Below are 72,089 nucleotides of genomic sequence, written 5' to 3'. Positions count from 1 at the left end.
CAGGGGTTATTGCGGCATGTATTGCCACAATTTGCTGCTTTTTGGCAGCCTGTTGCTTTTTCTTTTCATCCCAGAATTTCTGCTTAGTATCAGCGGGTTTGGAGGGTTCCGGGATGGCTAGGGTGGTTGTGATTGCAGGGGTTTTGATTCCATGGTCAATGAGTCGTTGTGCCAATCGTTTGGAACTGTCGAAGGTGGCGGGGTTTGATGCTAGAACATTCCCCTGATACGGAGGCACTAGCCCCCATATGTACCTCTCGATCTTCTTCCCCTCGGTGGGAACCATATTGGGGCAGAGGGCCACCAGCTCGCTGAATCGGGCAGTATAAGCGACCACGTTGGTGCCCTTCATCGTCAGGTTCCAAAGTTCCTGCTCCAGTTTCTGGATTTCGCCCCTCGGGCAGTATTCCTCAGACATGAGGTCTTTCATTGTTTCCCAGCCTATGTCGTTGGCTACGACGAGAGTTAGTGCCTTGACATGGCCGTTCCACCATGTCAGGGCCTTTCCTTCAAAGGTGCATGCGGCGTACTTGACTTTACTCGCCGCAGGGCATGAACATATTTCGAAGACTGATTCAGTCTTCTCGAGCCATTGCGAGAGGGCAATGACTCCGCCGGTGCCGTAAAAAGGCTTCGGTTTGCAATTTGTGAAATCCTTGTATGAGCACTCTCTCGAGCGCACAGGGGTTTCAACCGGGTTGATTCCTAAGGGGTTCCACCTCTGCTGGCATCAGAAGAGTGATACTGAGCCATGGCAGTTGCCACTGCCGCAGCTACGGCAACATTCAGGGCTACAGTATCGATGACCGGAGGCGGAGGAGGTGGTGGTGCAGGATTATTCCTGGGAGATTTGCGAGGAGGCATCTTTCAGCTATAAGTTTATAAAGATAAGAAAAACGGTAAGAATCAATTTGTAAGCAACGTGAGAGTGACACATGGACTAACTAACCATAGTCCAACAGTTGAAAGAGTGTTTGAAACCACAATAAGAAATATTAGTAGGAAAGCACAAGTGTATAGATTTTTCCCACAGATAGATAGATCTCAAAAATACTGGTATTACTGATGTAATAAGTTCAAGGAAAATCGACCTAACAGTAGGTCTTACATCATACCATATAGAAAAGTTTAACAGTTCTTAGATTTCAAATTTGAGTACGGAAAGTTAGAAATATTTTACAGACAAGTGCTACTTAGAGCACAGATGTTAAAGGTTATTCTTTAATCAAAAGACAGAGATGTACTAGACATCAACCAACGGCGATGGGAAAATCTCGGGTGAGTACTGCGGTCGGACACTTGACGAAACACCTCTTGAAGGTGTCGATCCTGAGTCCTCTGACGAGCTCGAAGTTCCAAGATTTCAGCTCGTGAGGCAGCCAACTGCTACTGCAGGGTTTTATTTGTTCCCCGGATCTGTTCAATGTCTTCTTCAAGACGGCGGATGCGGACTGTGTTGACACCTGGGTTGGCATCAATCTCTATGACCCGGTCGATGGCTTCTCGACCTTGCTCGACTTTACGAGCTATTATGTGGATAATGACAGGCAGAGCTCGGTCAGCAGAGCCCCCATCGCTGACATTGCAAAAGCTTCGGTCCCCAAAGTATGGTAAGGGTTGACCCTGTCCATCACTCTAGTGATTCAAGTTGTTTGCCCACAAGGGAGTAGGACCTGGAAACGCTGGTCGAGGGTTGTTGTTTGGGGCTTGACCTACGAGTGGTAGGTTGTTGACTTCCGGCTCGGAGTCGGATCCATCAGAAAAGCCTTCTGCGAGGTGATCATCCAAAGGGATTGGATGCTCAACTTCAGGCTCTTCATCGATCCACCCGGCATTGCCTTCATTTGGAAAGTACGGGTTGCCATGATGGAATCTTACCATTAGATCTACGCGAGAAGAGAGGTATAAGAATGTAGTATACGTGTAACTAGTAGTACAAAATACACCTATAGTATTTTAAGTTTAAGTTCTACTGATCTTCTCGTGGTATTGTTGGTAAGTGTTTAGACTTGTTAACCTATCACAACCATTCTAGGGCATGTGCTAATCACTCCTAGGACCAGCATAGTTGATCAGGCTATGCCATTCCCAGGACTGACCATACATCCCCGAGCTTACTTGTGATATTTAACAATCGAAATACTTTTGTTCTTGTCATTGTGACACTGATTTTAGTATGAATGCAGACTAGTATACTTAATTAAATATTTTAATATTTAAAGTATAGACTCTTGGTCAGAGTATAATCCCTAATGGGTTTATAGTTTAGTATATCTTTTATGGGTTGATACACTCGATTCAATATAAACAATGCTATGATACCAATCTGTCACACCCCAAAACAAAGAACGGCGAAAACGTTCTGGGGCGGAGGACGTCATGTAAAGTAATCACAACACAGTAAATGTAAATAATCAAAACAACATCATCCATTGCATTAAATATATAATTTTAATACAAGTGTGTTCTGTGCAGTTTTAGACACCAAAAATATAACGTAAATCAAAATAATAATATGATGAGTCTTGAGTGCGCTCCATCATCTCAAAAGCTGGCATCGGTACCTGTCTACTGATAACCTGAGAATACAAGTTATTTTGAAAGAGTTTATCAGCATTAAGCTGGTGAGTTCATAAGTATTTTAATGTCGGTGTCTGTTATCAAAAACATTTGAACATGTCTCAAGTCTAAGTTCATGTATGTAAGTGTTTGTAAAAGTTTGAATCTCTCAGAAAAACCTATATTTTCTAATATAGTAGCCTTCTACCAAGGCTTTAACTGTTTTGTATGTTCGCTTGTTGTAAAAGTGTGTAATTTCCCAAGTGCAACTATCTTTTAACAAAATATAGTTTGTACATTAAAGTTCAAGTGAGGTTATCACTAAAAATATGTAATGGGTAAATCATTGTAGTACTGTAGCTTAGTTTTATAGTGACTACTGCTGTACTAATTACCTTAAACTGGATTTATATTAAGGTATAATGTGATAATTGCACCATACTATCGACTGATAACAACGACAATAAGAACGGTCGTAATAACGGAATGACGTTTGGCACCCGCAGACCTACAGGTCCGGCTGTAGCTAGCAGCAAGGTGTAGGATAGTCAATCCAGTATAGATCTATACGCAAACTCAACGCTCTCTCTCCAAGAGAATTCTAGCTACAACTCGGGCCATGACATTTAAGGCATGCTCCGATACAGTGGATCACAATTGTTAACGTATTAATGTGAGGGTAATGTTCCTCGTTCTCGTATAGTTGTATATGTTCTCATAGTAATGTAATGTATAGACTCATGAATGAACTGACTCATTGATCTAACAGATGTAATAGTATGATCCTGTGTTACCCCGATGGTAACTCACTAATGATGTGGCTAGTACGTATGAATATGGAAGTACTTTTATGTCTATATATGTATATTGGATATATAATTAATATTGAAACGACCTTCGGATGGTCACCCGAAATCCCACCAGACCACATCCAAATCGAGAAAAAGGAAATAGGGTGGATGGCCTTCCTAAGCCCTTTAAACATTATTTATACATCTATACATATATGGGCATGCAATTTATAATATAAAAGCATAAATAAGTTTTTATAAGACATTTGAAACATAAGTATTATTTTTAAAGAAAGATCGACTTGATGTCAATCTATAAAACAATTTGAAGGCATAGGTTTGGTTAAAACAGTTTAAGTATGAGAAACATTTGTTTAAATCACAGTTGTAATATAAATTTGGAAAGTAAATGGGTTTGTAATACATTTTGAAGTAAAAGAGTTTGATAGACAGTTTGAACAGTGATAAAATCACCGGTTTCCCTAGTTATTAATCACATGTGATTAATGCAATCACATGTGATTGAAGCAATAACTATAAGTATTTAACTTGTGTCCCCCCTTGAAAGCATATAAAAGAATTTATAGAACATTTAAAAGGTAAATTAAGGGGTATGAACTCACTTGATTGATTGAAGAAAGCGAGATGGAAAACCGGGCAGAGTTTCGTCTTGGAAAACGGATTTTTCTCGGGATTCTCGGGATTCTCGGGAGTAAAATCGACCCTCGGGACTTGATCAAAAAGACCAGAGCTTCGGGTTTGAATGGGCACGGAAATCGAGGCAAGATCGTGAGAGAAAAGAGAGAAGTGAGCAAAATTTTCGGAAAGCCTCGCATCCCTTTTATAGGGGTGCTGAACCGCCTCGGTATGCTAGGCGTACGAGGGTACGCAGCGCGTACGAGACGTCATCGCTTACGCACTTCGGATGGGATGGCGGGTCGGACGGGTGGCGGGTCGGACGGGCAGGTTGGAAGCGTCGCATAGGCGACGTGGACGATCCGAGGCCATTGATCTGAGTACGCGGGGCGTACGAAGGTACGCAGGGCGTACTTCGGTCCTATCCGATGACTCCCCTTCGGATAATACCGGGAGTTTATAATTAAATTTATATTTATTTTAAATAAACTTCTAAAATTCATATCTCCTTCATACGAACTCCGTTTTTGACGTTCTTTATATCCATGAGAAGGTGAGACCAAGATCTACAACTTTCGTTTAGACTCCGTTGGCAAATTCCGAAATTATTTTTATTATTTATTTATTAAAATGACGTGATTAAGGAATTTCTTCAAAAATTCATAACTTCCTCATCCGAAGTCAGATTTGGACGTTCTTTTTATGTACGAAAACCTTGATATGATTCCTACTACTTTATTTAACCCAAATAAGATTTTAGGAAGGTTATATTTTGACCTAGATTTGATTGGTTTTACATTACATTGTCTCGAAATATCAGGTTGTCACACTTCAGAACATTCCAACGCCTGAAGAACGTTGTGTATAGGCATTTCTAGTCAATAGCATGGTTTTAAAACTCACATGGAGTATTAAAAACACATTGATTTACGGGGTTTTTTCAGATGTCTTGGCAATTTTATACGTACATAAATTAACTACTTTAGGCATGAAAAACATTATTGTGTTACAGTTTTGAATCTTCTAAACTTCCACCCACATACGGAAAAACATCAATTTTCTAGAAACAAACATTGGTCTTGATAGAAGGCTACATTTATACCAGTAGAAAATATGGGATTTTCTAGGAACAAACAAACAAAAACAAACCATTTCATCTAATTCTTACAAATATTATCATTAAATACTTATGAAACTCACCAGCTTAAATGATGATCTACTCTTTCAAAACTACTTGTATGTCCCAGGGATTCAGTAATTACAGGTAACAAACAACTTTTGAAGAAGGGACGATGCGGCGCCAGTTTAAATTCATATTTTGGCATCATATTGTAATTGGTTTTTGAACATGTACCTTTTAATAATGTAAACTTTCAATTATATATATGATGGTTATATTGCTTTCTTTACTATGTATTCAATTGTTATAGTACTAAATGAAGTCATCCGCCCCCGAACGTTTCCGCCGTTCCGGTTTGGGGGTGTGACAGATTGGTAACACAGCAATGTTTATAGTGAACTAAGTATATCGAACCACATAAGATATACAAACTATAAATGCTTAAGGGACTAATACTCTCTGACAAAACATTTTTTTTGTTTTACGCCTAAGCCGCGTTTCGTTTAACTTAAATTGTTAGTTCATTTAAGTACAAATACATGCATACAACAACTTATTTTCATGATTATAACTATACAAGAAGTATTTAGACAAGTTGGACACTACGATTAAGACTCGATATATGTAATTAGATTTGGGCCAAATATAGCATGATCAACTATATTTATCCGAGATCGGACTAATGTATATCGAGGAATGCTCGTAGTGAGCAACAAGTCGTGACTTACCAAAACATCACAAGGATCAAATACACGAATTTAAATACTATAGGAGTATTTGGTACATAAAATAGTTTAACCTACATGTTTAGTCTTGCATGTTCCAAATTTTGTTCAATTCTTATAACCCTATTCTCGTACTGTCAAATGGCTGGATTTCATCACCTCGACGACCCCTACTATCCCAACCAAGGCAATGGGGGATGGATCGAAGAGGATCCCGAGGAGGACGAAGAACCCATAGAATTGGATAAAGGGGAGGACTCCGATACCGACTCAGAGCCGGAAATAATCAACCCACCACCCGCACAACCTCCCGCCTTCGTGAGGAACTTTCAAGGACCGACTCCCATTTGGGGAAGTCACCTCCACCATTGGAGCCAACAACAAAGTCTACGCCCTCCCTACGGCATGTGTCGAGATTTCTACGATGTCCGCGACGGAGGTTCAGCCGATCGAGCACGCCCAGTCGTGGTGGGCAAGCTAGCCATCTAGTCCTATCAATCCGGAGTTCAAGCTAGCCGGATTCGTGAAGTCAACGTGGAAGTATAGGTTCACACTTCCGACATCCGTAGGCTGGACAGAGCTCAGGACAATGCCCAACTCCAAACCGAAGCATTCCAAGCACAAATGATTGCAGCCCTCTCCGAGATGAGGGAACAACAAGCCGCCATCGATAGGCATCTTATGGAATCAAAGCAATCGGATGCGGAGTCAAGTTCCAAGCGCAACCTACGTCGCAAGTAGTGCTTGCCAAATACCAAATTTTGTTATAAGTTAGGACCTCGGCTAAAAGTTTTATTTTTCTTAAACTTTGTAACCGGAGACCCTTAGAGGGGTCAAATTTTCGTGATCGTTGTATCAACTATTATATTAATATAATTGGCACGCTATTATTACTACATTGAGGATTTCGTTCAATCCTTAAAATATTATAAAGAAACCATACGCTTCTTTCATACATTCGGATTTTCGAATAACTTCCATTCTTCTATCTTTGAGACTCATACTATCATCTGTTGTTGAACTATAACGATTTAGTTCATGAGACACATTCATTTTCTATGCTAGGGAATTCTTATCTTTATCTTCTCAACCTAGAATTGAAGGATGCCTTCGCGTAGAAACCCGAGACGAAACAACGGTGGGGAAGCACCGATACCACCACTGCCTCCACCTCCTCAATTTGATGTTGTTATGTTCCAAGCAGCAGTCACAGCAGCTGTGGCGGCTACCATGTTACATATCAATACCCCTGTTACTACTGGTTCGGGAATTGGCACACTTCCTTCCAACCATGGCGGGAGTCATGGGCAACCCTGAGAGTGCACCTATAAAGACTTTACAAATGCCAAACCCCGGATGTTTAATGGAACTGGTGGTGTGATGATTTTGAGGCAGTGGATCGAAAGGACAGAATCAGTCTTTGAAATCTGCTCCTGTCCCAAGCACAACAAAGTCAACTTTTCCACTTACACACTTACTGATAGAGCTTTAACTTGGTGGAATGGCCATGTTAAGGCACTTACTCTAATAGTGGCGAATTCAATAAGCTGGGAGAGCTTAAAAATCATGCTGATGAGAGAGTACGTCCACGAGGAGAGATTCAAAAACTCGAGCACGAACTCTGGACTCTTGGAATGATTGGTACCGACATATCAACTTATACCAACAGATTCTGCGATCTGGCAATCCTTTGCCCATATATGATTGCTCCTGAGAGCAAGAAAATAAAGAGATACATTTGGGGACGGTCGCCCCAAATTCAGTCAAGCGTGTTAGCTTCTAAACCTGACACTTTTGAAAGTGCCAAGGAGCTGGCACAATCTCTTATTGATCATGGAAGTCATCAGAACTCAACAATTTCTACACTAGAACCACAAAAGGGAAACAACAACAACAATAACAGGAAGAGAGGATGGAATAAGGGGAAGGGTGGGTCTTCCCAAGAATCCTCGAAGAAACAACAACTAGTTACAGTGAATGCTGCTACTGTACCTACTACCGTTCCTACAAATCTCTACCCAACAAAGCCTTATGTGGGTAACCTTCCAAAATGCACCAAATGCACTTACCACCATAATGGACCTTGTCGGGAAATGCAGTGCTCCAACTGCAACAGAAAGGGACACACTATCCGTTTCTGCAAAGCCCCCGTAAAGCCGATCACTCAAGTCCCCAATGCGGGTGTAGGCCAAGCTTGCTACGGTTGTGGCGAGGTGGGCCACTACAAAAGGAACTGCCCGAAGGCAGAGAATACCGGCAGAGTGGGACGAGTTTTGGCTATAGGCCATGAAGAAGCCGTAGCTGATCCTACAATAGTTGCTGGTACGTTTCTTCTCAATAATTTATATGCATGCATCCTATTCGATAGTGGAGGAGAGAGAAGCTTCATGAACCAAAATTTTATTCACTTACTTAAACATAAACCTAGCATGTTAGAAAAATCATTCACTGTAGAAATGGCAAACGGAAAAACGGAAAACATTAATTGCATATACATGAGTTGTACATTAACTTTAGATGGTCATTCTTTCCCAATCAACCTCATGCCGGTCCAAATTAAAAGTTTCGACATCATAGTCGGCATGGATTGGTTAAGTCTTCTTCGTGCCGACATCATGTGTTTTAAGAAAGCAGTTCGTCTTAATCTCCCTAACGATGAAACATTAGTGATTTACGGCGAAAAATCAAGTACAAACCTTCGCATCATTTCGTGCATCCAAGCTCGAAAGTGTTTGCGGAAGGATTATCATGAATTTCTTGCACACATCGTCGATACAAGTCAGGAAGTGAAGGACATTAAGAGCATTCCAGAAGTACGTGACTTTCCCGATATCTTTCTAGAAGAACTACCGGGATTACCACCACAACGTCAAGTTGAGTTTAGGATCGACTTAGTTCCAGGGGTTACCCCAGTAGCCAAATCGCCTTATCGTCTGGCACCAGCAGAGATGCAAGAACTTTCCAGTCAGCTTAACGAACTCCACCAAAAAAGGATTCATTAGACCAAGCTTCTCACCTTGGGGAGCACCGGTGTTGTTTGTAAAGAAGAAAGACGGATCGTTCCGTATGTGCATTGACTACAGAAAACTGAAGAAACTTATTGTCAAAAATCATTACCATCTACCCCACATTGACGACCTATTTGATCAGCTTCATGGAGCAAACTACTTCTCGAAGATAGATCTATGATCCGGATATCACCAATTACGAGTATTAGAGGAGGATATTCCCAAGACAACCTTCCTAACTCGTTATGGGCACTACGAACTTGTAGTGATGTCGTTCGGATTAACCAACGCACCAGCGGTATTCATGAACCTAATGAATAGGGTGTGCCATCCTTACTTGGATCAGTTCGTCATCGTCTTCATCGATGATATACTTATCTACTCCCGAAGTAAGGAAGAGCATAGTCAGCACCAACGACGAGTCTTAGAAACACTACGATCGGAGAAGCTCTATGCAAAGTTCTCTAAATGCAAATTTTAGATTCGAAGAGTCAAATGTTTGGGCCACGTTGTTAGCGAAAAGGGGATACACGTGGACCCCTCCAAAATTAAGGCCATTGAGAATTGGTCGACACCGAAGACACCTACAGAGATTCGTCAATTTCTAGGTCTCACTGGCTACTATCGCAGATTCATAAAGAACTTCTCTAGCGTTGCGAAACCTCTTACTACATTAACCCAGAAAAGGCGTGGCCTTTGACTGGGAAGCAAAACATGAGAAGGCGTTCCAAACACTGAAACAGGCCTTGTGCACCGCACCGATACTATCCCTCCCTGAAGGGATAGAAGATTTCATAGTGTATTGCGATGCATCAAATCAAGGACTTGGTTGTGTTCTTATGCAAAGAGGGAAGGTTATTTCCTATGCCTCCCATCAGCTTAAGATACACGAAGTAAACTATACAACACACGATCTTGAGTTAGGAGCAGTGGTATTTGCTTTGAAGATCTGGAGACACTACCTGTACGGAACAAAGAGTACTATTTTCACCGACCACAAGAGCCTTCAACACATTTTCGATAAAAAGGAGCTCAACATGCGACAACGACGATGGGTCAAGCTACTCAATAACTACGAATGTGAAATTCGTTATCATCCTGTCAAGGCCAATGTAGTAGCTGACGCCCTCAGTCAAAAAGAATACACTGGTCAGAGAGTCAAATCTCTGACTATGACTATCCATTCCCACTTATCCACACAAATTAAGGAGGCTCAACTGGAAGCTTTGCAACCTGAAAATGTGACGGGTGAATCCCTGAGAGGAATGGAAAAGAATCTAGAAATCAAGGGTGGTGGAGCATATTATCTCATGGACCGTATCTGGACATTGAGACATGGTGGCTTCAAAGACGTGGTCATGACCGAAGCACACAACACGAGATATTCCGTTCACCCAGGTTCAGATAAAATGTATATGGATCTTAAGAAACTGTACTGGTGGCCTAACATGAAACCAGAAATTGCTACCTTTGTAAGTAAATGTCCTACTTGTGCTAAGGTTAAGGTCGAGTATCAGAAACCTTCAGGATTACTACAACAACCGGAGATACCGGAATGGAAATGGGAACGGATTACTATGGACTTCATAATCAAGTTGCCCAAGACAACGGGTGGACATGATACCATATGGGTCATCGTCGACAGATTGACCAAATCCGCGCATTTTCTACCAATCAAGGAGACTAACAAGATGGAAAGACTTACAAGAACTTACATAAGGGAAATAGTACGACTACATGGTGTTCCAATATCCATTATCTCCGATAGAGATAGTAGATTCACTTCAAGGTTCTGGCAGTCACTACAAAGTTCCCTGGGGACTAGGCTAGACATGAGTACAGCCTACCATCCACAAACAGACAGGCAAAGTGAGAGAACAATACAAACTTTGAAAGATATGCTGAGATCCTGTGTGATTGACTTTGGAAAGGCACTGGATATCCATTTACCCCTTGTCGAATTTTCATACAGCAATAGTTATCATACGAGCATAAAGGCTGCTCCATTTGAAGCCCTCTATCGCCGTAAGTGCAGGTCCCCTCTGTTCTGGGCTGAAGTTGGCGACACACGGTTAGCTAAAGGACGAGTTCCTGAAAGCACTCTCACCGGTCCGGAAATCATACGAGAAACGACAGAGAAGATCGTTCAGATTCGTGAACGGTTGAAACCCTCTAGAGACCGAAAGAAAAGCTACGCTGACCAAAGGAGGAAACCTTTGGAATTCCAGGTAGGAAACGGCGTTCTATTGAAGGTCTCACCTTGGAAAGGCTTGATACGCTTTGGAAAGCGTGGAAAGCTAAATCCAAGATACGTAGGGCCTTTCGAGATTCTCGCCAGAATCGGCCCTGTAGCTTACCAACTCAATCTACCACGTGAACTTAGTAACATACATCCAACTTTCCACGTCTCGAACTTGAAAAAGTGTCTATTCGATGAGACTCTTGTTGTCCCACTCGACGAGATCGAGATCAACGAGAGCTTCAAATTCGTGGAAGAACCAGTAGAAATCATGGACCGAGAGGTCAAACAAACAAAGCAAAGTCGCATATCCATCGTGAAGGTTTGCTGGAACGCCAAGCGAGGACCTGAATTCACATGGGAGCGCGAAGATCAGATGAAACAAAAGTACCCACCTCTTTTTCTCTGATTCTAAAGTATCTTTCTTACTTTAAATTTCGGGACGAAATTCCCTCTAACGGGGGATGATGTGACAACCCGATATTTCAACTCTATGTAATGACCTAAAAAGTCAAGTATTGTAACCACTTTTGATATAATGAAATTAACTTCGAAAATAAAATGTTAAAAAGTCTCTATTTGGTTACCTACTATGTTAGATATCATTAAACTGTGATCGTACATAAAAAGAACGCCCAAATCTGACTTCGTATAAGGAAGTTATGATTTTTCCAAGTTCGGCATAGCGACAGACAACTAATTTGTCGACAGAGTCTAAACGAAAGTTGTAGAGTGTAGTCTCACCTACACATAGATATAAAGAACGTCGAAAACAGAGTTCGTATGAAGAAGATATGAATTTTGAAGTTTATTAAATAATAAAAGTATAAATTTAAATTAAATTTCGGTATTATCCGAAGGAGGAGTCACCGGGCCAATCCGAGTTACGCCCAGCGTACTTTCGTACGCCCAATATACTCGAGGACTAGGCCTCGGATCATCCACGTCGCCCCCTATGCGAGGCTATGCCCCGTCCCATCCGAGCTCCGAGGCAGTCGAGGATGCGGTCACGCATGACGCACGCGTACGCCCTGCGTACCGAGGCGGTTCCCAGCCCCTATAAAAGGGATGCGAGGGTTCCGAAGAAAAGGCTCATTTCCTCTCATCTTTCTTCTGTTTTTGCCTCGTTTTCCGTGCACGTGATATCCCGAAGCCCCGGTTTCCTTGCTCAAGTCCCGAAGGTCGTTTGTGCTCCCGAGAGTCCCGAAAATCCCAAGAAAATCCGCTTTCTCGAGTCGAAGTTCTGCTCGGTTTTCATCTCACCTTCTTCGATCTTTCAAGTGAGTTCAAACCCCTATAATCCACACTTTTAAATGTTTTATAAATGCTTTTACATGCTTTTTAGGGGGGGGGGGGGGGGAATACAAGTAAAACACACGGTTATTATCATGTGTTATATAAAGTTTCATTATACACTTTTTATCAATGGAATCGTATGTGATTTATAACTATTATAGGGAAACATTCGTATGCAAAATATATCACGATAACATCTTATCTTTTGAAATGAAAAATGTTGTTAAAAATATACAAATCAAACACTCTGCTTATACTTTATGTATATGTGTCCATGTTTGGCACTACAAAAGTTATACTTATCATAACAAGTGAGCATTTCACTTGGGTTTACTATACAAACAAAACACACTTTTGGAAAACTATAATAGGTATAGTTTTAGGAGAACATCATGAACTTTTACATACTAGAAACACTATTTCAAGGAGTTACTTTCATATACAAGAACAAACGAACATTTTCATATGTAAATCTGTTTTATACTAAATTTTGTGAGACACTTAACTTCACGTATGTTCGAGTACACATTTCAAGTCCTGTATTACATACCAGAATCCCTTGGAAGGGGAGCATGGTGTTTGTGTATAGATCTATACGGTATTAACAACCCCGCGCCCTGACTATTAGCTACAGTACACCATTTGGGGTGGCAAACGTCAGAACATTCCAACGCCTGGAGAACACTGTGTATAGGCATTTCTAGTCAATATCATGGTTATAAAACTCACATGGAGTATTAAAAACACGTTAATTTACAGGGTTTTTCAGACGTCTTGGCAACTTTATACGTACATAAATTAACTACTTTAGGCATGAAAAACATTATTGTGTTACAGTTTTGAATCTTCTAAACTGACACCCACATACGGAAAAACATCAATTTTCTAGAAACAAACATTGGTCTTGATAGAAGGCTACATTTATACCAGTAGAAAATATGGGATTTTCTAGGAATAAACAAACAAAAACAAACCATTTCATCTAATTCATACAAATATTTTCATGAAACTCACCAGCTTAAATGCTGATCTACTCTTTCAAAACTACTTGTATGTCCCAGGGATTTAGTAATTACAGGTAACAAACAGCTTTTGAAGAAGGGACGCTGCGGCGCCAGTTTAAATTCATATTTTGGCATCATTTTGTAATTGGTTTTTTAACATGTACATTTTAACAATGTAAACTTTCAATTATATATATGATGGTTAAATTGCTCTTTACTACGTATTCAATTGTTACGGTACTACATGAAGTCATCCGCCCCCGAATGTTTCCGCCGTCCCGGTTTGGGGGTGTGACATCGCGAAAGGATTTCCGGTGGTGTAGAACCAGAGGAGTTCGGAAGGGATGCAAGGATGGAGTCTTGGATTTTTAGTAGGGTCGTGATGAGGAGATTTTGTATGTAGTGGTAATTCATCATGGGGATGTCTGGAGGTATCGTCAGTGTGTCGGGTTTTCCAGCCCGAGAATGTTGGATCGGGTTCAATATGTGTATGTGCTTGTAGGTGGGAACTCATAGGGGTTGCTTAGGAGCTGTAGGATTTATCATCCTGTTAGCATGGAAAGAAAGAGTCGTCTCAAGAATAAATTGGGATGAGTTCCTAGCTGTGCAATTCAATAGAAGTAGTGCCAGTTTAGGCAAGGGGTGACAGATTGGTACCGGGGTCAAGACCGGTGGTTTGTAATGATATCTAGTTTCGCACGAGGCGAATGAGTGGGCAAATTATGAAATAAGAATGTATCTTTTGGGTGATCCTGAGTTGATAAGTGTTGTTATTAGTAGGAGAAAGCCGGTAGCCGACTTGGAGCAATTGTCAAAACTCTGCAGAGAAAGAGTTGGATTCTATGAGATTTGTGTTGGATTAGTGTCTAAGTATATAACTATAATTGGTAAGACTTGACCCGACTCGGCATGGTCCATTTTGGTTGCATGGCATCAGGACATTTGGATAGACTGTTTGTGAGAAGAGGACATTTGTGACATATTAATATATTATAAGCTCTAATATATTAATATAAAATTATGTTACTTAATTAGTATTGATCAAGAATAAATTTGGACTTCATTTATTGATCAAAAGAGACTAATTAAATATATGGGGATTGATTGTGTAAATCATTCATTCTTATATATGTGGGCTTATGATCCAAGATTCCTTATGTTGGGTTTAACCCATGTGGTGGTCCATGGATACTCCATAGAGGTTAAAACCCATGAAGCATAAGGAATGGGTAAAGTAATGGGTTACATGGTGTAACCCTAATGTGCACACTATATAAGGACCCATTTAGCTCATGAAATTGACACAAGTAATACACATATGAGGGCTAGTCAATTTGAGCTTGGAGTGTCTTCTTCTCATGGTTATTCCAAGTGTTCATGATGTTGTGTGAACCATTTGCAGTGTCACACTTGGGGCACTAGGCTCTCAAGCTTCGTGGAGTCAAGCAACAACAAAAAGGTATGTATTCTATTTATTTTATTAACCAAGTATATAATATTTGTATGCTAGTATAGGGTAATATCTTTGAAACTTCATATTTGCATGTATAATAGGGAAAACATAGATCCAAGGTATTTAGGGTTGTATGTGCACCATAGGATGTTGTAGTATTCAAAGTTTATTATGGAGTAACAATATTTGGTGTTAATGTTTTTAAGAATTCCATAACTTATTCTTAAGTTATGGAACATGAAAAGTTTCATCAAAAAACAAGCATTTAACTCCATAAGTTATGGATTACCAAAAGTTCTATGTTTCCTTGATTTATGAGTTTGTTTAGATTAATGGAAAAATAATTTGTGTTTTAGTTGTTTTCAATCCTATTTAATCTAAAAGTTGTTCATAAAATGTTTTTTTTTAACTTGTCCTAAAGTTATATGAAAAGTCACATTTATGAATCTTAAAAACTCATAAATATGCCTTAGGTTACAAAAAAATGAAGAGTCTTTTCTTATAAATAGTTTTTATGGCTCCATAACTTCTCTCCAAGTTATGGATGTCCAAGAGTCTCTTCATTAAATGTTTTAAAGCTTTACTTAAAACTCATAAGTTATAAAAATCCAAGAGTTTTGAATAGTTTCAAAACTTGCCCTCAAGTTTTGGAATTTGAAAATTTTTCTCTAATGAATACTTTAATTCCATGTTAAGCCCTTAGAATTTTAAAAGTTAAAATTCAACCCTTATACTTTATAACATTATAAGTTAATAATATTTATATATAAGGGGGTATAAGGTTATGGCCTATAAAATGGCAGTTTAATGGGTGTCCACTCTCACCCACCGCTTCGTTGACCGGTGGAGGGTCGTTAGCCGAACGGGTAGGACGAGGACTATAATTCTCCCTTCATTAAAAGTATTAATGATAAATACTAAGTAACTAAACTCTTATGAATAACCAATCTTAGTTACTCAGGAAAATGTGAATTTGCTGCTAAACCATGAAATTATACTTTGCACTTTGCTTAAGTCAGTTAGTAAAGCGTGTGTGGTTAACCGGCACACTAGCTTAATTTAACAAGGTGGGAAAAGGGTAACTTAATGTTTATTATAGTATCGGTGGAGCGTGTGTGGTTAACAGGTACATCGATTGAGGGGTAAATATTAAGGGTACCAAGTATATTTGCATGGTTATTCACACCTTGTTTTGTGATCCTCGGCATCCCAGTCACAAAACCTGAAGGGCACACTTGAGATTGCAACATGCCTTTGTAAATTTCAATGAATCTCAAAATAATCTAGGAGTTTCAAAACCAATTAAAACCTAATAATACATTTCGTTTATCTTGGTGGAAATTGGTGAATCGTCATTCACCTACCTTCAAATATTTTATAGATTGGATTACGACATCCCTCTTCCAAGTTATAAAATAGTTTGCTAGGTCCTAGCCTTAATATTTCATATTGGGTGTTATATTAAGGACTTTAGATCAACTATCTTGAATATCTCCCAAAAAGATGTATGGTTCAAACATCTATGATCCTCCCAAATCTCTTGGAACTTCACTTCCTCCACCTCCTCCAATTATTCTCCCTAACCCACAAGTTCAAGGTCACTCAAGCCCTATTGGCAAGCAAGGTCTATGTGTGATCGCATCTTGGAGATGAAGTCACATATTGACAAGCTGGGAGAGTTGGGTGTCAAACTCTTGAGAAAGTTGGGGGTTCAATCACTTTCTTAGTCACATAGTGAATTCCTTTCTGACTACTATGAAACAGACTATGACATGACCCTTAATGATCTTATGTATTTGCTTGGTGCTGTTGAATCAACAATAATTTAGAGCATTGGGAGAGCAAATTTGATTAGTAGATCAACTTCCCAAACTACCACTGACATTGACAATGGTAACATTAGATATCTAGAAAAGCCTTATCTTCCCAAGGAAAGGGATTGACCATAGTCAACTAGGTTGACCAAATGACAAAAAGAAAGGCTAAGTCAGCGATAGTCCCATGTACCATTCCCAAAGAGTCCCTATGTTTCTCTTGTCAAAGGAAGGGGCATTGATTGCGTAGCAGCCTATTTACATGAAAGATCATAAGGTTGATCCAGTCAAGAAGATTGACTCTACTTCAGGTAAAGTCCACTATCTAACTCTGTTAAGTTTCTATTATGAGATTCTTGTTACATGATGTGACTGGGTCACATGTTGATGTTTTAAGAATCAAAGAAAAGTGAAGAAACTTAAAATAATTATCTGATGATTCTGATCGCGAAGATGGATCTCGATCACATGGTTCTGTGATCAAAATTTTGAGTTGTTGCTTAGGAGTTATGATATATTTTTTAGGAATAGATAACTACAAAGTTTTTCATGTGCTTTTGCATTGTAAGGATACTTTTTCCGCAAAGTTTTTAAATAAAAGAAAAAAATCATTTTATTTATTTTAAAATATCCTTACAATGGCATTTGTGAAAAGGAAAAAAAATTGTTGCTTATATGATTCCATTAATAGAAAGAGTGGAAATATGAATTTGATTCTTTCATTTGTGGTAGTGACTAAACTTTCCAAATAAGGAAAGATTCTCATCACCCAAGTTTCAGTTGGATAGAAACTTGGAATCATGCAAGTTGTATAGTATGATGAATGAGAACTTTCAAGCATTGGAAACTTAAGACTAATTACTTGTTCATATGGATGTGTGAATCAAGTAAAGGACTAAGGGATCGAGTACACATTCGTGTGCACTGATCAAGCCCACCACAAATGTAACTTGAGTGACACATCTTAAAGAAGGTTTATTAACACTAGTGAAATGTAAGAGTAAAAGGTTTTCTACTCTTGTACATTTGAATTTGGTAAGTTGTGATGTTTTGGATAAAACAGAGACCAACTTAGGTCAATTATGTTAAGTGTTTGTCATGATTAGAATCCACACTATCTCTTGAACATTTGGCAAGAAAGTCTTATAGGTCAAGGAGACAGTGGGAGTCTAAAAGATCCTGAAAGGGTTTCAAGAAGTAATCATGAATAAAACCTATATTTCATCACTAGCACACAACTACAGGTTTATAACCTATCGTGTTGACATTTCTGAGCCCATTCCAGTTAAGTTGGCTAAAAATATTTGAGTTCTACATGTTCTCAAGTATTTGCATAACTACTTGGAAGCAATGGCAGGCCCTTGAGCTTCCACGTGGCAAGAAGTTAAAATTGCACAAGTTCAATCCATATGAGTTAGGATTTGTCACTAACCTAGTCTTGTGACTATGGTTTGACAAATTCACATGGATAAGAACACATACACCATAAAATCTAAGTTTCGTAAGGTTTCTCTCCGATTCATGAAAATGATGGTGAGGAAATTCTTTCACTAAGTAGATTTTAAGTAGATAGCAATTGTGATATTTGTAGTTCTCAAAGTCGTTAGTGGAGCGTGCGTGGTTAACTGGCACACTAACATGGACTTATGAGAAATGGCAAAGGTCTAAACAATTGAGAGTATGATTACAACATCCCATTTCATAGTTCTAAAATTGTTTAGACACACCTATGATCTATCTAAGATAAGGTGTATGATTTTGAGAAAGTGTTATCAAAGCAATCTAGTATCAAAATTCTGAACTTTTGTAAGAATGTCAATAAAGTATTGACTTCTAGAGGTCCAGTTGTTTTCTGGATACATGTCAAAGCTAGTGGGAGCATAAGTGCTATGCTAATAATCATCATGTTAGTGGGAGCATGATAATTATGATAAGTATTGCAAGTTAGCAATGTTAATTATAGAAAACAAAAGTTTTAATTCGTGAGGCTGTAAGGGTTGAAAAAGTTGTTTTGCTATAATTAAGGGAGAGGAAATTATACTTCATTTCAATTCTAAAAAGCTTAGATTGAGTTTATAATCTTTATAAAGAGCTTATATTGAGATTTTAATCACCTTTAGTCAAGATTTTATATATGAATTTCATGTTGGATTGGTTCAACTTAAGAAAATTCTATATATTGCGTTCTCAAAATTCGATTATGATTACAACATCCCTTTTCATAGTCAAATTTTGAGAATATGGCAAACAAAAAATTATTATGGCAAAAGACCAGTCTAGAACCATGTCTTTATGTGAAACATCATGAATCGTGTCCCATTTAGTTTGGGTACAAGATCGACTACAAGTGATATAATATTTATTCTTTCTGAATTTTCCAAATGCCTTTGGGCATTAAGGAAGAAAATGTTTAGAATTGCATATGACTAAAGTGATTAGGCAATTGTCGAGGACAATCTAAGGTTTACCAAAGATTGGTTGCTTAAGGATAGTGGGAAGTATACTGTTAATATTGGAAAGACCATATTGACATAGTCTGAAAAGAGGTAACTCTTGTTCAGAAGTGGTAGTCAACATGGGACCATATTGACATAGTCTTCATAATTTGAAGCAATCTGTGTAACGTTAAAGAAACTTAATGCAAGAAGCATGTTCAAAGCAATGCACTTTGAATTTGAGACATCGTTTCCATGGAATTGCTCTCCATTGGAATAATTTGTAATGATTGTTGCCAAGTCTTTGTGGCTTTGTGCATAATCATTACAAGAGGAACAATGCATATAAGTTTAAAGTCTAAACATATTTCGATAAATGTTAGGAATTCTTACATTTACGACAAGGATTTGAAAGTGTGAAAAGAGAATCATTGAAATTATGTTCAATCGATCTAGTTCACGAAGTAAGGATCATAGATAAACATAGAGTGCATACTTGATGTATGGCAAAGCTATTGTTTAGAAAAACATAGTGTACATGCTTGGAGCATGGGACAACTAGTGTTTTTAATTTAGGTATAAAGTTGATAAAACCGAAACAATGAATAATGAGTAATCAGTATGGTGATAAATAAAAGTCTTCTATTTATATTCATAGGGTTTGATACCATATTTGATTCATTTATTCTTGTGTTTCACTTTGCATGTTTTGACTTCCATAATAACTAGGTTATTGTTCTGGAATGACTAAGTTATTCAAACCATCCACAATCGGTCATATGTTGGAAGTAGATATGAATCAAGACTGTCATGGGTTGGCTTGTAGAGGTCCAAGTTGGTGGACAAAGTTGTGCTACAACACTCATGAGTGCTCATAAGTTCCGAGTATTGGATTCAACCCGCGCTCATTTGAATCACTTCATGGATTTTATCACGAGTGATCATGAGAAGATAATATTTTATATTCTTCAAACCTAGAGATATTAGTTGTTACTATGAGTTGGTTGTACATTGATTTCACGAAAACGCATTCGGTAACTCGATGTTATAAAACGTGCCTTTGTGTATGATTCAACAAGTAGTAGAACAAGCCATATGAGTCGAAGTTTATCCATTCCTTTTACGTTCAGGATAAAAGCGATATCTGTGGGCCCCTTGATGATTTAGTGATGACACATGTGAGTGCTTCGCCAAGCCAAGACTGATTTGATTTGTTCAATCAGTCAGTCATCATAAATAGGAAATCGGGAAACAACAAATGGACAGAGAGAATGATTGATAATCCATGTCTCAGTCCATATGATATCTATAATGGAGGAATATATGATCCCTTATATAATGGACAAGTCATTGACAAAGGTCAGAGTTCATCGACAAGGACAGAGTTCGACAACAGCTTTTGAGAGCTACGATTGCCAGTTAGGTTTGAAGTCATACGCAATAATAGTTTTAGACTTATCTAAGTGGGAGACTGTTGGATTAGTGTCTAATTCCATAACTATAATTGGTAAGACTTGACCCGACTCGGCATGGTCCATTTGGGTTGCATGGCATCGGGACATTTGGATAGACCGTTTGTGAGAAGAGGACATTTGTGACAAATTAATATATTATAAGTTCTAATATATTAATATAAAATTATGTTATTTAATTAGTATTGATCAAGAATAAATTTGGACTTAATTTATTGATCAAAAGAGACTAATTAAATATATGGGGATTGATTGTGTAAATCATTCATTCTTAGATATGTGGGCTTATGATCCAAGATTCCTTATGTTGGGTTTAACCCATGTGGTGGTTCATGGATACTTCATGGAGGTTAAAACCCATGGAGCATAAGGAATGGGTAAAGTCATGATTTACATGGTGTAACCCTAATATGCACACTATAGAAGGACCCCTTTAGCTCAAGAAATTGACACAAGTAATACACATATGAGGGCTAGTCAATTTGAGCTTGGAGTGTCTTCTTCTCATGGTTCTTCCAAGTGTTCATGATGTTGTGTGAACCATTTCAGGTGTCACACTTAGGGCACTAGGCTCTCAAGCTTCGTGGAGTCAAGCAACAACAACAAGGTATGTATTCTATTTATATTATTACCCAAGTATATGATATTTGTATGCTAGTATAGGGTAATATCTTTGAAACTTCATATTTGCATGTATAATAGGGAAAACATAGATCCAAGGTATTTAGGGTTTTATGTGCACCATAGGATGTTGTAGTATGCTCAAAACCCAACAATTTGATAGTAGTGTTTGGAGGAATCTGAGTCAGTTGAGATCCGAAGTTGCATTGTGGGATTATTATTTAGGAATTTGTGTTGCAGTAGGCTTCGAGGACGAAGCCTAATTGATAGCTTCATTTTATTTACTTCTTTTTATAGTTTTTTAGCACATTTCATTTGCATTTTAGTTAATTTCCATGCATATTTTTCTTTTTATTATTTTCTGACCATTTCGGGTACTTTCTAGTATCTTGAGCAGTATTGTAGATTTTCTTGGAGACTAGCGGAGCGGGACTCTTGGGAGGCGCTTGGGCTTGAAGGGAAATGGGGATTTCATGCTTAATGGCTACGGAGTTGATTCATGGAGTGGCCTTGTCAATTGCTTGAAGGCATGGAAGTGTTGAACTTTAAATTTGAAAGGCACGGGAGAATTCTTGAGTGTGCAAGATCGATGTTTAGGAGTTTGCGGAAGTTTTGAGTGATGTAGAGAGAAAAATTGGGCTCTAATTGAAGAAATATTAAATAAAAATGGGCTAGAAGCTGATTGGATTCGAACTGGGCCAATGGATTAGCTGTGGGGGCCCAATACTTGAAGAAGCCCAAAAGTTCTGTCGCAGTCACGCGGCCCGCGTAAGATTCCCGCGGCCCGCGTGGATTCCTGATAAGGGCAATTTCGGGATTTTACCTAGAGCTCTATATTGGAAAGGTTGATGTGCCTCTTCAGCCTTATCTTGGAGGTCCAGGTTTGACACTTTCTCTTTGGAGTTTGGAGCACTTTTGAAGCCCAAGAACTCCTCAAGAACATCTTCTTTTCACATCTTGATTATTGTAAAATGTTTGGTACAATCTTCTTTAACTTTATTTTTTTGAGTTTACCCATGCTTGGCTAAACTAATCTTGGTTGACTTTTTGTTGAATCCTTTGAACTTTTATTGAATGTTGACGAATCCATGAATTTGTTCTTAAATCTTTATGGAAATGTTTTGTGTTTTAAGATATTATCACTACTAGTATGTTTTTATTCATGAGTTTAAATGTGTTTGTGGTGATTAGTTGACTAATTTCTTGATTAAGTAAAGGATCCTCAAATTAGCAAGCAACAAATGATTTTTGTGTTGTTTTTGCTTCACACAATCATAAAAACATTTTCTCCAATATGGTAGTGAAAGCAATTGACTCCTCTTGGATTTGGTGACTTTTTGGTTCTTAATGCTAGTTGGTTTTCACTAATTACATGCTATTTGGAATTAGTGACTTTGACTAAGGAAATTGTTATGAGCTTCTATAGCCATTTCAACAATTAAGAAAAGTCTAGGTAACCTCAAGCTCCTTGGATTACTATAGCCAAATTAAGGATTTAATTCAAAGTATTCCACCATTGGATTCTAATGATATGTTCATCAAAAGTCAAAGTGAGGAAACTTTAAGTCAATCATCTCTCACTTACTGATTTTACATCAAACCCTTATTTTTGTTGAAATTGTCTATTTAAATCATAGTTAATTCTAGTTTGTTTCAAGTATTTCAAAACACCAAAACTCCCATTTTATTTTTATTGTTATTTTACAAGTATTTTTAGAAAGAGATTTTCCATAGAGTTATAAATTGAACCAATCTCTGTGGATTCGATCCCTTTACCACTATATGCTATGTTAGTGTGTAATAATTAGGGTTATTAATTTTGTTGGCCTCGACAACCACCAAAATTTTGGCGCCGTTGTCGGGGACTGGTTTATTTTTAATCAATTTGTTTCTCTATGCCCAGATCTCAACGTACAGCTGACTTGATTTACAACCCAGAAATCGAAAAAGAAGAAAGGCGTGTAGCGAAGGAAAAGCGAAGTGAACGTGGTCAAACTTATAATCCTTACGTGGATCCGGAGGTTGAAACCGCTTCATTAAGTGATATAGAACCCGATTCTAGTCCTGAACCTTGCCAAGAAATTCCCGAAACACCACCCCTACAACAAAATCCACCCATTATTGAGCCAATTGCAATGGCGGACGGAGGAGAAGTTCCCGAAAGAACTTTGAGGCAAATGATGGGGACCGATGTTACACAAACTCCAACCGGTATCAATTACCCGGTTTTGGAAGGAGGCTCAGAGTTGAAGTCAACTTTAGTCCATCACCTACCAACTTTTCATGGATTGGAGAATGAAGACCCTCATAAGCATTTGAAGATGTTCAACATTATTCGCACTAGCATGAAGCCACAAGGGTCAACCGATGACCAAATCAAGCTAAGGGCATTCCCCTTTTCATTGGCCGATAGAGCAAAAGATTGGTTATTCTATCTTCCACTGGGGTCGATCAACTCATGGACCGACATGGAAAGAGCTTACCTTGATAAGTTCTATCCCACTTCAAGAGTCTCAAGTCTTAGAAATGAGATTTGTGGAATCCGCCAAGGTCAAAATTAGACTTTTCATGGTTATTGGGAGATTTTCAACAACTTGTGCTATAGTTTCCCACAACACCAAATTCCAGAACAACTCCTCAATCAACACTTCTATGAGGGATTGTTGCCAATGGAGAGAAAACTAGTTGATGCCTCAAGTGGTGGTGATGTCTTTAGTAAAACTCCACAACAAGCAAGACAACTTTTCAACACCGTAGCCGCGAATTCTCAACATTTTGGCCCGCGCCAAGACATGAAGTGTATCATCCAAAGTTCGGAAGCAAGAAGTTGGAGGGTGCTAAGTGTAAATTAAGGAAGCTACTCGACGAGTAGGTATGCTACTCGTCGAGTCAGAGCGGGATTGATCGCGGGTTTAAGTGGCCAACTCGTCAAGTCAGCGGTGGACTCGACGAGTTGGTGCTGAAGAGAGAAAACCCTAATCTCGAGGGTTGCACCCTATTTAAAGGACTTTATGTCCTTCCCCCAGCCTCCTAATCCCCCTGAGAGTTCCAGAAAACCCTAATTTTGTGTCAGGCTTCATTGTTGAGGAGATTGGGACTTGGAAGACGAAATTTTTGGAATGAGCTTGAGAAATTGGAAGCTAGCATCAAGGGGTTTGTATAGATCTGGGATCTACATCAGATTTGGGCGCATCTCTGAGGTAAGGAGCCCTTATCTTAAGCTATTTCCTTTTTGGTTCATCCTTGGTGGTTGTTTTGGGAGTTATTTAACTTGTTTTGAGGCCTATCTCGGATTTGGAGTTAGATCTGGGGTTGTTACTCCAGATCTAGACTCATGATGGCCTAGAATGTCATAAAGCTTCAGTCTTTGAGTTGTTGGTGAAGTCCCTTTGTCTAAAACCCAAGCCCTAGTATGTTTTGGACCCATATCTCCTTGGTTTCACGTAAAGTTTGCAACTTTGTGTGAGGGTTAGATTGTAGAAGGGTGGATCTATGGATTGGAGCCCCTGCATGGCTCGAAAAACTTCTGAATGGATTGAGAACTAGAGAGACTCGGCGAGTCACATGGGTGTACTCGACGAGTTGTATGAACATGTGCATGGACTCGATGAGTTGGAAGAACAACTCGGTGAGTCTGTTGAAGATTGCCTTGGACTCGGCGAGTCTGTTCTTGGACTCGGCGAGTCTGGTCGCAGACCCCAACCTCTTTTGGTTAAAGCCTTGGATTAATTGAGTCGGGCAGGATGGGACTCATAGATCGTTGGACACGACGAGTCTTGGGGCGACTCGGCGAGTTGAGTCGTATTTTGGGAGTTTCTGAGTATAGGAACTCGACGAGTTGTCAGGGTGACTCGGCGAGTAGAATCAACCAGGAAGGTTGACTTTGACTGAGGACTTTGAATTTGACCAAGAGTTGACCAGTTTTACTTCCAAGTGTATTTTGGTAATTTTGGGTATTTATGGAATTGGTTTTTTGGTAGTGTTATGTGGTGAAGATCGTGTCGGTGGTCGGAGTAGCTGGGTCTTATCTTTCCAGTCGGTAATTGCAGGTGAGTTATCCTCACTATATCGATAGGGTCTACGGCACCAAGGCCGGCCCTTTATGGGATGGAAATCCGGGTATTGTTTGTTATGTTATTGCTTTTCTAGATATGCATCCTGGTATTTAGGATGGTGTTATGTTAGTGACCTGGTCAAGGTCGGTACCCGGTATATAAGGTAATGTTATGCTAGTGACTGGTTCGGTCGGAATCCTGGTTAGGAGGTTGCAATGTTATTGAAATGCTAGATACATCCTGGTTTAGGGTGGTTGTTATGTTACTGATATGCTAGATACATCCTGGTTTAGGATGGTTTCTATGTTACTAATATGCTATGTGACCTATTAGACTGCTTGTCTGGTTAAGGATTGTTATGCGATTAATTGTTTAATGTGCATACGATTGGTTGACGGGGGTTGGGTTGAGGCGGGTCCTGCTTTGTGCTGTAGGCCAAGATACCCAAGGCGGACCAGATATTCTGAAGGCCCAGTGAGCGGTTCGCATAGGCTGAAGGCCCCAAGAGGGCGAACCAGACGTGCTGAGGCTCGAAGAGTGGACCAGGCCGACTGAAGGCCCGATGTGGGCAGACCAGTCATACTGTAGACTCAGAGAGTGGACTAGGTGGATTGAAGGCCCAGTACGGGCGGACCAATCACATTGTAGACCCGATGTGCATGGCTGTTCTATTTGTGATATGTTATGAGTATGTATGCGTGTGGTCGGTATTTTAGGGGTAACTCACTAAGCTTTTGGGCTTACAGTTCAGTGTTTTGTTTAAGGTACTTCAGGAGAACGTGGCAAGGCGAAGGTGTGATCGTACTGCTCCTCATGTTTTATGATTTATGTGATATGGTTTTGGGGAATACTCTGATGTTTAAACTATTTTGAAAACAAATGTATGAACTTAATGGTTTTTCAATGAATTAAAATGTTTTAATTTGGCTCGAATTTTATGGGTGCTATAAGTTGGTATCAGTGCCTTGGTTTCAGTGAATTGGAGGAACATTCGTGTAAATCCAGTCTCAAATCAAGGAGGGATTTACAAAATGGTTTTCAAAAGGTTTTCGAAATAAGTAAAGGAGGATGCAGAGGGTACGATCAGCCGGAGCCAGTAAGTAGACCCCAAAATACCACACAAGTTACTTGACTATGTGATATGTTGGAAGAGCATACTAGTACTAGGCTAGGGATCTTCAGAAATTGCATGATAGAATTGCCTGATTTCATGATGCCTATTAGCATAGGGTTTTCCTTATATGAAATTGACGATAATATCTTATAATCTTAAAACCTAGAGATATGAGTTGTTACTATGAGTTGGTTGTACATTGATTGCACGAAAACGCATTCGGTAACTCGGTGTTATAAAACGTGTCTTTGTGTATGATTCAACAAGTAGTATAACAAGCCATATGAGTTGAAGTTTATCCATTCCTTTTACCTTCGGGATAAAAGCGATATCTGTGGGCCCTTCGATGATTTGATGATGACAAATGGAAGTGCTCGGCCGGGCCAGGACTGATTTGATTTGTTTAATTAGTCAGACGTCATAAATCGGAAATCAGGAAACAACAAATGGACAGAGACAATGATTATAATCCATGTCTCAGTCCATATGATATCTAGAAAGGAGGAATATATGATCCCTTATCTAATTTACAAGTCATTGACAAAGGTCAGAGTTTATCTACAAGGTCAGAGTTCGACAAAAGCTTTTGAGAGCTACGATTGCCAGTTGGTTCTTGAAGCCATACGCAATAATAATTTTAGACTTATCCAAGTGGGAGACTGTTGGATTAATGTCTAAGTCCATAACTATAATTGGTAAGACTTGACCCGACCCGCCATGGTCCATTTGGTTTGCATGGCATCATGCACTTGGATAGACTAAATAAGAGAAATAAGACACTTATGGTTATTAATATATTATAAGTTCTAGTATATTAATAATAAGAATAATAATATTTAATTAGTATTGATCAAGAATTAATTTAGAATTAATTATGTGATCAAAAGAAGACTAATTAAATATATGGGTTGATTGTGCAAATCATCGATAACTTATATAGTGGGCCAAAGCTCCATGGATAATCAAGTTGGGTTAAACCCATAGGATGCTCCATGGAGGTTACATAACCCATGGGTCATGGTAATGAAAGGTCATGACAATTAGGGTTTACACGGTGTAACCCTTATTGTAACACACTATATAAGCATCATATTATTCACCAAAATCGACTACTAGTATTATTCTAGAGAAGGGCTCGCCGATTTCAAGTGTTCTACATTTCTCTCAAGGTTATTCCAAAAGCAATTGATGTTGTGTGAACCATTTGAGGTGTCACACATGGGGCACTAGGCACTCAAGCTTCATGAGGATTTCTACATCAAAGAGGTATGTATTCTATCTTGTTATATTCATTGTTTTGTATGCCAGATTAGGATAATACCTTGGAAAGTTCATATGTGCATGCATAATAGAGAAAACATAGATCCAAGGTATTTAGGGTTGCATGTACACTTAGGAGTGTTAGAATGCTCAAAACCCAACAGTGGTATCAGAGACTAGGCTTTTTTTCTTCTTATACTTGCAAAATTGGCTGAAAAATCGAGTTTTTATGCTGTCTGCACAGCAGACTCGCTGAGTCCACTGATGGACTCGCCGAGTCCAAGGCAAAATTCATCCAACTCGCCAAGTTTGTTCGTGCACTCGACGAGTTGGATCCCCAGACAGCATATATTTGACTTTTTTGGCTGGAATTGGACTAGGAACATTACCCTAAGATGTTTTTGGACTTATAAACTTGTTTTGATGTGGTAATGTTCATGCAAATCCAATTTCAAAGATAATTGTCAATAGATTCATGTTTTGTATTAGTTTAAGGTTTAGACTAATTACATGAAAAAGTTTGATTTGAATTATCTTGTTCTTATGAGTTGCTTAGATTAATAGAAAGTTATGTGAAATTGTTGTTTTCAATCCAAATGAATCTAAGAGTTGATTCTAAAATGTGTTTTGTAACTTGTCCTCAAGTTATATGAAAACTCACATTTAAGTTTCATAAAACTCATAAAAGTTGGCAATGGTTACAAAAAAAATGACGGCTCTTGTCCTCAAGTTATGGAGGTTCAAGAGTCACTTCATTAAGTAATAAAATGTGTAACCTTAATTAATTCCATAAGTTATAAAATAAAGAAAAGTTAATTCTTTTAATAGTTTAATGTCTTTCATAACTTGTCCTCAAGTTATGGAACTTGAAGAGTTTTGGAATAAAACTACTTTAAACACATAGGTTATGGAATTAATTAGTTTTAAATAGTATCAAAACTTGCCCTCAAGTTTTGGAATTTGAAAAAAGTTTTCACTTATGAATACTTTAATTCCAAGTTAGCCCTTAGAATTTTAAAAGTTAAAATTCAACCCTTATACTATATAATATTATAATTTAATTATATATATATATATATATATATATATATATATATATATATATATATATATATAAGAGTAAAGTCAGTCTTACCATTAGTAGGCCTCATTCATGAAGCTGATCTATAAGGCGGTATAAGGTTACTGCCTATAAAATGGCAGTTTAATGGGTGTCCACTCTCACCCACCGCTTCCGTTACCGGTGGAGGGTCGTTAGTCGAACGGGTTTGACAAGACTATAATTCTCCCTTCATTAAAAGTATTAATGATAAATACTAAGTAACTAAACTCTTAATAATACCCAATCATAGTTACTTAGGAAAATGTGAATAAGGTGCTAATCCATGAAATTACACTATGCACTTTGTTTAAGTCGGTTAGTGAAGCGTGTGTGGTTAACCGGCACACTAACTCGTATTTAACAAGGTAGGCAAAGGGTAACTTAATGTTTATCATAGTATCAATGGAGTGTGTGGGGTTAACCGGCACATCGATTGAGGGGTAAACACTTAAGGGTACCAAGTAATTTGCATGGTTACTTCACACCTTGTTTAGTGATCCTCAACATCCCAGTCACAAAACCTGAAGGGCACACTCGAGATTGAAACATGCCATTGAACAGTTCAATGAATCTCAAAAGATCTAGGAGTTTCAAATCCAATTAAAAACATAATAATACATTTCATTTATCTTGGTGGAAATTGGTGAATCGTCATTTAACTACCTTCAAATATTTTATAGCTTGGATTACGGCATCCCTTTTCCAAGTTATATAAGTATTGTGTTGGGTCCTAGCCTTAATATTTCATATTGAGTGTTATATTAAGGACTTTAGATCAACTATCTTGAATATCTCCGAAAAGATGTATGTTTTAGACATCTATGATCTTCCCAAATCTCGTAAAACAAGCTTTCCTAAATGGAGATGATGTCCCATGGAAATCATACTTCTTTCACCTCCTCCAATTATTCTCCTTAAACCCACAAGTTCAAGGTCACTCAAGCCCTATTGGCAAGGCAAGGTCTAGGTGTGATCACATCTTGGAGAAGCAGTCACATATTGACAAGCTGAGAGAGTTGGGTGTCAAAGTCTTGAGAAAGTTGGTGGTTCAATCACTTTCTAAGTCACATAGTGAGCTCCTTTGGGATTCCTACGAAACAGACTATGACAAGACCCTTAATGATCTTATCTATTTGCTAAGATCAACTTCCTAAAACTTTATGGACATTGATAATAATGACATTGGATATCCAGTAAAGCTCTCTCTTCCAATGGAAAGGGATCAGCCATAGTCAACTCGGTTGACCAAATGGTAAAGAGAAAGGCTAGGTCTGTGATAGTCCCATATTCCATTACCAAAGCGTCCATATGTTAACTTGCCAGAGCAAGGGGCATTGGTTGCGAAGCTGCCAATTTACCTAATGGTGTTAAAGTCAATAAGTTTGACTCTACATCAGGTAAAGTCCACTATCTAACTCTGCTAAGTTTCTATTCTGAGATTCTTGATAAATGATGTGACTGGGTCACATGTTGATGTTTTAAGAATCAAAGAAAAGTAAAGAAACTTAAAGAAAGAATATGTTGAATCTGATCGCGTAGATGGATTTCTATCGCATAGTTTGAAGATTGGATTCTTGAGCTACTTCTTAGGAGTTATGAGCTATTATTTAGGAATAGATAACAACAAGTTTTCATATGGATTGTAAGGATAAGTTTTTCCGCAAAGTTTTTAAAATAAAAGAAAATTTTTTATTTTATTTACTTTAAAATATCCTTACAATGGCATTTGAGGGAAAATTGTTGCTTATATGATTCCATTAATAACAAGAGTGGAAATATGAAATTGTTTCTTTCATTTGTGGTAATGTCTAAATTTACCAAATAAGGAAGGATTCTCATCACCCAAGTTTCAATTAGACCGGAACTTGGAATCATGCAAGTTGTATAGTATGATGAATGAGAACTTTCAAGCATTAGAAAAACTAAGACTAACTACTTGTTCACATGGATGTGTGAGTCAAGTGAAGGACTAAGGGATCGAGTACACATTCTTGTGCACTGGTCAAGTCCACCACAAAAGATCGATAAGATTATTCGTCATAATTTACTAAAACTCAGTAAATATGGTTATACTTACAAGCTTAAGTGTAATTCTGAGACATTAGAAAAGGTTCCAATGTAAGGCAGAGCGAATAAGAAGAATCAAATTAGGCAGAAGGATAAAAGTTTCTCAAATCTGAAAAGATGGGAGATTACTTTAGTATCAGTTTTTATGATCATCTTAATGATTTAGAGACCTTATCACAATTCATCCTCTAAGTGCATTCTGATAGCTAAGAAGAGGAATCTTGAATTGTTGAAATGGTTAAATCAAGAAGATGAGTGATACTTCGTTCCAATACAAGTCTTAGAGTCATACTCCAAGATTGTTAAATCAAAAGTTTTTTTAAAGTTATGATCTTAAGAGTTTTGAAACTTCCATAAGTTATGGATGTTAAATGTCTCATTTATTAACTCTTTAGGTTATGAAGTCCAAGAGTCTTCAAAGGATAATTGTCAAAGTTTCAAGATTTGTATCAGTTTATATGATTATCTAATTTCTTGAAAATTGTTGATGTGAATTATCTTTACTTATGAGTTTAATCTAGATCATAGAAAAATTATTTGATTATTGTGTTAATCAGAATATTTGATCTTAATGGTTTTTATGAAATCCATAACTTGTCCTCAAGTTATGGAAAGTGAAGAGTTTTTCTTTTTAAAGTGTCATTAAGTCTCATAGGTTATGAAAATAGAAGAGTCTCTTTTTTTAATGTCATCATTAAATGATTTAATGTCTTCCATAACTTGTCCTCAAGTTATGGAACTTGAATTTTTTTTTTCATTAAACCTTAATTAAACTCATAAGTTATGAAAAAGCCAAGAATTTTGAAAGGTTTCAAAACTTGTCCTCAAGTTTTGGAATTTGTAAAGTTACCCCCCATGTATACTTTAATTCCAAACTAGACCTTAGAATTTTAAAAGTTAAAATTCAACCCTTATACTTTATAATATTATAAGTTAATAATATTTATATATATGTATAAGAGTAAAGTCAGTCCTACCGTTAGTAGGCCTCATTCACAAAGCCGGTCTATAAGGGGGATATAAGGTTACTGCTTATAAAATGGCAGTTTAATGGGTGTCCACTCTCACCCACTTCTTCCTTGACCGGTGGAGGGTCGTTAGCCGAACGGGTAGGACACGGACTATAATTCTCCCTTTATTAAAAGTATTAATGATAAATACTAAGTAACTAAACCTTTTATAAATATCCAATCTTAGTTACTTAGGAAAATGTGAATAAGGTGCTAATCCATGAAATTACACTTTGTACTTTGTTTAAGTCGGTTAGTGGAGCGTGTGTGGTTAACCGGCACACTAACTCGTATTTAACAAGGTAGGCAAAGGGTAACTTAATGTTTATCATAGTATCGATGGAGTGTGTGTGGTTAACCGGCACATCAATTGAGGGGTAAACACTTAAGGGTACCAAGTAATTTGCATGCTTACTTCACACCTTGTTTTGTGATCCTCGGCATCCCAGTCACAAAACTTGAAGGGCACACTTGAGATTGAAACATGCCATTGAAAAGTTCAATGAATCTCAAAAGATCTAGGAGTTTCAAATCCAATTAAAACCTAACAAATTATTTCGTTTTTTCACGGTGGAAATTGGTGAATCGTCATTCACCTACCTTCAAATATTATATAGCTTGGATTACGACATCCCTCTTCCAAGTTGTAAAATAGTTTGTTGGGTCCTAGCCTTAATATTTCATATTGGGTGTTATATTAAGGACTTTAAATCAACTATCTTGAATATCTCCCAAAAGATGTCCAGTTCAGACATGTATGATCTTCCCAAATATCTTGGAACTTCACTTCCTCCACCTCCTCCAATTAGTCTCCCTAACCCACAAGTTCAAGTTCACTCAAGCCCTATTGGCAAGGCAAGGTCTTGGTGTGATCACATCTTGGAGATGAAGTCACATACTGACAAGCCGGGAGAGTTGGGTGTCAAAGTCTTAAGAAAGTTAGTGGTTCAATCACTTTCTAAGTCACATAGAGAGTTCCTTGGGACTCCTATGAAACAGACTATGACAATACCCTTAATGATCTTATCTATTTGTTTTGTGCTGCTAAATCAGAAATGATTTAATGTACTAGTAAAGCAAATTTGATTAGGAGATCAACTTCCCAAAACTTTATGGACAGGGACAATAGTGACACATGAAATCCAGAAAAGCATTCTCTTCCCAATGGAATGGGATCGGCCATAGTCAACTCGGTTGACCAAATGGTAAAGAGAAAGGCTAAGTCTGAGATAGTCCTAGGTACTATTACCTAAGGGTCTATATGGTCCTATTGCCAAAAGGAAAGGGAATTGGTTGCGAAGCTGTTAATTTTACCTGAAAGATCATAAGGCTAGTAAAGTCAATAAGTTTGAATCTATTTCAGGTAAGGTCCACTATCTAACTCGGTTAAGTTTCAATTCTGAGATTCTTATTACAAGATGTGACTGGGTCACATGTTGATGTTTAAGAATCAAAGTAAAAGTGAAGGAAACTTAAAGAAAGAGTATGTTGAATCTGATCGCGAAGCTGGATTTCTATCGCTTGATTGAAGATTGGATTCTTGAGCTACTCTTAGGAGTTATGATAGATTGCTAGGAAACAAGTAATAACATAGTTTTCATTTCAAGTTACATTGTAAGGAAAAAGTTTTTTCTGCATTTTAAAATAAATAAAATTTTGTTTTACTTTATTTTTATCTCCTTACAATGGCATTCATGAAAACTTGATGTTTGTATGTTTATAGCAATATTGGAAATATGAATTTGATTCGTTCATTTGTGGTAGTGTCTAAATTTACCAAATAAGGAAAGATTCTCATCACCCAAGTTTCAATTGGACCGAAACTTGGAATCATGCAAGTTGTATAGTATGATGAATGAGAACTTTCGAGCATTGGAAAAATTAAGACTAACTACTTGTTCACATGGATGTGTGAGTCAAGAGAAGGACTAAGGGATCAAGTACACTTTCTTGTGCACTTGTCAAAGTCCACCACAAAAGATGGATAAGACTATTCATCATGATTTACTAACGTTCAGTAAATATGATTATACTTACAAGCTTAAGTATAATTCTGAAACATTGGAAAATTTTCAATGTATGACCAAACGAATAAGAAGAATCAAATTAGGCAGAAGGATAAAAGTTTCTCAAATCAGAAAAGATGGGAGAGTACTTTAATATCATGTTTTAAGGTCATCTTAATGATTTTGAGACCTTCTCACAATTCATCCTCTAAGTACATTTTGATAGTTAAGAAGAGGAGTTATGAATTGTTGAAGTGGTTAAATCAAGAAGATGATTCATACTTCATTCCAAAACAATTCATAGAGTTATACTCTAAGATTGTAACTTTAGTGACATGTCTTAAAGAAGGTATAACACACTTGTCAAATGTAAGAGTAAAAGTTTTCTACTCTTGTACATTTGAAATTGGTAACTTGTGATGTTTTGGATAAAACAAAGACCAACCAAGGCCAATTGTGTGAAGTTTTTGTCTTGATTAGAATCCGCACTATCTCTTGGATGTTTGACAAGGGAGTCTTATAAGTCAAGAGGATAGTGGGAGTCTTAAAGGTCTTGAAAGTCTCAAGAACTAATTAAGAATAAAACCTGAAGTTATAAGTGCTTCACTAGCACACAACTTGAGGTTTATAACCTATCGTGTTGACATATTTTGTACCCATTCCAGTTAACGTTGGCTTTGCATATGAGTTCTTAGAGTTCTCAATTGTTTGTATAGCTGCTTGGAATCAATGGCAGGCCCTTGAGCTGCCAGGTGGCAAGAAGTTAAGATTGCACAAGTTCAATCCATATGAGTTAGGATTTGTCACTAACTTAGTCTTGTGATTATGGTTTTGACAAATTCACATGGATAAGAACACATACACCATAAAATCTAGTGTCATAAGGTTTCTCTCTGATTCATGAAAATGATGGTGAGGAAATTATTTCACTAAGTAGATTTTAAGTAGATAGCAATTGTGATATTTTCAGTTCTCAAAGTCGTTAGTGGAGTGTGCGTGGTTAATCGGCACACTAACATTGACTTATGAGAAATGGAAACAAGTCTAAACAATTGAGACTATGATTACAGCATCCCTTTTCATAGTTCTGAAATTGTTTAGACACACTTGTGAGCTACCTAAGAAAGGTGTATGATTTTGATAAAGTCTTATCGAGGCAATCTAGTATCAGAAATCTGAACTTTGGTAAGAAAGTCAATAAAGTATTGATTTCTAGAAGTCCAGCTGATTTCTGAGTACATGTCAAAGCTAGTGGGAGCATACGTGTTATGCTAATAATCATCATGTTAGTGGGAGCATGATAATTATGATAAAGGTTGCAAGTTAGCAATGTTAATTATTGAAAACAAAAGGTTCTAATTGGAAAAGAGTTGTTTTGGTATAATTAAGGGAGAGGAAACTATACTTCATCTCAAATCTATAAGCTTAGATCATGAGTTTTTAATCATTTAGTCGAGGATATATATATATATATATATATATATATATATATATATATATATATATATATATATATATATATATGAATTTCATGTTGGAATGGCTCAACATAAGGAAATTCTGTATATGGGTCCATTATTTACATTCTAAAATTCAATTATGATTATGGCATCCCTTTTTTCATAATCTTAATTATGAGAACTTGGCAAATTGAAATGGAAATATATTATAGCAAAAGACTGGTTTAGTCTTTATGTGAGACATCATGAATCGTGTCCCATATGCTTCGGATATAGGATCGATTACATGTGCTATATTCATCCTTTCTAAAATTTTCCAAATGCCTGGGGCATTAAGAAGGGAAACGGTTTAGAACTGGATATGACTAAAAGGAATAAACAATTGTCGAGGACAATCTATGGTTTACCAAAGATTGGTTGCTCAAGGACAATTGGAAGTATATTGGTAATTCAGGAAGGACAATATTGGCATAATCTATAAGGAGGCAACTCTTATTCGGAAGTGATAGTCAAAATGGAATTTGGAAATGTTTCAAAGTTAGATTAGGAAACTTAATGCAAGAAGGATGTTTCCAAGGAGTTGATCTCCTTTGGAATGCTCTGTAATGGTTGTTGTCAAGTATTTCTAACTTTGTGAAAAATCTTTACAAGAGGATCAATGCATATAAGTTTAGAATCTAACAGATTTCTGTAAATGGCATGAATTTGGAATTCTTGCATTTGCAGTAAGGATTTGGGACTGTGAAAAGAGGATCACTAGAGTTATGTTCAATTGATCTATTTCACAAAGTAAAGATCATAGACAAACATAATATGCATACTTGGTGTATGGCATGACTAGTGTTTAGAAAACATAGTGTACATGCTTGAAGCATGGGACAACTATTGTTTTAAATTCAAGAATAAAGTTGATAGCTGAAACAGTATACAATGAATAATGTGTAATCATATGGTGATAAATAAAAGTTGTTTTATTTATGTTCATAGGTTTTAATACCATATTGGATTCAATTATTAACTTTGCATGTTTTAACTTCCTAAATAACTAGGTCATTGTTCTAGATGACTAAGTTATTAAAACCATCCACAGTCGGTCAAATGTTGGAAGTAAATATGAGTTAAGACTGTCATGGGTTGGCTTGTAGAGGTCTAAGATGTTGGACAAAGGGCTACAACACTCATGAGTGCTCATAAGTTCTGAGTATTGGATTCAACCCGCTCTCATTGGAATCACTTCATGGATTTTATCATGAGTGATCATGAGACGATAATATCTTATATTCATCAAACCTAGAGATATGAGTTGTTACTATGAGTTAGTTGTACATTGATTGCACGAAAACGCATCCGGTAACTCGGTGTTATAAAACGTGTCTTTGTGTATGATTCAACAAGTAGTAGAACAAGCCATATGAGTCGAAGTTTATCCATTCCTTTTACCTTCGGGATAAAAGTGATATCTGTGGGCCCCTCAATGATTTGATGATGATAAATGGAAGTGCTCGGCCAGGCCAGGACTGATTTGATTTGTTCAATTAGTCAGTCGTCATAAATCGGAAATTGGGAAACAACAAATGGACAGAGAGAATGATTATAATCCATGTCTCAGTCTGTATGATATCTAGAATGGAGGAATATATGATCCCTTATCTAATGGACAAGTCATTGACAAAGGTTAGAGTTCATCTACAAGGTCAGAGTTCAACAGAAGCTTTTGAGAGCTATGATTGCCAGTCGGTTCTTGAAGTCATACGCAATAATAGTTTTAGACTTATCCAAGTGGGAGAATGTTGGATTAATATCTAAGTCCATAACTATAATTGGTAAGACTTGACCCGACCCGGCATAGTCCATTTGGGTTGCATGGCATCATGCACTTGGATAGACTAAATGAGAGAAATAAGACAGTTATGGTTATTAATATATTATAAGTTCTAGTATATTAATAATAAGAATAATAATATTTAATTAGTATTGCTCAAGAATTAATTGAGAATTAATTATGTGCTCAAAAGAAGACTAATTCAATATATGGGTTGATTGTGCAAATCATCCATAATTTATATAGTGGGCCAAAGCTCCATGGATAATCAAGTTGGGTTAAACCCATAGGATGCTCCATGGATGCTCCATGGAGGTTACATAACCCATGGGTCATAGGTCATGACAATTAGGGTTTACATGGTGTAACCCTAATTGTAACACACTATATAAGGATCATATTATTCACCAAAATCAACTACTAGTATTATTCTAGAGAAGGGCTCGTCGATTTCAAGTGTTCTACATTTCTCTCAAGGTTATTCGAAAAGCAATTGATGTTGTGTGAACCATTTGAGGTGTCACACATGGGGCACTAGGCACTCAAGCTTCATGAGGATTTCTATATCAAAGAGGTATGTATTCTATCTTGTTATATTCATTGTTTTGTATGCCAGATTAGGATAATACCTTGGAAAGTTCATATGTGAATGTATAATAGAGAAAACATAGATACAAGGTATTTAGGGTTGCATGTACACTTAGGAGTGTTAGAATGCTCAAAACCCAATTGTCAGTTAGTTACAAGAATAGGCAACATTATTTCAGTGTCGGTGAGCTCAGGACGGTCGGCAAGTGTTGTGAGGCCCGGTTTTCCTTGGATCTCATGTATCGGATGGAAAGGATTGATTGTGCGATATATTGCACTATTGGGACTGTAGTCTATGTCTTGGGAGTGGTTTGTAGCCCGGTTTAGGGCAGAGGTTGTTTCAGCTGCTTCCGTTCAGCTGTGGGAGTTTCAGTTAGTAAGTGAGTCAGGGTGTGAACGCTGAAGAGAATGATTTCTAAAGCCCGAAAGCGGAAAGCTTGTTTGGAACACCTTTGGAAAAGGGGTTTTATGTGGGAGGACTACGGATGGAGTCCCACAAAAGGGTTATTCATCATTGTAAGGATTTAGTCGTTAGCAACCATTAGCAGTTGACAGATTAAAAGCGCCAAGAGAAGTAACTCATTGTCGAGTATTAGTTGGAGCATCTATATGGTGGTATTCAGGAAGTGAGTGTGGAGTCATTCACGCATTAGTGGATGTCGGTTTCACTGGGATTCAAGAAGTGATCATCTAATTCTTAGAAGTGTATGATGAGTCGGGTCTAGCTAGCAATGGAACACTAGTGGGAAAGAGTTGGTTGTCATCGGATAAATCGTTGGGAACTGAGGAGGATTGAGAATCCTCCAATCTTCATGTATTATGAATGCTTAGTTGAATCTAAGTGGGGGAGTGTTACCCTGAGATGCTAAAGTGGAAAGGTTTTGAAATGGGGATAAGTTTCACAACCCGACAAGGAGAACAGAGGCCCTATTGGCTGCTTAGTTAAGGGTTGTGTTGTTTGGGGGTCGGCCAAACTCCCCAACATAAGAGCATGTCTTCTGGATGCTTGATAGCAGAAGTTGGGTAACCAAGTTGGGGTCCTAGTCAAGAATCGAGTTCAGTTCGAGTTTTCGGTCGAGGGTGTGCTTGACTCTGAGGGCTTTGGATTGATAGATTGAGGGTTTTATTAGATGTCAGGGCTCAGCAGTGCATTCAGCACGAGAGTGCGGGTTATTTAGCGTGTATGGTAGACATGTGGGCCAGGGAACAGACCTCGTATTTTCGAGAAGGTGGACGATTGATTGAAGGCTTGGAAGGGTGGTCTAGTCATGCTAAAGACTCTGTTTATGTTTGTAGATCTATGTTCGAGTATTGAGTAGACTGCTACGCTTTAGCACTCAATAGGTCGGTTCCACGTTTTGAGTATGCTGCTAGAGTAGGCTGAGGACTCCGGTGTACCTTGGTTGATCGGCAGTTATTACTAGGGGTCGGGCGGAGTTCAAAGAATCTTGGTGATCTCATCCGTTCGGAGTGTCTCCGAGGATTCATCTTCTCGGATCAGGTAATACTCCAGTTGGGGACCGAGAATGTATCCGAATGGGTGTTTTAATTAAAATGTTGGATCCAGCGGTGTTGTTAGCCGAGAGTGTGGCATGATGGGAGCAAGCGATAGACAAGTGGGGCAGGGAACAGACCATGGTTTCAGGGAAGGTAGTTGGTCGATGTGAGGCTTGGGTTTAGGCCACGGAAAGGATTCCGGGAACGGAATAGGAGTTTGGAACTTCTAGAGGGCTAGAACAGACTGCATGGGAGAGATTCCCGGGAAGAATGGTTCAGGGCGACGTACATCGGTTTTGAGCAGTCCGGATAGACTGAGGGTCGGGAGGCGTACTAGTCGGGCCGAAGGCTCGGGGAACGGTCCAGATAGGCTGCAGGCCCGGGAGGGCGGTCCAGACATGCTGAAGGTTCTTAGAGTGTTCCAGATAGACTGAAGGCTTGGAAAGGGGGTCCAGTCATGCTGAAGACTCTGTATGTGTTAGTGGATCGGTATGAGGAGAATGAAGGAATTTGTCGCCATGCAATGATAATCGATATGGTCTGGCCCCAAGTATTGATCATGATGATGGAGTTGGTTGACGGCCATGCATGGGCCTAGTTAGTTATGTGATCGGATTCAAAATATATGGGAGTCCGAGAATAGCGGTTGCTCTACATGGATAGTGTAAAGTGGAGTTTAGCTTAGTGGCACTTTTAGGTGCGGTAAGGGTTGTTGTGTAGACTTCCAGGAAAGGAAAGATATGTAGCTCCGGAAGGAGTGCGGGTCCTCTGAATGGGAGGAAGCAGAGTAAATGGATGACCGAAAGTGCTTCAGTTGTTGGTAGTAAGCACTGGATTGTACCAGATATATGGAATCACATACGGTTTGGATGCCCGTTGAGGTTATGGCAATGTTGGATGATGCGCAGCCATGTTTTCAGTCTCCTTGGAAGAGGAGGATGATAGTAGTTCCAAAGTGGATATTTTGGACAGAGGAAGGTGAGAAAGCAGGTTAACAGACTCGGGAGTAGCCTGGACCGGTTCTGAGGACTATATAAGGATATTACAGTCGGAGGTCAAGGACCTAGAGATCGTGATGGGGAAGTGTAAGTGGGTTGCACTCGATTATATCGAACCGAAGGGTCCGAGGGTGACGCAAGGACAGGGTCCTTGGTTCCGATTATGGTTGATTCATGAGCTCTGAATGTAGTGGTGTTCCATCCTAGGGTTGGCTGAGCCATCGTAGGCATGCCTGGTTTTCCAACCCGAGGCTGTTTAAGCCAGTTTCGATGTGTAGGAACTTTATAGTTGAGTGTTCGGGAAGGTTGCACAGAAGCTGTGAAAGGTTTCATCGTGTCAGCACGGTAAGGGACTTGATCCAGGGAGGAAATGGGATGATTTTCCATCGGTGATGTCAATGGAGAGCAAACTAGTTGATGCCTCAAGTGGTGGTGATGTCTTTAGTAAAACTCCACAACAAGCAAGACAACTTTTCAACACCGTAGCCGCGAATTCTCAACATTTTGGCCCGCGCCAAGACATGAAGTGTATCATCCAAAGTTCGGAAGCAAGAAGTTGGAGGGTGCTAAGTGTAAATTAAGGAAGCTACTCGACGAGTAGGTATGCTACTCGTCGAGTCAGAGCGGGATTGATCGCGGGTTTAAGTGGCCAACTCGTCGAGTCAGCGGTGGACTCGACGAGTTGGTGCTGAAGAGAGAAAACCCTAATCTCGAGGGTTGCACCCTATTTAAAGGACTTTATGTCCTTCCCCCAGCCTCCTAATCCCCCTGAGAGTTCCAGAAAACCCTAATTTTGTGTCATGCTTCATTGTTGAGGAGATTGGGACTTGGAAGAGGAAATTTTTGGAATGAGCTTGAGAAATTGGAAGCTAGCATCAAGGGGTTTGTATAGATCTGGGATCTACATCAGATTTGGGCGCATCTCTGAGGTAAGGAGCCCTTATCTTAAGCTATTTCCTTTTTGGTTCATCTTTGGTGGTTGTTTTGGGAGTTCTTTAACTTGTTTTCAGGCCCATCTCGGATTTGGAGGTAGATCTGGGGTTGCTACTCCAGATCTAGACTCATGATGGCCTAGAATGTCATAAAGCTTTAGTCTTTGAGTTGTTGGTGAAGCCCTTTTGTCTAAAACCCAAACCCTAGTATGTTTTGGACCCATATCTCCTTGGTTTCACATAAAGTTTGCAACTTTATGTGAGGGTCAGATTGTAGAACCGTGGATCTATGGATTGGAGCCCCTACATGGATCGAAAAGCTTCTGAATGGATTGAGAACTAGAGAGACTCGGCGAGTCACATGGGTGTACTCGATGAGTTGTATGAACATGCGCATGGACTCGGCGAGTATGTTGAAGATTGCCTTGGACTCGGCGAGTCTGGTCGCAGAGCCCAACCTCTTTTGGTTAAAGCCTTGGATTAAGTGAGTCGGTCGGCGACTCAGTGAGTCGAGCAGGATTGGACTCAGAGATCGTTGGACTCGACGAGCCTTGGGGCGACTCGGCGAGTTGAGTCGTATTATGGGAGTTTCTGAGTATAGGAACTCGACGAGTCGTCGGGGTGACTCGACAAGTAGAATCAACCAAGAAGGTTGACTTTGACTGAGGACTTTGACTTTGACCAAGAGTTGACCAGTTTTACTTCCAAGTGTATTTTGGAAATTTTGGGTATTTATGGAATTGGTTGTTTGGTAGTGTTCTGTGGTGAAGACCGTGTCGATGTTCGGAGCAGCTTTTATCTTTCCAGTCGGCAATTACAGGTGAGTTCTCCTCACTATATCGATAGGGTCTATGGCACCAAGGCCGGCCCTTTTTTGGATGGAAATCTGGGTATTATTTGTTATGTTATTGCTTTGCTAGATATGCATTCTGGTATTTAGGATGGTGTTATGTTAGTGACCTGGTCAAGATCGGTACCCGGTATATAGGGTAATGTTATGCTAGTGACTGGTTCGGTCAGAATCCTAGTTAGGATGTTGCAATGTTATTGACATGCTAGATACTTCCTGGTTTAGGGTGGTTGTTATGTTACTGATATGCTAGATACATCCTGGTTTAGGATGGTTGCTATGTTACTGATATGCTATATGATCTGTTAGATTGTTTGTCTGGTTAAGGATTGTTATACGATTAATTGTTTATTCTGCATACGATTGGTTGACGGGGGTTGGGTTGAGGCGGGTCCTGCTTTGTGCTATAGGCCAACATACCCGGGGCGGACCGGATATTCCGAAGGCCCAACGAGTGGTCCGGATAGGCTGAAGGCCCCAAGAGGGCGGACCAGACGTGCCGAGACTCGGAGAGTGGACCAGGCCGCCTGAAGGCCCGGTGTGGACGGACCAATCATATTGTAGACTCAGATAGTGGACCAGGTGGATTGAAGGCCCAGTGCGGGTGGACGAATCACACTGTATAACCGATGTGCATGGCTATTCTATTTGTGTTATGTTATGAGTATGTTTGTGTGTGGTCGGTATTTTGGGGGTAACTCACTAAGCTTTCGGGCTTACAGTTCAGTTTTTTGTTTCAGGTACTTCAGGAGAACGTGGCAAGGTGAAGGCGTGATCGTACCGCTCCTCATGTTTTATGATTTGTGTTATATGGTTCTGGGGAATAATCTGATGTTTAAACTATTTTGAAAACAAATGTATGAACTTAATGGTTTTTGAATGAATTAATATGTTTTAATTTGGCTCAAATTTTATGGGTGCTACATGAAGAGAGACAGACAACACAGAGTCAATGAAGTGGGAACATCAAATCTTGAGTCTCAAATCAAAGATCTAACCTCCGTTGTCCAAAATCTAGCGATGGGACAAACTCCACAAGTGATGGTTTGTGGAATATGTGCAACAATGGGTCATCCTACGGATATGTGTCCCATCCTTCAAGAAGATGCGGAGCATGTGAATACCACAGGAGAGTTCCATAACTACCACAACAAACCATCTGGTTACCAAAATGCATATAATTCAAGTTGGAAACCAAATCCCAACATGAGCTACAACCCAAGACCATTGCCTCAAAATGCGTTAGTTAGACCATCCTATCCACCACCACAACCTCATTACCAACATCAAGAAACACACTATCAATCCAAACCGCACCCTACACATCATCATCATCAACAACCTCCTCAATCTCAACCAAGTAGCTCCGAAATGTCTCTTGAAGACATTGTCAAATCCCTAGCCATTAGTACCCAACAATTCCAAAAAGGGACAAGGACTAGTATCTCCAACCTTGAAGCACAAATGGGAGATATAGTTACATCCATAAGCAAGTTGGAATCCCGTGGTAAACTCCCTTCTCAAACCGAAAAGAACCCAAATGTCAATGTGGTGACCTTGAGAAGGGGCAAACAAACCAGAGAAAATAGTTCGAAGAAGAATCCGAGGGAAGAAGAGGAAGAAATGGAGATCATTCCCATTGAGGATCCCATAGATAAGAACGATACACAAGCCCGAGCCCCAAAGAAGACTACCCCTCTAGTGACACCAACAGCCACTCACCCACCGTTCCCTTCCCGACTTGGAACTTTGAAGAAAATATAGAGGAGAAAGAGATTTTAGACACCTTCCGAAAGGTGGAAGTAAACATCCCTTTACTTGATGCAATCAAACAAATCCCGAGATATGCAAAACTCTTAAAGGAGCTTTGCACCAACAAGAGAAAGTTGAAGGGAAATGAGAAAATTTTGATGAATGAAAACGCATCCGCGGTTCTACAAAGGAAACTTCCACCCAAATGCAAAGATCCCGGAATTTTCACGGTTCCTTGCAAGATTGGAGATGTCACTTTTAGTAGTGTTATGCTTGATCTTGGTGCCTCTATCAATGTCTTGCCCTATTCGGTGTATGAATCATTGAATGTCGGACCCTTAAGTGAAACCGGTGTCATAATCTCTCTTTCGGATAAATCAAGAGTCTTTCCTAGAGGTGTTTTGGAAGATGTCCTAGTGCAAGTGAACCAATTGGTCTTCCCGGCGGATTTCTATGTGATTGATCTAAATGAGCAAGTGTCCTCTATGTCGGTTCTAATCTTGCTTGGGAGACCGTTTTTGAAGACGGCTTGGACGAAGATCGATGTGTATACGGGAAGTTTGACAATGGAGTTTGATGGTGAAATAATAAGTTTTAATATTTATGATGCCATGAGATATCCTAGTGATGTTTCATCTTTGTACTTTGTTGATGTTGTTGAGCCAATTACTCAAGAATTGTTTGAGTTATCTAACGGTGATATGTTGGAGATGATCTTAAGCAAAGGATTCGATTGTGGGAAGCTAGCCGAGCAATTAAAGCTTTATTCTTTGGATCCGGAAGTTGAGAAGTTGGTAAATAAAATGGAGATGAAGAAATCCACAAGATTAGATGTCAAACAAATTGAATTGCCCCCAACTCACACAAAATTGCCTCCATCCCTTGTTCAACCACCTAAATTTGAATTGAAGGTCCTACCTCAACACTTGAAGTATGCCTACTTGGGAAAGAATGAAACCCTTCCGGTTATCATTTCAACTCACTTAATCGAATTTGAATAAGAACAAATCCTCAAGGTGTTGAAGGAGCATAAAGAAGCCATGGGTTGGACGATTGTGGATATTAAAGGGTTGAGTCCCTCCACTTGTATGCACAAAATTTTTGATGGAGGATGAATGCAAGCCAAGTCAGGATGCACAAAGAAGGTTGAACTCACCAATGATGGAAGTTGTGAAGAAAGAGATTTTGAAGCTCCTTGATGCGGGGATGATCTACCCAATCTCGGATAGCAAGTGGGTGAGCCCGGTGCAAGTCATTCCATAGAAGACGGGAATCACGGTGGTCGAAAACAACAAATGTATGATGATCCCCACCCGTGTGCAAAACGGGTGGAGAGTATGTATTGACTACCGCAAACTCAATGCAAGCACACGAAAAGATCATTTTCCATTGCCTTTCATCGACCAAATGTTAGAAAGGTTGGCAGGGAAATCCCATTATTGTTGTTTAGATGGGTATTCCAGTTTTCACCAAATCCCAGTGGCACTGGAAGACCAAGAAAAGACAACTTTTACATGTCTATTTGGCACTTACTTTCGCATACCGTAGAATGCCATTCGGATTGTGTAACGCCCTAGCCACTTTCCAACGTTGCATGGTTAGTATCTTTTCATAATACGTCGAGAAACATAATTGAAGTTTTTATGGATGGTTTCACGGTATATGGCAACTCCTTTCAAGAGTGTTTGACCAATCTCACCAAAATTTTAAAAAGATGCATTGAAACAAATTTGGTTCTAAATTTTGAAAAATGTCATTTTATGGTGAGTCAAGGTCTCATTTTGGGTCAAATTGTATCAAAGAAAGGAATTGAGGTAGATAAGGCAAAAATCGATGTTATTCAAAGCTTACCCGACTTGTGTTCGGGAAGTTCGTTCTTTTTTAGGTCATGCCGGATTCTACCGAAGGTTCGTCAAGGATTTTTCAAAGATAACAAGACCAATGTGCCAACTCTTGAAAAAGGAGGTTGATTTCGAGTTCAATGAGGAGTGCAAAGAAGCTTTTAACAAGCTCAAAGAGTTGCTTACATCCGCTCCCATCATGCAAGCACCAAATTGGGATCTCCCCTTTGAGATCATGTGTGATGCAAGCAACTATGCGATAGGCGTCGTTTTGGGTCAAAAGAATGGGAGGGCCTCCCACGTGATCTATTATGCATCAAGGACACTAGAAAATGCTCAAAGCAACTACTCTACCACGGAGAAGGAGCTATTGGCCATAGTGTTTGCCTTGGAGAAATTTAGACAATACCTACTTGGTACCAAGGTCATAGTGTATTCGGATCACCCAGCACTTAAGTACTTGATGACGAAGAAAGATGCAAAGCCTAGACTCATCTAGTGGATTTTATTGTTACAAGAATTTGATTTGGAAATCCGGGACAAGAGCGGATGCGAGAACCTTGTTGCCGATCATCTAAGCCGGATCACTTCAAATGAAACTCCTCTCCCGTTGCGGGACGAGTTTCCGGATGAACATCTCTTTTTCCTCACTCAATATACTCCTTGGTATGCCGATATCGTTAACTTTTTGGTCACAAAGAGGTATCCCGACACATCACGTGCTAAAAAAGACAAGTTGAAAAATGATGCAAACTACTATGTGTGGGATGAACCTTATTTGTGGAAACATTGTCCCGATGAAATCATTAGGCGACATGTACCCCAACAAGAGCACCAATCTATTTTGCAATTATGTCATGAATTTTCTTGTGGGGGACACTTCGGACCTAGCCGAACCTTGAGAAAGGGTCTTAAATGTGGACTATTTTGGCCGACCATGTCAGGCGACTGTTACTTGTTTTGCAAAAGTTGTGAACGGTGCCAAATGACGGGAAACATTTCACAAAAGAACTAAATGCCCCAAAATCCAATCCTTGTTTGTGAAATTTTTGACGTATGGGGGATTGATTTCATGGGCCCATTTCCCGTCTCATTTGGCAACGTTTATATTTTGCTCGCATTTGACTATGTTTCCAAATGGGTTGAGGCCAAAGTCACAAGATCAGACGATGCCAAAACAGTTATCGAATTTTTGAAGTCTAATGTTTTTGTAAGGTTTGGTGTACCTAGGGCATTGATTAGTGATCGAGGGACGCATTTTTGTAACAAGATGATGGAGGCCTTGCAAAAAAAGTACAACGTGACCCATCGTGTCTCCACCGCCTACCACCCTCAAACGAATGGTCAAGCGGAGGTTTCAAATCGTGAAGTGAAGTCTATTCTTGAGAAAACAGTGAATCTGACAAGGAAAGATTAGAGTTTGAGGCTTGACGATGCCTTATGGGCCTATCGGGCCGCTTATAAGACCCCGATAGGAATGTCGCCCTTCAGATTGGTTTTTGGAAAACCATGTCATCTTCCCGTCGAATTAGAGCACCGCGCATTTTGGGCGGTCAAGCAATGCAACTTCAACATTGACGAGGCGGGAAGGCATAGGAAACTTCAACTCCAAGAGCTAGAAGAATTGAGAAACGACTCCTATGAAAACACAAGGATTTATAAGGAGAAAACGAAGCTCTTCCACGACAACTCCATCACCCAGAAGCATTTTGAACCAGGGCATAGGGTCTTACTATACCATTCACGATTGAAGTTATTTCCCGGCAAGCTAAGGTCAAGATGGATTGGACCTTTTGTTGTGATAAAGACCTTTGACCATGGGGCGGTAGAAATTCAAAGTGAAAAGACGGGACAAATTTTCAAAGTCAATGGGCACCGGTTGGAACCATTCTATGAAGGTTTCAGTGCTAATGCTCTTCAAATCATCCATTTGGATGTCCCGATGTGTTGAAGCAATCCCGGAAGACATCTCGCCAAAGACGTTAAAGAAGGGCATTTTTGGAAAGCAATGTGCTTTCACCTTTTTCAAATCCAAATAAATCATTTTACAAAGCGTTTTTTGGGATTTAAAATTTTTTTTTTGAAAGGTTTCACCATTCATTCCTCGTTTTACTCCAAATTTTGTCAAATTTTTGAAATCGGGCCTTACGTGAATCGTTTTGGCTTAAAAATCAAGTTTTTATGGAAAATATTTTTTGTTGAAGTGCAGGAATGCCCCGCGGCCCGCGTCGCTTGGAAGCATAAAGATTGCGCGGCCCGCGTAGACTAAAGCTCAACTATCATTCAGCACCCGCGGCCAGCCCGCAGCCCAAGCAGTACCCGTGTGAAAGATCAGGGAGTTCAGCCCGGAGTTCTACCAGTCGAAATCTCGTGAAACCAACGCCATTCTTAACCATTTTTCATCCTCTATAAACCCTACCCAAATTTCGGTCCGATCTGTGGCCGGAATTCCGGGCGCCACCACCACTCACCACCATCTTTTTTCGCGTTTTCTGGCCAACTCCGACCACCATTGGAGATTCCGAGCACGGGGTTTTGTTTCTCTCCTCGAGGGCCTTCTAACCATACCAATCTTTCCGCAAAAACTCACAAAAAAATTTCCGTCTAATTTTGGGTGCTGCCACTCTAGAAACCAGAAAGTCATCTTGAAGCTCGTTTGCGGGGTTGTTTTAGCGATTAAAGCACTAATTCATCCCGGGTCTAAGAAATTGGGTAATTTCATTCCTTTAACTTGATTATTTACATCCCAATTTCCCATTTGTTGTTGGTATTGTGTGCCTTTGTTGTGGCTCGAAAGTTATTATTGGTAAAATTTTGTCCCGAGTAAATGTCTAAACGTGCAAAAACAGGGACGGGAGCTACTTCCTCTAAAGGAGGGTTGAAAGGAAAATACAAGGATCCCCCGTTTCGTTTGTTGAATCGCGAGGACCACAAAACATATGATTTTCTCGTCTCGAATAAGCGTCAAGTCAAGTCAACAAAATTCCTCCATAGGGAATCTTTTGCTAGTCTTGGGGTACTCGATGGAGTCCAAGCGTTATTTAACAACATCGGGTGGGGTCAATTCCTCTATAATCGCGCCGCCACCTATGTTGAACCCACCTTGGAATTTTTTGCCACATTCAATCCCGAGGAGGAAGCCCCAACCGTCACCTTCCAAATGCTCGGTGAGAAATGATCCCTACCGCATCGGGTCGTGAACGCCCTGATGAGCACTCCAGTGGACAAGCTATATTACCATCAAGACCCATGGCCCGGAAACTTCAATGAGCATCACTTTTGGCAGCAAATTACCAACGAGCCACAATATTCATCATCTTCGTCAAAGGCCTCCTCCATAATTCACCCATGTTTGCGCCTAGCGCATCGAGTTCTCGCATGCACCATTTTTTCCCGCTCCGAAGTGGGACAAATTTCAAAGGCGGAATTATTTTTTCTTTGGTGCATGACTCGTGAGAATGGTCCGCGGCCGGATTTTGCCTACTTTTTCTTCACCAAATGTTACAACCTCACAACTATGGACAAATGAGACATTTTCGTTGGGGGATTGATCAGCCTCATTGCATCTCGGCCACCATTTCAGCTTCATCTCTCTACTCTTCTATTTGAGAAGGCTTCTGGACCCTCTAGCCTTGACAGCCATGCACTTCGCCGAATGCAACTCATCCGGGATTCGGTCATCGGTCCCATGTGGATTCTTGGCAACCAAACATACCTCATTCTCCCCCATAAGTATATAGGGAGTTTTGAGCCAACCGATCCCGAATAATGGATCATTCCATCAGACTACCCTCCTCCTATAGATGATGAGGATGACCAGTTTCAGCCTCCACAGCAATACGCCGAGATTCAATTTCAACCGCAGCAGCAGGGGGGACAAGAAGTCCCATCATATTTCCCCCCTACGTTCTTTGAACAATTCGCCACAATGCTCTCCACGGTGCAGCGCATCGATACCCAAACGTAAGAGAACACCCGGGCCATCCAGGATGTGGTGACCCATGTTGATCGGTTGGAGCAGTCCTTCCCGCCGACTTCCTGCCAGGTCAAAGATATGTGGGACTACCACTATCGCCACAGACATTTCCCGCCACCCGACCCTCCGATTTAGGTCCTTTCTGCCCTTTCCTTAAGCATTGAGGACAATGCTTGTTCTTAAGCTTGGGGTGGGGCATTTCTCTTTCTTTTTAAATTTTCATGCATTTTTCTTTAGTTAGGTTGCATAACATATTAGTTTAAGTTAATTTTCATTCATTTTTTTCATTTGTATAAAATTCCAAAAAGATTTTATTTTCTTCTTTTTCACCTTTTATATTTTTGCATAACATTTAGCTTAAGGCATTAGCATTCATGCATTTTTGTTGTCTATTTATTCTCACCTCCTTGGAAACCATGGAACAGGTTCACAGTTATTATATCATTATTGGTCAAGGGTCTTGTTGTTATCTCACCCATCGAACCGGGACCATTGGCTGCAGTTTGGGATTTCATACTTGGGATCAGATGCTGGAAGCTTAAATGGGTAAATGATCATGGTCAGGTAGTTTCATGAAGAATCATGCATACAATACTAACAATTGTAGGATATACTATAGCAATGGATGTTCTTAGCCTTGCGGTCACTACCGCCGAGAGGATCACACTTGATCATGTTTGAACTGTTAGGATGAAGCACTGGTGTTTGTCCCCGAGTAGAATCCATATCCGGTCTCTTTACATCACCATATCTTTTTGCGATTTTCTTTGAATTTTAGAGAGTCTTTTAGTCCACATTTGGAAATTTTCATCATCTTTGAAAAACCACAAGTTTGAAAAGGAGCTTACATTACATCTTTATGCTCCACGCATGGTCATTTTCACACTTAGGCCATTCGGATTATATCATTACCCTTTTGATTCCACTTACACACTTTTGGGAACCAAATTTTGAGTCAAAGGGTTTTCTTGTTAAAATTTTGGATTGTTAATACATTACCTTCAAGTATGGTAAAAAAAAAAAACAAAAACAAAAAAAAATGGCATGCAAGTTTTCAGCTACAACTATCTTAGATAAGTGGCCGGTTCAATTATTGAACAAATTTTCCAACACCTTGGTCACCCGGCGTTTGATATTCATTTGTATAGGCCTGTTTTATTGTATATAGATCGAGTTGTTCTTCGCAAATTGGTGATGTTAGGGAGACTGTCGAGTTGGATACTACGGGAGGTTTGGGCCAACGCCAAGTGAGCCGATTCCTACAAAGGTGCCCGAGCGATTAAACCTAGTCACACATGAGAGAAACCGGCAGACGTGAGATCAGAGTGTGCACTTAAAGAAGAGCTCCACCCGAGCCCATCCAGTTGCTTTCTCTCTACTACAGATGTTCTTCATTGTATACATGTTCCATTGAGACTCCGACTGACCATCCCTCCTTATTCACGTAGAGGAGTTGTCATGGCTGTGGTTTATGGTCCCATTGTCATCAGATGAAAAATACGTGAGGTAATAGAAGAATCAATTCTAACCATGTTGACTAATGGTGATCGGGTTCCGCGGTTCTATCCATTCTTTTTATTTTCCTTAGGATAGTTCATCACGAGTTCATTTTAGTCTTGTCTTACTTAAGGGCAAGTAAGGTTTAAGCTTGGGGTGATTTGATAGCTTCATTTTATTTACTTCTTTTTATAGTTTTTTTAGCACATTTCATTCGCATTTTAGTTAATTTCCATGCATATTTTCCTTTTTGTTATTTTATGACCATTTCGGGTACTTTCTAGTATCTTGAGCATTATTGTAGATTTTCTTGGAGACTAGCAGAGCGGGACTCTTGGGAGGCGATTGGGCTTGAAGGGAAATGCGGATTTCATGCTTGATGGCTCTAGAGTTGACTGATGGAGTGGCCTTGTCAATTGCTTGAAGGCGTGGAAGTGTTGAACTTTAAATTTGAAAGGCACGGGAGAATTCTTGAGTGTGCAAGATCGATGTTTAGGAGTTTGCGGAAGTTTTGAGTGATGTGGAGAGACAAATTGGGCTCTAATTGAAGAAATATTGAAGAAAAATGGGCTAGAAGCTGATTGGTTTCGAACTAGGCCAATGGATTAGCTGTGGGGGCCCAAGACTTGAAGAAGCCCAAAAATTCTGTCGCAGTCACGCGGCCCGCGTGGATTTCTGACAAGGGAAATTTTGGGATTTTACCTAGAGCTCTATATTGGAAAGGTTGGTGTGCCTCTTCAGCCTTATCTTGGAGGTCCGAGTTTGACACTTTCTCTTTGGGGTTTGGAGCACTATTGAAGGCCAAGAACACCTCAAGAAGATCTTCTTTTCACATCTTGATTATTGTAAAATGTTTGGTACAATCTTCTCTAACTTTATTTCTTTGAGTTTAGCCATGCTTGGCTAAACTAATCTTGGTTGACTTTTTGTTGAATCCTTTGAACTTTTATTGAATGTTGAAGAATCCATGAATTTGTTCTTAAATCTTTATGGAAATGTTTTGTGTTTTAACATATTATCACTACTAGTATGTTTTTATTCGTGAGTTTAAATGTGTTTGTGGTGATTAGTTGACTAATTTCTTGATTAAGTAAAGGATCCTCAAATTAGCAAGCAACAAATGATTTTTGTGTTGTTTTTGCTTCACACAATCATAAAAACATTTTCTCCAACATGGTAGTGAAAGCAATTGACTCCTATCGGATTTGGTGACTTTTTGGTTCTTAATGCTAGTTGACTTTCACTAATTACATGCTATTTGGAATTAGTGACTTTGACTAAAGAAATTGTTATGAGCTTCTCTAGCCATTTCAACAATTAAGAAAAGTCTAGGTAATCTCAAGCTCCTTGGATTACTATAGCCAAATTAATGATTTAAATCAAAGTAGTGCACCATTGGATTCTAATGATATGTTCATCAAAAGTCAAAGTAAGGAAACTTTAAGTCAACCATCTCTTACTTACTAATTTTACATCAAACCCTTATTTTTGTTGAAATTGTCTATTTAAATCATAGTTAATTCTAGTTTGTTTCAAGTATTTCAAAACACTAAAACCCACCATTTTATTTTTATTGTTATTTTAAAAGTATTTTTACAAAGAAATTTTTCATAGAGTTATAAATTGAACCAATCTTCGTGGATTCGATCCCTTTACCACTATACGCTATTTTAGTGTGTAATAATTAGGGTTATTAATTTTGTTGGCCTCGACAACCACCACTAATCTAAGTGGGGGAGAATTGTAACATCCCAAGTCAGAATCAAGAGTTCCATGGAGTAAAGTGTAAATTAAGTCAGGGACTTGACGAGTAGGTCCTCTTACTCGCCGAGTCGGAGCGGGATTTTGTCACAGGTTAACTGGCCAACTCGCCGAGTCAGAAATGGACTCGATGTGTTGGTGCTGAAGGGAGAAACCCCTAATTTTGGGAGTTGTGCCCTATATAAAGCACATTATAGCCACCCTCAGTCTCTTTACTGCCCATTTGAGTTCCAGAAACCCTAATTAGTGTGTGTGAGCCTCCATTGTTAAAGTTTGAGCTTGGAAGAAGAATTTAAGAGGAGATAGTTAGAAGATCAAGGGGCTAGCATCGGGAGATCATTGTAGATCCAGAATCTACTCCTTCTTGGGCACATTTCTAAGGTAACAAGTCGTTACCTTGAGTTTTCTCCTTCTAGATCCATTCTTGGTTGTTGTTTTGGGAATTTTAGCTTGATTGGAATCCATTTCGGGTTTAGAGGTTAGATCTGAAGTTGCAACTTCAGATCTAGGTTAATAGTGTGCCATGGAAGCTTAAAGCATCAGCCATGGGGCTTGATTTAGAGTATCTTTGTCCCAAAACCTCCTTTGTAGCTTGATTGGAGCTTGTTGGGCCTTGCATGCACGTAAAGTTGGAAACTTTACATGTGAATCTGGCCCTAGGAGTCCAGATCTATGTATTGGAAGCAATGATATGGCCTGAAATTGTCGGAATGAAGATGTCCCGTTTGGACTCGGCGAGTTGGAAGAACAACTTGGCGAGTCTGTTGAAGATTGCCTTGGACTCGGCGATTCTGGTCGTGGAACCCAAACCTTTTTTGGTTAAGCCTCGAATCGGTGAGTCGAGGGACGACTCGGTGAGTTAAACAGGATGGGACTTTGATATTGTTGGACTTGACGAGTCTTGGGGCGACTCGGCGAGTTGAGTCGTATTATGGGAGTTTCTGAGTAAAGGAACTCGACGAGTAGACGGGTTGACTCGGCGAGTAGGGTCAACCAGGAAGGTTGACTTTGACTGAGGACTTTAACGTTGACCAAGGGTTGACCAGTTTGATTTCCAAGGGTATTTTGGTAATTATTGGTATTTATTTGGATTTGGTTATTTGGTAGTGTTCAGTGGTGGAGTTTGTGTCAGTGGTCGGAGCAGTGTGATCATACCTCTTCAATCTGCCATAGCAGGTGAGTTATCCTCACTATATCAACAGGGTCTAAGGCACCAAGGCTAGACCTTTATCGGATGGAAATTCGGGTAGTTGTTGTTATGTTATTTCTTTGCTATGTCTGCATCCTGGTAGTTAGGATGGTACGTGTTAGAGACCTGGTTAAGGTCGGTATCCTAATATATAGGATGATGCTATACTAGTGACCGGTTAGGTCGATATCCTGGTTAGGATGTTGCTATGTTATGTGATATATTGGATCGGTTTGATTAGTTGTGAGATGTTATATGACTATATGTTTATGTGCACATGATTGTTGGACTGGGTTTGGGTTGAGGCGGGTCCTGCTTTGTGCTGTAGGCCAACATACATAGGGCGGACCGGTTAAACCGAAGGCCCGACGAGCATTCCGGATAGGCAGAAGGCCCCAAGAGGGCAGACCAGACGTGCCGAGGCTCGGAGGGTGGACCAGACATACTGAAGGCCCAGTGCGAGCGGACCAGTCATACTGTAGACTCAGAGAGTGGACCAGGTGGACTGAAGGCCCGGTGCGGGCGGACCAGTCATATTGTAGACTCGGAGAGAGAAAGGACCGGGTGGACTGAAGGCCTGGTGCAGGCGGACCAGTCACACTGTAGACTCGATATGCATGGTCGTTCTGTTTATGATATGATATGAGATGTGTGTGGTATTGTGGTTGGTATTTTGGGGGTAACTCACTAAGCTTTCGGGCTTACAGTTTCAATGTATTGTTTCAGGTACTTCAGGAGATCATGGTAAGGCGAAGGCGTGATCGTACTGCTCCTCAGTTTTATGTTGATGTTTCTGGGATACTCTGATAATAAATGAACTAAAAACCTTTTTGTAATAACTTAATGGATATGGGTTGATTTTGAAAATTTTAAATTGGTTGTAAATTTTCACGGTGTTACATAAAGATCATTCAAAGAGAAATAACCGAAAATTTGCTGAGTCTTTATCATAAGGCTGACATTTCTCCATTCATTTCGAAGACCCATGATAAAAGTGAGATTGAATTCCATTGTTGACCTTATTACACCATATCTGTTACACTTGAAGATGAGCTCATTCATGCGATCATAATTAGACTCAATTGATTCACATTCCGTCTGCTTAAACTCTCCTAACTCCAACAGACATTTCTTGACTGAACTTATCTTAGTTTTCTCGCTTCCTTGATATTTCTCCTTTAGTGTATCCCAAATCTCCTTTGAAGTTTTACAGCTACGCACATAATTGTATACGATTGGTGGAAGAGCACCACAAAGTTCTCGCATACATTTTTTTCATTTTTCAATAATCTCTCAACCTGTTCTTGGACATTTTGATTATTAGAAGATGTTCCAATATTTGAACAGCAGGAGGTGGACAAACATCATCGATTATGCATTTCCAGAGCTCTTCATCAATCCCATTAAGATAGTCCCCCATACGATCAACCCATTGATCGTAGAACTCAGGAATTAACATTTGAATCTTAGTTGAAGAACCGAGAAGATGAGAGTAAGACGTCATAGTGTTCATGTTAAAGTTTGCCATTGTTGTACGGATGGTTTTTGAAGAAAGCTTCAAAAGTTGAGATCTAACCATGAAAACTATCAGAAATTGACAACGATTACTTGAATCAAACAACAAAACGCGGAATCGAATCAAAACAGAAGATCTATAAAGATTTCCAGGTTCAAAAGAGCGGAAAATTCTGAATCTGGAATGAGACTCAAAATACTTTTGAAACCAAAAGAAAATCAGATCGTAAACTGTTTGATTCCTGCCCTGATACCAAATATAGTTGTTGTTTTATCAAGTAAGAAATACAAGATCAGAGTTACGAAAGATAGATGAGCACAAGATCTAAATAACGTCTGTTTGGCTCGATTAAGCTTTTTGAAGTATAAAGAAATGTGAATTACGAAGTTACTCTCTAACTCTAGTACTCATCCCATATATACGGGGATCAAGAAAGCATACAAAAAATATAAGGGACTAAAAACACTTAAGTTTCGAAACATAATGCCTTTATAATAAGCAACTTCATAAACACGCTTCGACACAAAAACTGACTAAGACACATTTCGACACCTCACAACGTTTTCGAACTCTAGAGTAATAATTGACAAACTTCTAGTAAATCCGATTATATTAGGTAGTATGTGTAATTTGTACAAAACTTTTTAAAATTTACAAATTAGGTGATCGGTAAACTTGTATAAGACTTTTAAATGTTTTGAGATTAAATTTACTATTTATATTTTGTAAATTTACAATTTTAACTATTTTGTGATTGAGAAAACTATGAAAATAAACAGGAAAAAAAGTAAGTTGTATAAATTTAGGCATACTTATATATAGAGACGACGTGTCATTTCTATATGTGCATCTATATGAACGCCATATTGTCTCTATAGGTTCATCTGCAACAATGATATGTTCTTGCAACAAGTTGTGATATGTTAACGACATGTCGAGGCTATAGATATATCTATGGAGACACGTCGTCTCTAAAGTTTTATCTATGGAGAGACATGTCGTCTCTTCATACTTTGATTTTTTATTCAACTGGGGACATATAGCGACGAACAAATAGAAACGATATTTCGTCTCTAAAGGTAACCTATTGCAACGATATTTATACCGACGACAAAAAAATATTTATTGTGACGAGGGTATAAAGACGAACGTTGTATGGATGAATTTCGATTGCCGCCATCAATAGGGACGACTATAGAGACATCAATAGGGACGATTATAGAGACAACAAATGTCATCCCTATAAGTCCCCCTTTCTTGTAGTATCTCTATAATTACTTTTATTTGTGTTTAAAATTTATGTGTTCGTTTATTAGTTATTTGGGTTCATAAGTTTATACCTGATGTTGAAGTTTTGAACTTCATTCCTTTTGGGTTTATTTAGTATTTTTTTTTTGTTTGAGAAATTAAATTTATTTTTACTTTTTATGCTTATAAATGTTTTTACCCAATAAAATTATGACAAGTGTCATTATTCCATATTTTTTTAACTAACTCATTAAAGCTATATTAAGAATATATATTAAATAAAACTAAATTGAATGATGATTTTGTCATAATTTTAATGGATAGAAATAATTATAGACATAAAAGATATGAGATAATTTAATTTCTCTTTTGGTTTTTCTATTTCGATTTTATCCGGTTTTGTCAGATATTCAGCTTGTAGTTTTGGATTTGCTTAAGGGTTGCTAATAAGAAATCTTAAATATTACTAAAAGAGAAACCTTATGACATCATCTTAAATAATCTGGACCATTGGTTGCATTTCAATCTTATTTTTTCACCCTTAGATCAAATTGTTGACATCATCTTCTCTATATGGAATGTATTTAATTCCAATAAATGTTTTCCAATCGTCAATCAATAACTTACATTCATTGAAATGGAATGTATTTAATTCCAATAAAAGTTTTCCATATTTTACATCTTGAATTTTCAGTTATGAAGATTTTAATATGGTCAATTTTAAAAACATATTATTAACAAACCATTTCAATCAAGCCTTAATATCAACCATTAATATAAATCCGTTTATATTAGTTAACCATTAATATAAATCTTTTTTATTAGGAAATCATTAATACCGAAAAATCATATTCAAATTATCACATACATATACGATTCATCATTGAATCTGCGACTCACATTTATTTTCAATCGTTTCTTTTCTTCAAACTTTCTCCTACAACATCGTTAATATTGCTTATAACTCCCATCATCATTCTCTGCTATAAACATTCGCTCTTGTGCACTAGAAGGTCAGTACTTTCTTTCGCTTTTTATATTATTTTCGATTATTTTTTGTTCCCATATCAAATGTATGTATTCATGTATTTCGATTTTCTTTGTCACAAATTACATGAAATCAGTTAACTATTTTTCTGAAACTTTTCAAATAAACATGAAAAGATATTAGGTACCTTTAACAAAACAAAAATTAACTATATTGGGAACTAACATTAATTACGAAAATGTTACTTTTATATATTAGAGATAATTATGATTTTTTTTTTAGTTTTTATGTCATAAGAATCCGGTTAATTTTGGCATGATTGTAAAATATCATTGAAATTATTATGTTTTTGTATATCATATCAACCCACTTTTTTATCTTTATATAATAACAATAAAATTTATTAATTTACACAACAAATATAAAAATTTCAAATTTTGTAATATTATTATACCTTACAAAATACAACTTCCTCCAAAATAAATTTTCGCCAGTAATTTCATCCATAATTTCAACAAATTTAAATTTGTATTTTCTTTATATAAATTTTTTTAATGATCCTGATTTTTTTTCCTCCAAAAATATATCAAACATTTACGTCTTAGATAATGCTGCCCTATTATAATTGTTATTTTCCAAAAAATATATCCGTTTAATGAGGAATTTGATGTAAGAAAGGAAGTGAATGTTAATTAAAATGAGATATATATTCCATAATTATTACATGAGTTTATTAAAAAAAATTAATATCAAGGTGTAAACATTAAGCATTTTTAAAGTGAAATTTTAAAATACATAGAAACGATGATGTTGTACAATGAAATATAAAATTGAATAGACTGAAAAAAAAACACTATTAAAGCAGTCAATCTTGAAAATAACATAGTTATGAAAAAATATAAAGTAAGATAAAAATTATAAGATATTAGGAGATTTGTAAAAAGTACATTTAGTAAAAGCGTTACTGTTATTAGAAAAAATAAGACCGTTAAGATTAGTGAAAATACAATATATAAACTAAATTATCACAATAGTAATGAAATGTCATTATTTGATATTTCATGTAATTGAAAGATATATCAAATTACATTGATGATATACTAAAATTATTCAAAGTTGCGCCACAACTAATACAAAGTTATTGCGAACATCAAATAAATAAGAACAAACATAAAAGCTAGCATTTATATTCATAATCAATTTAAAATAAATCAATCATGATTTAGAAAAGAATCTCCATTGATGATATACTAAAATTAAATGTATATAACATTTAACATTTTATAAATTATATTACATAACTTTATTTGAATAAATGAAATAGTTGTCAATATTTAATGCAATAGAAAAAACGGTATATTGGTTGTCAATATATGTTTAAATTAGGTAACATTATTATGCAAGGAGCGTCTAATTAAAATACTTATAAATATATAAATATCATAACTATATGAGACGAGGAAAGTCGTTCAACTAATAAAACAAAAAATAATGTCTATAAAGAGATCTTTCAATGATTATATATATTTATCGTTTTCAATGTATTTTCTACACATTTCAATAATATCAATAACCATATTTTTTTTATAATCATTATACAATATCTATAAACGATTATATGTTTTTTTACACGTTTCCCGCATTTAACGGGGGTTATAATGTAGTTTTAAATATGAGAAAATTGAAACAAAAAACTTATTCGATTAAACCCAATTTAAATATAAAAAAATTTGAAAAAAAAAAATAATTCAAGTAAACCCACGTTGATTTGATGTACTTGGAGTACTAAATCTAATCGGATTTGTTCACCTGTGTGTGGACGTACTGCGTACATTAACAAAGCTACATATTCCACGTTATTTTTGCAATGTAGGCCATTCTAAATTAATTTTTCTTTTTTTTTATTGGCAAATTTTATTAAGGCCCCAATTAGAAATTGACTAGAAGGGAAACTAACAAACAATATGAATATTCTTTTCTGGTTGTGAACGAAATAAATTAATTTCTACATTAATTCTTTCTTTTCTGGTTGTGAATGAAATAAATTCGTTCATGTGTGGGACCCCATAAACGAGAAACATTGTACCATGCGAACGTAGTACTCTAACAAAAGTCAATCTTGAATTATCTTAGGATATTTAGTAAAACTTCAAATTAGGTCCCTATGGTTTGATAAATAATGTAGACACTGAAATTCAAAAAGTTTTCAAGCATTTATATTCCAAAATCTAAAATGTCTTATAGTTTTATTCCTAAAAAGCTTGATTCGATCAGGAAAAACTTGAAATATCAGTTTTGTTTGTTTAATGTCTTTTTAAAATTATTTTAATACTTTAAATTAATCCTTTCATATTTTTTGCATAACCACAAAAAAAAATTAAATAAAAAAAAAAATAACATTTGATACAAGTTTGAAAGCTTTGGACCATATGTACAGTTTTTAGCAAACCGTAGGTACCAATTTTGCACTTTTACTCTAAAATATTTTAAGAAACTTGGCTATATAAGTAGGTTTGATGATTCATATTCCAGATATTCAGTGGTCCAAAACGTAATCAACTTTTAAAAACTTATATCTTTTCTGTTCCTCATAAAATTACAATGGGGTCTTCTTTGGTCTCAATCAACATTTTAGTGACAAAGTTGAAGGAAGAGATATTTTCGAACACCAAAAATCACCATCTTCAGTCATTTGTTTCACCATCTGCATATGACACTGCTTGGTTAGCTATGATTCCTCACACATTGGAACACAATAGCCCTCTGTTTAAGGGTTGCCTTGAATGGTTACTCGAGAACCAAAACAAAGAAGGATATTGGGGAGAATCCATTAATGGTCTTCCCACCATTGATACTCTTCCGGCTACTCTTACTTCCATGGCTGTGCTCCGAAAATGGGGTACGGGAATTCATAACATAGAAAACGGTATGTGTCACAATGACTAATTATATAATGTCATAATGATAGAACATTGAAATTTGCGACTTGTTTCAACATGCATCCATGCATATACATAAACAAAAAAAGTAGATATATGAGATCAATGACTTAAAATTCAGTTACTCCCCTCGTCTACGTATTTTTATAAACACCATGCATTGTTTCATATTAAGTTATTATAATATGTAGTTCATCAAACATGCAATAGATTCTGGACCCATTACGTTTCTTGTTCATATGTCTTGTAGTACAAAAAGGTTTGTAAATTATTAATTTTTTATTACATAACTAAATTGTTTCCCACCTGGTATTTAATTTGTAGGTTTGAAATTTATACATGCAAACACTGAGAATATGCTTCATCATCACCATCATGATCTTCCTAGATGGTTCTTCATTGTGTTCCCCGCAACCATAGAACTTGCTGGATCATTTGGTCTTGACCTTATGTTCTCTGATGACGCAAAATCAATCATTTCTCAGATATACCATGTCAGGAAACAAATTTTCGGCATGTAAGCATACGTTCAATTCACCTTAATTTGCTAACTGTAAGTGTAAGTGAAATACTGATGAATGGAAGTTTTAGGGAAGAGATGGTTGATAAATGGCAATACCCTCCATTGATGGCATACTTAGAGACATTTCAAATGACAGAACGTAATGTTGATGAAGAAACTATAATCAAACATTTGAGTGAAGATGGGTCACTTTTTCAATCACCCTCGGCTACTGCACAGGCGTACCTTTCTACCCGAAACCAAAAGTGTCTTGACTATCTGATTTCACTTGTTCAAAAGTATCCCAACGGAGGTACGTATAACTACAGATTCACTTGTTTAAGTAAAAACTTTGGTTGGTTTACTTGTTGATTTTCACTGGGGAAAATGACTTAAAAGCCCAACAAAGTTTCCAAACTATTCAAAAAATCTCAATCATGTTTTTTCTGTTCAAAAAAACCCAACGAACTTAACTTTTTGTCTAAAAAGTCCAACAAAGTTTCAAACCGTTCAAAAAATCCCAATTTTGTTTTGTTTAAGTTCATTGGGTTTTTTTTAACAGTTAAAACATGATTGTAGTTTTTTAAACGTTTTGGAAACTTTGTTGGTCTAACAAGTTAATTTCCCGATAGGATAATAAGCCACGTCATCTATTTATCTTATTTGACTTTAAGGAAAATGTAACTTAGTTGGGCTTTTTAGACAAAATTTTAAATTTGCTGGGTTTTTTTAGACAGACAAAACATGATTGGGGTTTTTTGAACAGTTTGAAAACTTTGTTGGACTTTTAAGTCATTTTCCCATTTTTATTGTATACGACAGTTCCTGAAAAGTATCCAATGGATGAAGAGCTAGTTGAGCTCAGCATGGTTGATCAAGTGCAGAAGCTAGGCTTATCTGAGTATTTTACGGAGGAGATTGACAACATCCTTAGAAAAGTTTACAGGTGATCGATATATCTCTTTTACATGGGTTACATGCATGATACGTTTTCGTTAATGTTAATTTGCTTAACTTCCTCATGTAAAATTTGTTGTTCAGAAGTTACATGGATCAAGAATCACCACAAGATAACAAGATATTTATAGCAACAAAATTATATAAGGATTCCTTAGCTTTTCGACTTTTTCGAATGCATGGGTATAATATATCTCCAAGTAAGTATCTATAGGTTATGGTCCATACCTTCTTTCCACCATTTTCAACATAAACCACGTTCACTGTGCTAAAATCTGCCCTCATAACAAAGCTAATTAAAGAATTGTTATGCATGCTGTCGAGTAGGATATATATATATATATATATATATATATATATATATATATATATATATATATATATATATATATATATATATATATATATATGTGTGTATGTGCCTATGTGTGTGAGCGCCCTCATGTGTATTTAATAATGTAAATATAAGGGGCTTGTCATATCGGATGTCAGATTGTTGTCGGCTATTATTAAGAGAGAGACTGATCCTATTCATGTCTTACGTTAGGACTTTAAGACCACACACCTATCCAACTGATCTACAATAATTTTGAAAGTAAATAACCAAGAGAAAAAATACAAAGTATTGTTGGGTTTGATTTAATTCAATGTCATTATCTCATTTGTTTTAAAAATCTAAAGAGAATGACATGGGAGAAACAACATATAATTTCGTGGTGCATATCTTTTTTAAGTTAAAAAGCAGTACAATGTTGATTTGACATAAAGTTCAACATTTACTAATTTTGAAAATTGAAAAGAAAATTGTGAATTATTTTTTTTAAACCGCAGAAAATTCTATAAATAAAAAAAACATAGCAAAAAGTTAGAAAAAAACACATTACAATAGAATTGTAGCAGAAGGAGGTTTATGAGCCAATCAGTCCAGTTAAGTTTAGTTTTCTTATATCTGTTGGAAATCCAAAAAAAAAATCATCTCAACAACCTCATCAAAAATCATGGATTTCCTATGAGTGACCAAACGTTGGAGTTTCTAAAATTCCATAAACACCAAAAAGTAGAAAAACTAACTGCTTCAAAAGCTTTTCTCTGTCCACCCACCCTTAAAGAGGACCGAACTAACTGCTTCAAAAGTCTTTCTTTGTCCACCCACCCCTAAAGAGGACCGAATTAACCATGCCAAGAAAAAAGATTAGTAATGGTGAAATGATGAGGTTGAACATCCCATCATATAACAATATGATTCCATATATCAATCAACTCTCTGCATCCTATAGAAATTTGAATTATTTATGCATCCAAATTATTAGTATACCTGGATTTGAGTTTTTTAGTTGTTTCGACTTTTCTTCGTTATGTTTGATATTTTTATTGAATTATTATTATTGTTATTATTATTATTATTATTATTATTATTATTATTATTATTATTAGTCGTCGTTTTATTATAAAATTAAATAACAGTATTAAAAATATATTTTAAAGTAAATTACCAGATTTCCTTTTTCTTAAAACAACAATTGAAATGATCCATATTGTATCGATAATTTATAATCATTGATTTCTACAATATATAGAATGTAGTCGTGCGAAACAAAATCACAAACAAACACACATAATTTTTTGTAGCCTCAAAATGAGAGTCGAATGGTTGAAGAGTATAATTCTACAACGGATGACAATGGATCAAAGTATGACTCATAGAAAATCCCGCTATAATCCGAGACTAACCTTCCAAGTGGACGCCGGTGTGATTAACTTGGGAAAAACAATACAAACTAGGTGGGGAACCCCTGCGTTGTGGGGGTCGGATGCGACAAGTCTTTCAGTAAAATTGAAATATGAACAAAATAACTTTACATTTTAAGAATAACTTTTAAAAAAAATTAAATTCAAATTTTTTACATATTCATTTTCACTATAAGATATAAAAAGTTTTGTTTTGTTTATATATATTTGTTTTAAAAAACAAAAATTGCACTTTAAGAGGGATTTGAACACAAAATGACCGGGAAACCGGAACTATTCCCAACACGTATCCGCATAAAATATGGGTAGTGACATAAAATGACTTAAATAGGGATTTGAACATAAACACATAAACAAATGACCATTCTTGCCAAAAGTCACATAAGTTTACTATTCCTAAAAGAGTGTTCTCCTTTAATATATATATATATATATATATATATATATATATATATATATATATATATATATATATATATATATAATAAAACCTTTTTTTAAGTGGTATAAATATATTAAAAATGTTTTTTTAAAACACAAAATAACATTTTTTTTAAAACAATGCAATATATATATATATATATATATATATATATATATATATATATATATATATATATATATATATATATATATATATATATATGGTTTGGATCTTTAAAGGAATCAAAAAATAATGAAGACTGTTAAGACAAGTCTCCACAACCCACTTCGTCAAGAACACAAACGTTAAACCTAATATTTAGATGTGATGTGTTTGCATGCGATACAAGTCTGTCTGTATGACGTAATACGACACGAGGATATAATCACGTGCGATAACGTAATACGACACAAGGATATAATCATGCCTGTCTGTATGACATAATATTTTTTTAGAGGTGAGCAAAATCGAACCCAAAAACTAAAAAACAGATAAAACCCGACAAAACCAAAATCGAAAAATCGAAATCGAAGCATAAACCGATGGCTTGGGTTTAGAATTTTCAAAAACCGAAATTTTCGGTTTGGATTCGGCTTTTGGGTTTGATAAAACCAAAAGAAACCGAACCGAACCGAATTTCATATATTATATGTATTCTGTGAGTTATATATGTATATATACGTTGTCCTTGGGGTATAAACAGAATCTGAAGCATGGTCTAGTGGTTAACGCGTTGGGCAATTGTAGGAAATGGTGCGAGTTCCAAACTTGTTAACCTCATTTTTCTAGATTTACTTTGACAGCGAGTAAAATATATCCAACATTGCACCATTACTGAAAGTTAACCATTATATAGTTTATGAGTTGAGGTGGACTAAAAAATAAGTTTGAGATTTAGTTTGAACTATAATACCAAAACCAAACCCATTGGTTTGGGTTTAAATTTTCAGAAACCAATCTTTATGGTTTGGGTTCGGTTTTAGGTCAAAAACGACCCAAATACAATGATGCACAACCCTAATATTATTTCCTTTTGATTTAATACATGGGTTTCACTTGATTTGTACCTTAACTTTATTTCAGGGACTTTTTGTTGGTTCTTATATGATAATGAAATATTGGATCATTTGGAAAACAACAGTATACAGTTCACAAGCTTATTGTATAATGTTTACAAGGCCACAGATCTTATGTTCTTTGAAGAAAGTGAAGTAGATGAGGCCAGGTCATTTTCTAAAAAAGTCCTTCAAAGAATCTCGGCCACGAAAAACATAGTCATCAATGATACAGTTGTCATGCTTCCCAATATATCCAAAATGGTAACCCCTCCCTCCCTCCCTCGATATTATATATATTGATAATTTGCATAAATAATTTGTGAGAGTTTTATTATTCATTTTGGGTTGCTACATATTTTAGAGCAAAATGTAAAATAAGTCTTTCTAAAAATAACGATTTAGTTTTTGGTTATTGCCGATTCCTCTCCATAATTTTTAATCTAATAATTTTCTAACATTTACAATTTTTAAGTTAAATTATTGGTATTTTATAAGTTGACATTTCAATCCCTTACTATATTTTAAAGTTAGGTTTTTAGTCTCATACATAACTTTTTTTGTAGTTTTTGTTTTTGTTAATCTTATTTTTTATTTAAACGTTATAAACTTTTATGTTGCAAACTTTATTTTGATATGTTTGTAGTCCACTTGATATGGTATAATTGTCATTGTGCTATGAACTCTTGACATTTGTAAATAACAATCTATATACGAATTGCAAAAAAGTTACCATGCGTATTAAAGTTATGTTTTTGGTCCCTCAAATAACTTTTTATAGTTTTCATTTTAAGTAATTGAAAACAAGTTATCCGCCGCAACGTGCAGGATGACTTGAATGGTAGTTTGTGTAAATTTTATAAGTTTTCATACTTTCGTAGATTGAGGAAGAGCTAAGTATACCATGGATTGCAAGACTTGATCATCTTGATCATAGGATGTGGATTGAACAAAACAATGAAGGGCCTCTATGGGTTGGAAAGGCCTCCTTTTATAGGTTATCATGCATACATAATTTCAAGCTTATGCAATTGGCTGTCGAAAATTACGCATTTCGACAATTAATCTACCAAAATGAACTTGCCGAATTAAAAAGGTAAAACCATTAATTCCTTTCGGTATGTTTTATTAATTCCAAAAGTATAGCACATTGGATAAACATCAATAATTTGTACACGAATAGTTCCCCTCATTTAGTTACTTATTTTTTATTCAAGTTTACTTCACTATACGTTTCGTTCATGGTGAATATGGTACAAACTTTGACACCCACTATTTTCTATAATTTTTGTTTTATCATAGTTTATTTATTTTTGTAGGTGGTCCAAGAAGTGGGGGCTTACTGAAATGGGATTTGGCCGGGAGAAAACGGTGTATTGTTATTTTTCTGTTGCAGCCAGCACTTGTTTACCTCATGATTCTATTATACGGATGCTTGTTGCAAAAAGTGCCATAGTGATTACAGTTGCAGATGACTTTTTTGATATGATAGGCAATCTCGAAGAATTACACATCTTGATTGATGCGATTCGTAGGTAGCATATACTCGTACTTCCATATTTCTTGATCATTGTGCTTCCATTCTAGGTCTTCTTGAGGATTATTGTTGTCTTTTTCATTGGTAAAAGTTATATATTTTTATGTTTAAATGATAGATGGGATGGTAAAGGCTTAAGTGGACCAAGCAAGGTTATTTTCGATGTGTTGGATGATCTTGTGAGAGATACTACCGAAACCTTGGTCCTTCAAGGAAACATTGATGTAATTGAAGATTTTAGAGACCTAGTAAGTGTATTAAAAGTTGAAAATATAATTTTCCAAGGATTATTATCCTTATAGAAACACTCTAGTAAATTTTCCATTTATCTATTTGAAGTGGCGGGAGACATTCAATTCGTGGTTGACTGAAACTACATGGGGAAAGAACGGTTACATACCTTCAGTGAATGAATACCTGGAAATCGGCATGATCTCCATTGCTACACATATCTTGGTCCTAACTTCTTCATGTTTCTTAAATTCAAGCTTACCACAGTTCAAAGTCAAGCCTCAAAAGTATGAAAACATCACACGGTCACTTATGGCTACTACTCGGTTGCTCAATGACATTGAAAGCTACAAGGTCATCACTTAAAACCACTTACCTTAGTACTCATTTTGATATAAATGAAACGAGTTAACTACTTTCTTTCATAGTACATATTCATTGACATAAATTTTGAAGCAGAAGGAACAAGAAGAAGGAAAAATGAACCTTGTGTTGCTTCATTTGAAAGAAAACCCAGATGCAAGCATGGATGATTCAATTTCTTTTGTGAAAACGTTTCTCGAGGGGAAGCGGAAAGAGTTGCTTAAACATGTTTTTACAGAGGATGACAGTAATTTTCCAAAACAATGGAAATCCCTTCACTTATCATGCTTCAAGGCATTTCAAATGTTATTTAATTCTAGCAACCTATATGATTCAGATGCAGATCTACAATTAGACATAGAGAAAGCAATTTACATTCCTCCAAAACGTGAACTTCCCAAATATTTGAAGCCCCAAACAACCATGCATCCATTTCCACAAAAACGGAACTTAATGATCACTGGTGAATATTTTCAAACCCCAGCTCGACGCTTTGTTCATGGTTTTGTGGGCATTAAGTGTCATCAGCTTCCCACGAAGTCCATGAGAAATGTCATCTATGAAGTGTTAAGTCCGCCGATGTTTATATCGTGTTTCATTTAAAGAAAATATATGATCCATAATATCCCATACGCTACTAAAGATCGCAACATCAAAGAACTACAGGCAAAAATGTGATATTACTACGTACGATGGAGATGATAACCATATATGATAAATTATTTAAATTTGATTGATAATTATACATGTAAAAGCTTGTTTGTGAGTCATTTTTCTACATGTAAAAGCTTGTTTTATAGAATATGTATTTGGATTTTTTTTGTCCATCATTGTTGTACAACGTATCTTGTCATCTTTTTTCAAAAAAACACTATTTTTTGGATAAGTAAAGTGAATGTAAAAATATATGATTCCATTCGCCAGTGGACGGTTTGGCATTGATGTTTCTTGAGCATCAAAAACTAAACAAATTGATTCAAAACGCTAGAGAGAAGCTAATAAGCTAGCAGGGCCGGTCTATTGGTTTTTCGTGCCCCGGGTGAAAGAGACTCGATAATGCCCCTATATATATATATATATATATATATATATATATATATATATATATATATATATATATATATACACACCAAACCCATACACAACATAATTTATAAACAAAAATACTAATAAAGTTTTTATTTAGAGACAATTTTTATTTAGACCTTTTAAAACATAGTGACCGAAAAAAATTAACAGATTTGAAGTTGGATGATACAGAGTAATTTATAAACTTGACTCAAAAAGTAAAAAAAAAAATGGCCGCAAATCCTAATCCTATTAGCTTAAACAGAATACAGTAATCCCATTAACAAAAAACCAAACAAAATAGCCCAAATACTTTTGTTTTTTCAACTCCATATCTATATTTAAACTATTAGTCGAAGACTAATTTCTAAAAGTATTCCAATCCTATTAAACTAAAAACCAAGCGAAGTGGAAAAACATTGAACAACCATTATAAAATAACATTTTTAACGGCAATGACTTGTACAAATAGATGATCAAAATGCACTTGAAATTGCATTTATATAGTTGAGATAACACCTACTAGCAGAAGAGCTCAGCAAGATTACAAGCAACACCTAAGTCCACTTGAAATTGAAAATACCATCTTCAGGGGCAAAATTGTCCAACTTGGATCAAAAGTACATTCCAGTCGGCAACTCTAGATAAAGTCCCCAACCAAACTCATATCAAGGGCAAAATCGTCGGGTTTAAGCTATAATAATAAAATACAAAAATCATAACAATTGATCAACATATAAAACCAAAATCATAAAACTAGAAAAGTTGCCAAGATTCCTCTTTCTAGATTTGAGTTTCCACAAACTGGCATAGACCAGCCACACACGACTACACTATGCATTCAAAATTCTTGAAAGAAAAGAATCAAAACATAAAGAATAAGATTTATGTTTCTGATTTCGGGTTATAATTTCAGATTTGATAGTAAGGGATTCAAGTAAATTCATTTATAACCAAAGAATAAAAACGTAATACTTTTTTACCGTTAGCTTGCAAGACTCGGTACAATCGATTTCTGATTTTAGGCGTGATTATTTCGCATGATCGACTCCTCGTTTTCTGATTTTTTAGCGTGATTCTCAGCTGCGTTTTGCCGCTTCTGTGCTTCTATGTGTCGGATGCCTCATGCCTATGGAACAAAATTTGTGCCGAAAGTTTATATGCCCTTAAGAGGTAGACAAATCGTTATGCCCCTCTTCGTAATGATGCCCTGGGCAGTGGCCCAGCTCGCCCTGCCCTTGGGCCGGCCCTGCAAGCTAGCTATAAGAAAACAGAGGGAAAGTATCATGGTAATCTAGCTAACATAAGGCTACTCTCTTCTTATTTTACAACTTTCATGTGGACTGGAATAGAGCATGCTTATAGAAATGCATACAACAGTTGATATTTACATCGCAAGTGGTGACGTACCATTCTAGAGTGAATCATGAGTAACCTGACAACCAGCTGTAGATGTACAAATGATAGCTATCCTAAGCACTGCGAAGTTACATGAAGTTGACATCCTGTTGTCACCAAAGTGGGATGTATTATGTCTTAGGTTTTTTGTAACATCTCCATTTCTAGGAATTTTCATTTTCACCCTTGGTATGAGAATTATTTGCAAATTGGTCCTAAAAGGCATTTTTGTAATTTTAGAGTTGCGTGTACCCAAGCATACGCGAGGCGTACGTGGCTTGGATCTAAAATCCTAATATTTAGGGTTTGTGCGCTATTTATTCATCCTTAACTCTCAAGGCTACTTTCATTCATCAGCTTCCAACCCAATTTCCACCCTTACGTAAACCCTAATCCATTTGAGAGCATTTTTGAGCCTTGAGTGTACATTTTAGTGTTCTTGAAGGAGGAAGAAGTAAGGGGGAACCATCCTAGAAGAGTGGAGCATTTTGGATCCATAATCACATCACCATTTGACATCATTTGAAGGTAACTGATTGAGCTAATATTCAAAGAAGTGTCATGTTTAACTATCTTTTCCGACTAAGAGGTGAGTTTTCCTCACAATACCCATTGGTCAAAGGCACTAATGTCAGCCCACTAGATTGTGTATTCTGGTATATAGGATGTTGTTATGATATATCGATATGTCAGGTTTGTATCTTGGTATCTAGGATGTTGCTATGTAATAGTGATCTGTAGATCTGTCTTTTTGTCTGCTGACTGGTTATATAATTATCTATTATTGGATATATGTTATTTGTAATGTATATGTCGACATGGTATGGTGGGGTTGATACTGTACTGAATCGTGTTGTCAATCAACAGACCAGGGCATTCCAACTAAAAGGTTGTAGACCAGGGTAATCCAACCAGGAGGTTATAGAACCATTATGTATTGGGCAAGCCAATTAGAAGGTTTGTCACACCCCCGAACCAGACGGCGGAAACATCTGAGGGCTCTTGTGACCTAAACTGAATACCATCACAATGATTATACATGAATCATAACATCATTCATCACCATGCATTGAAATAATACAATTGATATTGTTTACATCCATTACATTGTTTTAGTCATTACAATTTCATAACATAAACCGTTCGATAGATAATCTAAGCAAAACACCATGACATAACTTGATACTTATTCTTCGGCTTATCTATTACTTGAGAATACAAGTTATTTTGAAATACGTCAACATAAGAAATGTTGGTGAGTTCATAAGTAATGTTGTAGTAAAATGATTTGGTGTAGTTTGTAAACCCAGAAAATCCGATATTTTCTGAAAAAAGTATTTGTTTAAAAAAAAGTGTGAAGATCCGTAAATATGCTTGTTGATTTTTAAAACATGTATAGTTGTTGAACTTTGTATATGTCACACAAGTGAAAATGTTGAACTTCCCAGGAAAACCCGATGTTTTCCCAACACGTAAAATACGTGACTTGTTTGTTGTTATACCGATACGTCAAATGTTTTTGATTACCCGGGTGGCGTTGGATTAATTAGGGTTTCTGAGTTGTTATCATCACGCATTAGGAAAATGACTACTTTATAACTACAGATTACGAACGATCCTTAAAGGAGTCGGCCGTTACTACTCACTTAATCCCCCACCCTGATTACTATTGTTTATCGTCCTAAATCTGTTTACTTTGTTTTCTCATAGCCTAACAATCGAGGAGAAAGGAGGGTACGAAGCCCCCTTTATTACCAGAAGTTATTCAAGGCTATCGGGAATGCGAAAGACACTTGGCCCAACTCGCATTTGACTTCTCCACTTCACTAGCAGTACTAATGGGCCATTTGGGCCCAATAACACATTATAGCTATTGAAAGTCCTTTTACGTGGAATTGGGTCATAGAAGGCTCAATATCACGTAAGCATAATCCCTTTGGACCCAAAGATCATGTTGATGGGCTAGCAAGGCCCAACAAGCAAGATTTGAAACTTTCAAGCCCAAAGTTTGTATGTTGACTCATCATAGTTATCGCGTGATTAACGAATTACTTTGGTTTAACGATTTTGTGTTGTTATTGATTCGAGGCCGAATCAATTCGTTTGGTAACGATATGTGTTATTGAGAGTGTATTTGTTTTCCATTTTCGTCGGTAATTCGCGG

At 37.4% G+C, this 72,089-nt stretch overlaps 2 protein-coding genes across 2 annotated transcripts; both read left to right on the top strand.

The window, feature by feature from the left end:
- The first annotated feature begins 23,068 nt into the window (after window positions 1-23,068).
- LOC111901006 (uncharacterized) lies at window positions 23,069-44,687 on the top strand. Its single transcript, XM_023896873.2, has 3 exons — window positions 23,069-23,384; window positions 43,699-44,265; window positions 44,362-44,687. Exons 1-3 carry the CDS (start codon window positions 23,069-23,071, stop codon window positions 44,685-44,687), a joined length of 1,209 nt encoding a protein of 402 aa, XP_023752641.2.
- A 15,570-nt stretch (window positions 44,688-60,257) lies between these two features.
- On the top strand, window positions 60,258-68,294 carry LOC111901004 (S-linalool synthase). The gene is made up of 11 exons (XM_023896871.2): window positions 60,258-60,628; window positions 60,966-61,158; window positions 61,233-61,456; window positions 61,966-62,089; window positions 62,185-62,300; window positions 65,357-65,592; window positions 66,210-66,424; window positions 66,648-66,863; window positions 66,984-67,113; window positions 67,205-67,450; window positions 67,556-68,294. The coding sequence occupies exons 1-11, from the start codon at window positions 60,304-60,306 to the stop codon at window positions 68,060-68,062; spliced, it is 2,532 nt and encodes an 843-aa protein (XP_023752639.1). The 5' UTR covers window positions 60,258-60,303; the 3' UTR covers window positions 68,063-68,294.
- The last annotated feature ends 3,795 nt before the right edge of the window (window positions 68,295-72,089 follow it).

The sequence above is a fragment of the Lactuca sativa genome, chromosome 1 (genome assembly GCF_002870075.4).
Source record: "Lactuca sativa cultivar Salinas chromosome 1, Lsat_Salinas_v11, whole genome shotgun sequence".
NCBI lineage: Eukaryota > Viridiplantae > Streptophyta > Magnoliopsida > Asterales > Asteraceae > Lactuca > Lactuca sativa.
This window is presented reverse-complemented; position numbering and strand designations above follow the sequence as displayed.

Bases quoted from the DNA above. Each gene is read 5' to 3' on its own strand.
- LOC111901006 (XM_023896873.2), top strand. From the start codon at position 23,069: ATGCCCAGATCTCAACGTACAGCTGACTTGATTTACAACCCAGAAATC. The intron at 23,385-43,698 runs GTATCAATTACC...AAGAAAATATAG, and splicing joins TGTTACACAAACTCCAACCG to AGGAGAAAGAGATTTTAGAC. The intron at 44,266-44,361 runs GTGAAATAATAA...CAATTACTCAAG, and splicing joins TTTGACAATGGAGTTTGATG to AATTGTTTGAGTTATCTAAC.
- LOC111901004 (XM_023896871.2), top strand. From the start codon at position 60,304: ATGGGGTCTTCTTTGGTCTCAATCAACATTTTAGTGACAAAGTTGAAG. The intron at 61,457-61,965 runs GTACGTATAACT...TGTATACGACAG, and splicing joins TCAAAAGTATCCCAACGGAG to TTCCTGAAAAGTATCCAATG. The intron at 62,090-62,184 runs GTGATCGATATA...TTTGTTGTTCAG, and splicing joins ATCCTTAGAAAAGTTTACAG to AAGTTACATGGATCAAGAAT.